We start from the raw sequence: 72,089 nt of genomic DNA on the forward strand, positions 1-72,089 counted from the left end.
TCTTGTATATTAGTTTCAGGTCGCTCAAGCTCATTACAGGCCTTTGCTGAATCTCCTTCTGTCAACATCAGTGTGCACTTAATGAGAGTTTCCATCTCCGGCCTCATAAGGATCCTCAAGCTTGGGAACCCCACGTAGGTACTCTCTCTTCGACCCATCAGTTTGCTTTAGGTCTTTGCTCTGCTTGAAATTTTCTGGTGAGAGGAGCGACTGGACAGTTACAGACGCTTCCACTGCATTATAGCAAGCATAAACAAAAGTCTCCTAAAAATCAATGGTCAATTTCGTTTAATTCACTAAAGAATGTCCAACCTTTTTGTAGGAACTTGTCAGATAATGCACACTTCAATCCGAAGCTGCTAGTGTCGAAGTTTCCTTGGTTTGAGAGACAAATGCAGGATTGTCATAAAACCCATAAATAAAATCCATGAATGACTAAAAGTTTTGGGCTTTGAAATTGGCATTCTCACATTTATCACAAGAGCGAAGGTAGGGTGACCGGACGTAACACTCACCTCCATGATGAACTTTCTGATGTATCCAATGCCTCTTATCACCAGCACTTTGCTCTTCTCGGCCATCTCGGAGGGTTCTTTTACGGCGGAGGCGCGATTCTTCCTGGCAAACTTTCTCGGTCTCGTGCTGCAACTGTTGTTGCCTGTTGTCACGCATTGAGATGAACCGTCCTTTTATTTTGGTTCCAAAAGAGCATAATTGTCTTTTCCGTGAATTGATTTTCCCACCCCGGTCACCCTTCGCCCGGAAAATGAGTACACACAAAAGTGGTCTACGAAAGAGAAGAAATTTACGGTGGAGAATGAGTACGTGACGTGAACTTTTTTGAAATAACAACTTGACTTACTAAAAGTTGTCTAAATTTGATCAAGAAAATTGATTATTGTGTCGACCAAACCTCCATTGAGATAGAAAAGAAATCAATTGTTCTGATTTATGATTGGCTGCGTGTTCTTTACAAAATTCAAAAATGATAACTCTCCTGTTAAAAACAGATGTTGTTGATTGTTATTTTGTGACAAAATAAGCTATTTAATCTTTTTTTCATTAGATATTCCTGACTTATGATGAGTTTAGGAAAACCGAACTAAACGCACGCTTAGTTAGACAATAATCCACAATATATCAAGTTTTGGAATAAGAATTTGGCTCGAGATTTATCCAGATTCATCGTGCATGCTTCTTTTTCTTCCCGTTTGTTCCCTCGCAGCCTCTAAGAATCCCCCAAAACATTAACGATAATTCAAAATTGCGACAAGTTTGACAGTCGGTTTACGCCTATTTTAACTTATTATTCTTTTAGACAAGAAAGATAACTTGACATACAAAAATAGAGAAACCCGTGTCTTTGTGTTAGCTTCGATTGGCCCATGAACCCATATCAAACTCCAAAACAGAAGCAACTTCTCCAAGCACCGCAGAGACGCGCCACATTGAACATTCATACTTTATAGTGTCCTCAGACTTGGGGGTTGTACATGCCATGTGATGATCAGCAGAAGCGACATTTCACACTAGGATCCTGAGAAGCAGCATCCTATATTATTTATTACCGCATGGTGATGTGAGAAATTTACAAGCATGTTCGGTTTCGATAATCAAATAAATTGATTGAGGTACTGATCCACAGTCATGTATTTGACATTGGGGTAGAGCTCCGAAGCTTCCACTCCGAATGATGGCTCAATCTCGAAGTTCGTTTGGTCTCCTTTCACGAAGACAGAATGGGATAATGCCAATATCATGTTGTGTGGAACCGCCGCCTCTGCAATATGATTGGACAAGCTTTAAATGTTAGAGAGAACAGAGAGGATTTCAGGCACTTAAATCCAATAGAAATGCATCCCTGACCTTGAATGTTCTTCAGAACTTGTTCCTCTGGAACATACACCCTCTCTAGGGTCTTGCCGATCTTTCTCTCCCACAAAGACACGAGCTCATTCATCGAGTAGGTGTTGGCAAGAGGTTTGACATACAAAATTTTGTCCAAGGTCCTTGGATCATCCACAGCTTTGATGGTATAGGTGCCGATGTCATCCTCCTTGTTAAACACCGCTGCATATTGACGGGGAGAGTTTTATAATTTGGCTAATAAATAAATCACAAAGCCATCAATCTTCCTAGGCCTACTTTCAGCTCACATTGAAGAAGAATTATCTTATCAAATAGATTCATTAGACAACATGCAGACAAATGCATTCATATGTTCTTTTCCCAAACAAATACGTAAAGAGAACCTTCGTGATCTGCCTGCTAGGTGGTATTATACCAAGATAAACCACAACACATTCATATCACATATTAGTCTCTGAAATTGAAGACTAATGGACGTAAGAGTCCCATTATCTCCAGACAAGGACGTTACCCTGAAATTATCAAGCTTCAAGAATTGCCTCTCACTTTGATCACAACTGTAATTAATTCGTTGTTAATGTACAAAAAAAAATCTTAACTAATTAAAATGCCCATTTCAATGAATTGCTTCTTACCTTTTGCATTTCCATCCCCTAAGATGACAACTTTCTCTCTAGGGGGAGTTGTAGCCCCGGGTTGTGACAATGTCGGAAGGTAGTAACTTCCAAAAGAGTTAGAAGCCACATATGTATAAGGGATTCCCTCAGCCTCAACAAGGCGGCGGATCTTGGCTTTGATAGCATATCCAGCTTTTGCTGGCTCCACAGCATGGACACGATCCACATCAGTTCCAAACTCTGAAGGCAAGAATCTCTAAATAGAAAATTAATTCATTCAGAAGAGGTATTTTTATTAGAAAGCAACAAAAAACTAGAGTGCATTCCCCTCATCCAACAAATTTACATGAGTTATGGCAAAAGAGAAACCAAATTTATAAGAGACTGAATTTCACTTTTTTCTTCAATATGTGACTAGAACATAGCGACAATAAAAACAAACTTATATGAGACTATATTTCATTTTTTTTTTTTCAATATGTGACTATAACAGAGTAAAAATTATTATAAATGAATCAAGACTAGCAATTAAGGTGTTGTTAGGTAATGCTCCGGAAAACTTTTATCTTTATTTTTATTTTTTTGCTCCTAGGCACGGAAATTAGAACATAAACGCATTTGGTAATTTTTTATTCCTAGGAACAGATTAAAAAAAGACAAAATAAATAATAAATTTTTTTTTTGTTTATGTCTTTTTTGTTTTTGGGAACAAGTTAAGAAACAAGCATTTTCTCTTTTCTTTTCTTCTTTTTCTCTTCCTCTCTTCTTCTCCTTAGCCGGTAGCTGGCCTTGGCAATGGCTGGCGACTGGCCCTACGAGGCCCGACGACCTTGCCAAACCCTCGCTAGCCCCCGGTGAGGTCACCCCAAGCTCATCGATTGCCAGCAAGGCCCCCTTTAACCTTGCCCGACCACCATGAGGTTGGCAATGCCGGGCCTTATGGTGGCCGGGCGAGGTTGAGCCTCGCAGGTCGCCTCGTCAATTGCCGACCAACCATGGCCAAGGCCGACGATCGACTAGAGGAAGGAAAATAAAAGGAAAAAAGGAAAATGTAATAAAATTATTAATAAATTAAAAGAAATTTCAAATCACAAAAATATTTGGGATCGTACCAATTGCATTTTTGTTCCAGGAATAAAAAATTGTGTAGTTATCAAACGCATTTAAATGCTCAAAAACATGTTCAAAATAGAAATAGGAAAAATTGTTCCCAAAAACAGAAATATTACCATATGTACCCTAAGTGCTATTAGAAAAGTAGAAGAAAAGAAAATTGAAGATTTAATTATTAGGGCAATAGCCAGATAACTCTGTCAAGTATAAAATATGCAAAGATGCTGCTTGCTTGGATACTTTTCACAAGTAGTAAAATATCAGGTAAGTTCTAACCATCAACCCCCTCAAAGCAACAAGTACTAAACTATCCACTAGCTGGGTTCTGAAAACTTATTTGCTACATTAATAATTCTACCGAAAAAGACCATTTGATGGATTAACTAGTTCATGTTTCTCATTATTGATCAAAGAGCGGGGTACATGACTGTAATCCATATTGAGTGCTTAAAACCTTTTGACTTTTTCGATGACCTAGAGGAAAAAACATAACCATGGTGAAGCCAGCATTGTCCGGTACTTGAATTTGAAATAGTTAGCCTCAAATTTCACCGACGACTTCTACACAACGTTATGACCATTTAAAAAGAAAAGAAGTGAAGTCTACAGATAAAAAGTGAAGCCATCCCATTTCATCAAAGCAGACCTCACAATAAGAACGTGATGCACTCATACTAGAAGAAAAGACTTAAGCTAACAACTAACACCAACCTATATCGTCAATCAAATGCTAAACAAACAATAATAACTCGAAATGAAATTACTAGACATGGCACAACCTTGATATTCCCGGCTGCTTTGATGGCTGCAACAATCCTGTCTTGGTCTTCTAGCTGTGCTCGCCCCACAGCAGAGATTACCACATCAACTTGCTTAATCGCACTCAACAGACTCTTTTGATCGTATATGTCTCCCTAAGAATCAAATAACCATGAGCATGGAAAAACAATCAATAAAGTGAGCAATCATCAACCGATCCAATTTTGGCCAGTAGGAAGACTACGAAAAAGGAGAAATACAAATGCTGATAAGACTTCAATACCTTCACCAGACAAGAAAAAGTGTTATGAGAAATTAAAAAAAAAAAAAAAAGCTGCTATCCACAGAATTCTTGTCCATGCATTACCTACCAATCTTTTGAAAGGTTACAACAAGGTATTTGCAATGGCATCTGAATTACAGATCAGCCACATGTACTTCTGTATAAAAATTCATCTACACAGTACGAAACATATGGAAAATTTCATAAGATTTGCCTAAAAATGGAAACTTTCACAAGATTTGTCTAAAAATGTACTCGTTCGTTTCAGCATGCGAAGCTAAGGGGATTCCTCAGTCAGTGTGAAAAATGAGAGGGAGATTGTTTCTGGTTTCGCCAACTTACGAGGCCGAAATATCAGAGAAGAGAAAAAGCAACGCCGAATTGTAACGTGACTCCATCAACTCGATCTTGTGAAAGATTGAGATGAAAATCGACTCCGATACTACTGGTTAAAGACATTTCTCAGAATTCCGAGCATGATCAAATGGCAAGGGACGCTTCGATTCCTCGAAGCAGCACCAAATGTGGGAAACGACCAAATCACACGGGAATAACTGCTCACATGGACTAGGTTCACGTTTAAGCTCTTGAAACCTTCGATGATTTCGGCCTTGGCGGGGTTGGAGAGAGTGGACTCCCTCACAAGAGCAAAGGTAGGGCGACCGGACTTAGCGCTCGCTTTCACGATGAACTTTTTCCAATTTCTCCGGTGCCTCCGATCACCAGGACTCTGCTCTTCTCTGCCATCTTGGAGGGTCTTTTCACAGCGGGCGTGGCGTTTTCCAGCAAACTTGATCGGGGAGAGAGAGAGAGAGAGAGAGAGAGCTAAAAGGCGGGGGTTCCTGTCTTCGTGATGGGACGGAGTGTCATTGGATGATTCTGGAAGGGCATAATCGTCTTTTCAATGAAATAATTTTTCTTATTGAGGTAATCCTTTACTAGAAAAAGGGTACATGGAAAGTGGGAATAGATAGAAGATAACCATTTCGTTTCATTTTAACTTAAAAAAAGAAAAGCAAGAAAATTTAATTTTGATGTTGCTATAAATTTAAGTAATCATAATTGATGAGGAAGTAGTTGAAACTACTTTCTTTACGTTGACTTTTATCATATGAAAAGAAAAGAAAAAGATTATAAAATGAGCAATGAGCTACTCTACATCCATATGGTAGCATGATATCATAGAGCTTCATAGCCGCTATGCTATTATTTTGAGGTTCAATGAATTCTTTTTCTTGGGAGGGTTGATCACAAGATTACCCTTCTTTAATTAATTGACCAACACAAGATTACTATATTTGTAATTCATAACCTCTATGTGAGAAAAAAGCAGCATTACGAGTGTCCATATATGTAGTGATTAGTAATAAGTTATTAAACCTTTGACATCAATACCAATTCAATTTTAAATATTTCGATTTGGTCAATTTAGTTCTAAACTTTTTAACAATTTACCTTGCGATACAATCTTACGTAGCATTGATACTGATACATGATATGATATGATACGCCAATACGTCATTTCCGACACATTGGGACATGTATATTAAATGTCAAATTAATTAATTTAATTCAAATTCACAAATAAATAAATAATAAAAGATATTAGAATGAATTTACACTAAAAATCGTGAGTTAAGGGAAGTGAAAGTTAAAAGAGAAGAGAAGAGAGACTAGATTTTTTTTTCTCATTTTTATTATTTTTATTACTACTCACCCGAAATATATCGATGCCTAAGCTCTTGAAACCTTCGACGATGCCAGCCTTGGCAAGGTCAGAGAGAGCGGACTCCCTCACGAGAGCAAAGGGAGGGCAACCGGACTTAGCAGTCGCTTCCACGATGAATTTTCCCAGGTATCCAATGTCTCCGATCACCAGGATTTTGCTCTTCTCGGCCACCTCGGAGGGTTCCTTTACAGCGAAGGCGCGGTTTTGCCCGGAGAACTTGCTCGGTCTCGTGCTGCGACTATTGCCTGTTGGCGCGCATCGAGATGAATCGTCATTTTATTTTGGTTCCAAAAGGGCATAATTCTCTTTTTCGGTGAATTGACTTTCCCACCCCCATCATACTTCGCTCGGAAAATGAGTAGAAGCAAAAGTGGGCCACGAAAGTTGGAAGAAATTTACGGTGGAAACTGAGCACGTGCAAAGTACGTATCTATCGATTTTGTGGAATTTGGACGATGACGAAATATTTTTTGAAACAACAACTCGACTTACTAAAAGTTGCCTGTATTTGATGAAGAAAATTGATTGTTGCGTCAACAAAACATCCATCGAGATAGAAAAGAAATTTTTTTTTTTTTTTTTTTTTGAGATAGAAAAGAAATTGACGGCCCTAACTTATGCTGGCTGCATGTTCTTCAAGGAATTCAAGAAGGATATCTTTTTACAGTAATTGATTGTTACTTTCTGACAATAAAGCTATTTTATGTTTCTTCATTAAATATTCTCGATTTACGGTGGGTTTGGAAAAAATTGAGCCAAACACACCCCTAATTAGACAACAATCCACAAAATGCTGGGCTTTTGGGATAAGAATTTGGCTCAAGAGTCATCCAGATTGATGGCGCATGCCTCTTTTTGTTCGTGTTTGTTCCCTGCAGTCTATAAAAGTCCCCGAAACATTAATGATAACTCGACATTGTGAGGAGTTTGTTAGTTGGTTTACGCCTGTTTTAACTTGTCATTCTTTAAGATTATCCATAATCAGGCCACCACAGAAATTTCATTCCTGCTGACACGTTAAGTATCTAACTTCAAAACAGTGATCGTCCACGAACTATTTAGACGTGAAAGACAATACAATATACAAAAATAGAGAAACCCGTGTCTTTGTGGTAGCTCAGCTTGGCCCATGAACCCAATATCAATCTCCAAAACATAAGTAATTTCTCCAAGCACTTCATAGGATGTCCTCAGCCTTTGGGGTTGTACATTGCATGTGATGATCAGCGAAAGCAACACTTCACACTAGGATCATGAGAAGCAGCATCTTATATTTTTTTATGATTCAAGCCGATGTGAGAAATTTATCAAGCACAATCGGGTTCGATAATCAGACAAACTGATCCAAATACTAATCCACAATTGTGGATTTGACATTAGTGTAGAGCTCTAAAGCTTCCACTCAAAATGATGGCTCAATCTCGAAGCTGATTTAATCTCCTTTCATGAAAACATAATGGAATACTACCAATATCACATTGAGCAGAACCACCACCTCTGCAATGACCGGACAAGTTTTAAATCTTAGAGAGAATAGAGACGATTCACGCGCTTAAATCCAATAGAAATGCATCCCTAACCTTGAATATTCTTCAGAACCTCCTCCTTCGAAACATACACCCTCTCTAGAGTCCTGCCGATCTTTCTCTCCCACAATGACACGAGCTCACTAAAAGAGTAGGTGTTGGCAAGAGGTTTGATGTACAGAATTTTGTTCAAGATCCTTGGATCATCCACAACTTTAATGGTGTAGGTGCCAATGTCATCCTCCTTGTTAAACACCACTGCATATTGGCGTGGAGAGTTTTAGAATTTGGCTAATAAATAAATCACAGAGCCATTGATCTTCCTAGGGTTACTTTCGGCTCGAATTGAAGAAGAATTCTCTCGGTAAATAGATTCATCAAACAACCGGCAGACAGATGCATCCATATGTTCTTTTCTCAACGAAATACATGAAGAGAACCTTCACGATCTGCCCACTAGGTGGTATTATGCCAAGATAAACCACAACACACTCATATCATCTACTAGGCTCTTAAGGTGAAGACTAATGGATGTAAGAATCCTAATATCTCCAGACAAGGACGTTGCCCTGGAATTCTCAAGCTTCAAGAACTGCCCCTCACACTAATCACTACTGTAATTAAATCGTGATTAATGTACAGAAAAATCTTAACTAGCGAGATTAACGGCAAGGGACACTTCAGTTGCTCAAAGGAGCATCAAATGCGGGAAACAAACAGGATTGCATAGGAAGAACTACTCACATGAACTAAATTGACGCCTAAGCTCCTGAATCCTTCAGTGATGTTGGCCTTGGCAAGGTCGAAGAGAGTGGACTTTCTCACGAGGGCGAAGGTAGGGTGACCAAACTTAGCACTCGCTTCCACGATAAAGTTTGCTTTAGGTCTTTGCTCTGCTTATAATTTTCTGGTGAGAGGAGCGACTGGACAGTTATAGACGCTTCCACTGCATTATAGCAACCATAAACAAAAGTCTCCTAAAAATCAATCGGTCAATTTCGTTAAAGTCACTAAAGAATGTCCAACCTTTTTGTAGGAACTTGTCAGATAATGCACACTTCAATCCGAAAGTCCTTGGTTGTCAATCTGATTGGTCACATACTTGACATGTGTCCCTCCCTTAATAGTAGCTATCCCATTCACCAAGCTGAACTGTTTTAGAATTCACAATGTTAAATTCGTTCAGTAGCTATCTAGCTCTATATTCGCCCGTTACAGAAGAAAGTATTCAAACTACCTATTGAAACTGTCCTTCGCTCAGGCTTAGACAGACTTCCACCACTCCTCACAGTCTCCTGAATACTGATCCAATCAAGTAAATTAAGTATTCAGAATACCATTCCGAACTACAAAATGACACTAATCAGACAAAAAGAAAGGAGAGAACCTTGGGAGGAAGGAACGTTCTGGTTTGTTTTCATAGGCATATTTGAGACAGACGCATGTTTTCACAGGAACCCTTTTCCCGTTCACCTCGATCTTCTCTGTCTTCCCGAGACACCCAGCCAAGTCAATCACACGCTTTTTCATCAAAGCAACCACATCATCTTCAAGGTGGGTCATGTTAAACTTTGCCAAGTCTGGCTTGAATGAGACCTTGGTCCAGTTTCCGCCTGCCTCGCATGCCTTAATATCAGGTGGGCCTTTCAATCTCATGTTTTGTTGAGAAAACCTTTAAATCAGTGGAACAGATCAGTATAGGAGTTCAACCAAAGCAATCCCGCTAACCCAATGAAAACCAAAATGCAGTCCTATTACTGCTAAACCCACTGCTGAGAACACTCGACAGTGATATTGCTAGTATAAACACCTAGAGGGGGGGTGAATAGGCGCACAAACAATTTGTCGATATACGGAAGCAATTCTTAACAAATTGAAATACGATCAAGGTAGGAAGAGAGAAATTGGAACACAGGATTTATAGTGGTTCAGCTTTTCCAAGCCTACGTCCACTCTTCCGCACTGACAGCCCACCGGCTGGATTTCACTATGATCAAAAGAGTAGTTACAGCACAGCTTTGCCTTGATTCCACAGTGTAGATGTACTGCCACACCTCCTCAAGGTCTCTCACAAATATAGACTCTCTTTTGTATACAAGTATTCGCTCAAAGGATTTATCTAAACAAATAGGAGCTTCAGACTTTGGAATTTTTCTATCGCGCACTCCTCGAACAACTAAGGACGTCTTCCTTATATACTCCTTTATGCCATCATACCCGTTGGCACTTACCAAAGGAATTCCTCCAATCTACCCATTGGACGGAATCAATTAGGAAGATCATTCGAGCTATTAAAGGAACGTGTTGATAGCCTATCAATCCTGTTCGCCCATACAATCAGGATCTCGGTTTCCATAAGTAGAACCTTCCAATAATATTTAGACAATCATCGAATCTTCAATCATTGAATCAAATTTGATCAATCAAAGGATTCTGATACGTCTTCTCCAGCCATGAGATCTTCTCCAGATGATAAGGTTAAATCCTGAGCAAAACATTCAGTTCGGGATAACCTTTCTTTAACGGATCAGTGACTACCAATGAGGATAGACTTTGAGTCTTGAGTCTGGCTGTCCGGAAGTCTTCAAACTTTAACCAACAGAGTCTGCTGACCTTCAGACTAGACTGATGGAAACGTTTTGTCAACTTCAAAACTCTTCACGAGGATTTCTCCAACAATCTCCCCCTTTTTGATGGTGACAAAACCTTCCTGCAGATTTGGATAACTTTGACCTGCAAAACATTTCTCAACCACATATGCATATCTTATAGAAATAAATGGCTAATAGAATAACACTAGAATCTGCAACCACAGAAAATAGGTTAGTCCAGTATATGATTAAGCCATTCATAAGATATCAATATTGATTAATAAAAGCAGTAAAGTCAAGTCCAAGTCTAGGCGCTTCTTATCCGACACAAAACAAAGTCAAAGTCTGTCAAAAACAAACGAGATAGTTAAACACAATCCAACAAACGAGTTAAAAACGATTGAAAGTTTTCAAATCATGCATCTCTCCCCCTTTTTGTCATCATTTAAAAAGGATGAGATGAAATCAAGATTGCTTGGGAACGCGGACAAGCTGGAAATCTTCCATAGACTCGAACAATGTCTTCCAGCCTTTTAAAGTCTTCCTTCACTGTACAACCTCCTCACTCTTGGCATTGGCCTGATTCTCGAATAGAGAGGGCTTGCATCTTTTCATTTAATGAACAGAAGAAGCTTGACCTTCATTCTTCAAGCTTTGAACTTCGCATCCCAAGGCATAAATCTGACCTTTCATCTCCAAGAGAATATACATGATTCTACGAAAATCTGCTCCATTATCAGTCTGAGTACTTGTTTCGGCTCGATCTGGAGTATAAGCAGACGATGGTGGATCAGCATAATCTCGCAAGTTTGGCGATGAAGCTTCATGACCTTCTTCTGGAAATTGAGATGCATAAACATCTTCGGGTGCGGGCGAGTGACCGACTCCTTCACTTGCATCCGGATGTGAAGACGTCACTCCTTTCTCCCGATCTCCCCGTTTCCATGCCTACGGGTGGAGAAGAGATTTCCTCGGGTTCTCCTTCTTCTCTTCTTTCTTCTTCATCTTTCTTTCTCTCGCTTCTTGCTCTGCTTCTCTTTCTCCTTCTTCCTTCTCCTCTGCTTCTTTCGTCTTTTGTTCCGATTCTTTCTGTGGAACAGGACGACCTAAATTCCTCAAAGCCATTGCAGAGATTGTGATGTCTTCGTCATCATCTTCATCCTCAACAAGGAGAGCTCTTCTTTTCTTTGATGAAGCAGCCATGGGCTCCTTCCCTTTTCTCTTAGCAGCGAAGAGAATTGATGAGATTTGGTAGGAGTCTTCTCCTTGAATTTCTCCAATTCCTTGCTCGGTTCCTTTCGACGCATTTTGGTTACCATTTTCAGTCCTACCACCATATGATCGCATGATCGAACACAAAAGATTTGCGGAGGCTGAATATTCAGATGTCTGAATAACTTCGTAACAAGGCTTGGGTAAGGGAGTTGACCTCTGTCCTTCATCACTGCTCTATACATATGAAACATAACAAGTATGAGGGAGAGAAAACTTCTTACCACGAGAGGATGGCATACATCAACTTTGCCTCGAGAACTTGACACATCGCTTTGGAAGTTGATTTCGGCCGAAGGCAATTGATCACAATTTTGTGAAGCAAGATGTTGAATGCATTCATCCGTGAGTAAGTGATCTTCTCATCTGTTCTCCTGTCCTTCACCAGTTCAAGTGTAGCCCCAGCAATGGAAACTTTGATTGGTTGATATCTGCCTCTCTCAACTTCTAGCACATCTGCCAGCATATTCATATCCACAACATAGTCTTGTTCTTTAACACTGAAGGAGAATCTATTCGCATCCAAAAAGCTAAGATTTGAATAGAAATATGCAGTCAATTCAAAAGATAAGCCTCGGTAGAGTCGAGCAAAACTTTTCAAGTTGAAGATAACTGAACTTTTCCCTCAAGTTCACTTTCACAAAGATCCAGAAAATCAAAGTCCACACTTCTAGGGTTTATTACCCCACGCTTCAGCAATTTCAAGTACGAGATCCTTTTGTTCCTTTGATCTGAACAAATCTCCCATTTTTCCTTGAATTTCAGCCGCAATACCCATTTTCGGTTGAAATAGACTGAACAGATTGTCATCATCATTCCCATCTACAGATTCGGCCCCATCACGAGGATCACTTGGGATATTCGCAAGGGTTTCCTCGACCACCCCTTTACGAGCGATTCCCAAACTTTCCATTTTTCGCGAGAAAGATATATTCGTTCCTATATCCTTTGTCTCTAAGAAACTCATCAACATAGTTCAAAGGAGTACGAATTCCTTTTAAGGCACGATATAGCTTGTAAATAAAAGCGGGCTTTTGAACTCTTACGGGTCCCCTCCTCGATGATTTCTTCCCGATGCTGATCAACAACGCCTTGAGGACTAGATGGTGGAGAATGACGCTGCTGAGAATGTTGTGGGCTCGGTTGCTGATCCGGAGTAACTTCATCTTCGCAAGATCGAAGTGCGTAGGCCCCTCACTCATTCTCTGTGGTCCCCCCGCTTGCGATTCTTGACGACTTTCGTGAAGAAGACATCTTTAACAAAGTGTTTGGAAGTTTCCTTGCTTGACTTTCCCGAGAAAAGATGACAACTTTTTGAAGATTTAGCGAAGAAGACAAACGGGAATGGAGGATCGATGCTTTCTAGGGTTTTTGAGAGAGAGTAGAAAAGTGAAGAGAAATCGACAGTGCTCGTTTGGTTAAAAAGAAGAGTAAACAAACCGTCACAAAGGAAATAAAAATATGCCTTTTCAAAATAACTGTCTTTATCCGCAAAAATAGTTATTTCAAAAATAACTTCCTTTTGAAAATGAATCGATGCAATATTTATGTTAATTAAATATAGCAACAATTTAAACACAACGATGATCGTACCTTTTCAAGATAAGATTGGAGAGAGAAAGACTTACAGTTTGAAGGTCGAGCCAAGACAGTAGATAAAGTCTTGTAAGCCTGAGTCTGAAAGTCTTTAGACTTTGATATCCTCATACCTCAAAATGTTGAGTTTGGACCGTATAGACTCAAATTGATTTTTCTCCAAAGGCTTTGTGAATATATCCGCCGCTTGATTCTTTGAGTCAACAAATTGAATTGAAACATCTCCATTTTGAACATGGTCTCTTATAAAGTGATGTCGAATCTCTATATGCTTTGCTCTTGAGTGGAGAATTGGATTTTTGGTGAGGTTGATAGCGCTGGTGTTGTCGCAATTAATCTCCGTGCATGAGTCTTCAATTTCAAAGTCTCTTAGCTGTTGTTTTATCCATAGAATTTGCGAACAGTAGCTTCCAAGAGCTACATACTGCTTCGTTGTTGAAAGAGACACGGTGCTTTGTTTCCTTGAAAACCAAGACACTTCCTACTTCCAAGCAACCGGCAAGTTCTGAAGTGCTCTTTCTATCAACTCTCGCAACCGGCCGATCTGCGTCCGAATATCCCGGAAGATTAAAGTCTCCCTTCTTAGGATACCAAAGACCGATGCTTGATGATGAAGCGACGTATTTAATGATGCGTTTCGCAGCACCGAGATGAGATTCTCTAGGATCGATTGAAACCTAGCACGAGATGCAAACACTCAACAAAATATCAGGTCTAGAGGCGGTAAGATAAAGAAGTGATCCAATAATGCTCTGTACAGCTTTTGATCAACTTTCTTCCCTTCTTCATCTTTGTCTATCTTTAAAGAACTTGACATTGGAATGTCGACCTTTTTGCAATTCTCCAGTCAAACCTTTTGACAAGATCATTCACATATTTTTCTTGATAAATAAAAGTTCCTTCCTTCAATTGTTTTATTTGAAGACCAAGAAAGAATGTTAATTCTCCCATCATACTCATTTCAAACTCATCCTGCATAGACTTAGAAAATTTCTTGCACAGATTCTCATTAGAGGATCCGAAAATAATGTCATCCACATATATTTGAACAAGTAAGAAACTTTTGTTTTCCTTCTTGATAAATAAGGTCGTATCTACTTTACCTTTGACAAAACCATTTTGAATTAAAAACTTACTCAATCTGTCGTACCAAGCCCGAGGTGCTTGCTTTAAACCATACAAAGCCTTTTCGATCAAGACTAAGTCCGGCTTCTTTGGGTCTTCAAACCCTGGTGGTTGTTCCACATATACTTCCTCATGGATAAATCCATTTAGGAAGGCGCTTTTTACGTCCATTTGGAATAACCTAAATTCTTATAACAAGCAAACGCAAGTAATAGTTGAATAGCTTCTAACCTTGCCACCGGAGCGTAAGTCTCATCATAGTCTATTCCTTCTTCTTGCGTATATCCCTTGGCCACGAGTCTTGCTTTATTTCGTACGACTTTTCCTTTCTCGTTCATCTTGTTTCGAAAACCCATTTAGCTCCAATAACAGTTTTACCTTTAGGTTTGGATGTCAATTTCCGACATCATTTATGCTGAACTCTCGAGCTCTTCTTGCATAGCTTCAATCCAGCTTTCATCGATAAAGCTTCTTCTATGCTCTTTGGTTCAATTTCATAAACGAGTGCCACAAAGACTAGACTCTTCTCGCCTTTTGGATCTGGTGCGAATTCCTTCATTAATTTCGCCGATTATAAGATCTTTGGGATGACTAGACTTATGCTTCCGCTTACTCGTTGATTTATCGGTTGATGATCTCTTTCTTTGTTTAGATCTTCACGAACATCTTGAAGCTGGTTTTCCGTAGTCCGAGATGCTTCTTGAGTTGTAGACTTTGGAGGGTTCAGAGCGGGTTCGACTCTTCTTGATGAGTCTCGACTTGATTTATCTTGCGTTGAGTCTTGAAATTTGACATTCATTGACTCCTCCACAGTCTGGCTCTTCTTGTTATAGACTCTGTAGGCTTTGCTTGAAGTAGAATATCCAAGGAAGATACCTTCATCTGATCTTTCTTCAAACTTACCAACTTGATCTTTTGCATTTTTCAATATGAAACATTTGCACCCAAATACATGAAAGTATGAAACAATAGGCTTCTTATCTTTGAATAACTCATAAGGGGTTTTCGAAGAATAGATCTTAAGAAGACTCTATTGATGATATAGCAAGTGTTGAAACAGCTTCAGCCCAAAATTGAGAAGAAATTTTACTCTCAATTAAAAGAGTTCTAGCCATTTCTTGAAGAGATCTGTTCTTTCTTTCCACAACTCCATTTTGCTTTGAGGAGTATATGGAGAGGAAAACACATGCTTACAGCAGATTCATCACGAATTTTGTAAAATCTTGATTTTCAAATTCACCTCCATGATCTGTTCTTATACTTGATATAACACATCCTTTTTCATTATGAATCATTTTAGCAAATTTTTTAAAATACGAAAAGGTTTCAGACTTACTTGCAAGGAAATATACCCGAGTAAAACGGGAGTAATCATCAACAATTACTAGGCAATACTTCTTACCCCCAATACTTTGAGTTCTGGTTGGTCCGAAGAGATCCATATGCAGCAACTGTAGTACATGATTAGTAGAGACATAATTAATTGGCTTAAAAGAATTTCTTACCTGCTTTCCCAGAATACATGGAGTGCATGAATCGGTCTTTTGGTATGGCAATCTGGGTAGTCCTCGAACAAGCTGTTTTGAAGAAATTTTGGCTAATTGCTTCATGTTGACATGACCAAGCTTTTTGTGCCATAAGCTTGCTTCGTCTTGAATTGAGATAAGGCATTGCGATTCATTTGGTTTCACATCCGGAAGATAGATATTTCCATGTCTTCGACCCATGAAAGATTGAGTAGAGTCTTTACCGATTCCGTAACATGTTCCTTCTTGAAAGAAGATCTTGAAACCAAAGTATCACACAATTGACTAATGCTGAGAAGATTGTAATTGAGTCCTTCCACTAGGGAGACATTACTTATTGTGAGAGTACCAATTTTCACGGTTCCAAAACCCACAATACTTCCTTTGCTATTTCCTCCAAATGAAACTTTTCCACCATTTACTTGAGCAAGCTTTATAAAACAATTTGAGTCTCCCGTCATGTGTCTTGAGCATCCGCCGTCAAGATACCACTTTACCTGTTTCTTGACAGAGACCTGCATTTAAAATAAAGTCTCAAGCTTTCTTTGGTACCCAAACTTTCTTGGGTCCTTTGGTGTTAGTAATATAAACAATATTAGCCCATACTTTCTTAACAGGTTTCCATACCATAGGACACTCTTTTTCAAAGTGATCCGGACTATTACACTTTGAACATTTGAGAGCATTTCTTCCTACGGGTTTAACAAAAACTCTTTTGAAGTGATTTTTGTAAACTTCACTCGAAAACCTTTTCTTGATTCTTTCTTTTACTTTAGGAAAATCAATCAAGGGAATTGTTTCTTCTGTCATACCTAGACTAGACTTATTGAAGTAAGGTCTTTGCGCCAAAGAATTTTCTCAAGTTTTTCAGACCCCATAGAAAATTTCTTTGATATATTAGATTAAGTCTGTTTTTAAACAAGCATTTTCTTTCAAAAGATTGGAAACAGACATGTCTAGACTTTTAACTCTTTCTTCTAAAACATTTTCTTTTAGTTTTAGAGCTGAGTTTTCTTTTTTCAGTTTGGAAATTCTTTTGAGAGAAATCTTAAGACTAAAGCATAGTTCATCAATATATTTAGAAACTTTGACAGGAATTTTAAAATTACTTGCCTCAAATTCACTTTGTCTGAGTCGATCCCGAGTCGATCCAGTCTCGAGTCCGATTGTGCCATCGACATAGATTGGCATATTCATTATCACTTTCTTCACACTCAGTATCACTCCAGGTTTCAGCTTTGAGAGCTTTTCGAAATTTTTCAGCTTTTCCTTTCTTCTTCTTCAAAAGAGGACAGTTGGGTTTGATGTGTCCCTTTTTCTTGCATTCAAAGCAAACTACATCTTTATTTGGTTCCTCATCATCAACAGACTTGGTCTGCTGTCTTTGAAAGCCTTGTTTCTTTGAGTTGAACCTTCTTCCTTTTCTGTTTAGTTTTCTGAATCTTCTTATCATGAGAGCAAGCTCCTCATCGTCCATATCATCTTCGAATCTGTATCATCGAATCATCATTTGATTTTAATGCAATGGATTTCTTACCTTTTGGATCTTCATCTTCATTGATCCTTTCCACTTCATAGGATGAAGAGTTCCAATCGGCTCATCGACGAGATAGTGGCATAATTCTCTGTCTCTCTTATCGAAGTCTTTATGTGATTCCAATCCCTTGAGAGTCCACGCAGTAGCTTGTTTACCTTCATGGGATCAGAAGTTGGTTGACCTTGATTTTCAAGACCATTCACAATATCTGTAAAACGACTAAACATGTCAGATATTGATTCTCCTGGTTTCATTCTGAAGGCTTCGTATTGACCAAGAAGAATGTTGATTCTTGTTTCCTTCACTCGATCTGTTCCTTCATAGGTGATATGCAATCTGTCCCAAACTTCTTTTGCTGTACCACAAGAAGATATTCTATTATATTCAGTTGGTGATAAAGCACAATATAAGGAGTAAATTGCTTTTGCATCGAGTGTCTGTCTCTTGGTTTTTCTTCCCGAGACATTCCGCTGATTCTTCAGTTTCTTTTCCTCTTTCGGGACGATGCAAAGTGGTAGGAGTAATTCCTTTTTCTACAACGTCCCATTCCGGAGGATCCTTTGATCGTAGGAAAGCTTTCATTTTGTTCTTCCGGATGTTGTAATCCTTTCCATCAAAGTAGGGTGGTCTCGGTATTGCTTTGCCCTTCCATCAGCCCCGGTGCTAACATACTAGCCATGGATCTTTTACTATGAAGTAAAACACTTCAAATAAAGTAAGTACACGAGCTCTGATACCAATTGATATTGCTAGTATAAACACCTAGAGGGGGGTGAATAGGCGCACAAACAATTTGTCGATATACGGAAGCAATTCTTAACAAATTGAAATACGATCAAGGTAGGAAGAGAGAAATTGGAACACCGGATTTATAGTGGTTCAGCTTTTCCAAGCCTACGTCCACTCTTCCGCACCGACAGCCCACCGGCTGGATTTCACTATGATCAAAAGAGTAGTTACAGCACAGCTTTGCCTTGATTCCACAAAGTGTAGATGTACTTGCCACACCTCCTCAAGGTCTCTCACAAATATAGACTCTCTTTTGTATACAAGTATTCGCTCAAAGGATTTATCTAAACAAATAGGAGCTTCGGACTTTGGAATTTTTCTATCGCGCACTCCTCGAACAACTAAGGACGTCTTCCTTATATACTCCTTTATGCCATCATACCCGTTGGCACTTACCAAAGGAATTCCTCCAATCTACCCGTTGGACGGAATCAATTAGGAAGATCATTCGAGCTATTAAAGGAACGTGTTGATAGCCCATCAATCCCGTTCGCCCATACAATCGGGATCTCGGTTTCCATAAGTAGAACCTTCCAATAATATTTAGACAATCATCGAATCTTCAGTCATTGAATCAAATTTGATCAATCAAAGGATTCGATACGTCTTCTCCAGCCATGAGATCTTCTCCGGATGATAAGGTTAAATCCCGAGCAAAACATTCAGTTCGGGATAACCTTTCTTCAACGGATCGATGACTCGCCAATGAGGATAGACTTTGAGTCTTGAGTCTCGGCTGTCCGGAAGTCTTCAGACTTTAACCAACGAGTCTGCCGACCTTCGGACTAGACGATGGAAACGTTTTGTCAACTTCAAAACTCTTCATGAGGATTTCTCCAACGACAGTCCCTGATCGCGAACCCACCTGTTCCAATCGAAATGTCCTTGCCCCCTGCCCCTCCCACTCTGCTTGAAGGGAATGTGCAGGCTGTAGACAGAACGTGAGACAACCCCCTTTTTATCAATAGGCCCGATGCTGGTTGTACTTCTCCAGGGGAGAATTTTTCAGAACTACAGAAGGATGCAGTTTCTGCTACTGTTATTGCACCGACCACTAAAGCTTCTGTTGCAATGGCCTCTGGTTGTGATGGTAGTCAGGAGGTGGCGTGCTCTGCTAGTATTCCTCCCGCACTCGCTGACCCGGGGTGGAAGCAAGTTACAAAAAAGAAAAAGGCTCAGGTGAGCAAAGAAGCTGCCTCTTTTAGCCTAGCCCCGCCTAGTGAAGGAGGCCAACTGAAAGGCTCTACTTCTGTTAAAGCTGGTACTGCTTCGTTGCCTCGTAAGATTGCTGGAGTCTCTAAGGCCGTTGTAGGCTCTTCTCTGGCAAAAGCGAAGGCTTCTCCTTCCATCCTGCCTGAATGCTCAGATGAGATAGCTAACTCCAGCATCCATGCTGGATCGGATGATGAGAACCTGCTTTCGGTTGGTTGTCCCTCGCCAAAAGGTCCACCTACAAGCGTCTCGGATGAGACGATACAAGATAAACTTCTGCTTTTATGCCTGGATCCTCCTCTTTCGGTGGCTCCTCCTCCGACAACTGCTCGGAAAAAGACCACTAAAAAGAGGTAATCTCTTCCTCTCTCCTTGTAAATATGTATATAGCTGCTTGGAACATTAGAGGCCTTTGTGATCCTCTCAGAAGGGCTGAAGTTAGGAGATTGGTCTCCACTCACAACCTTTGCTTTATTGGTCTCATTGAGACTAAAGTTCCCAAGAATGCTTTTGATTCTATATCTTCCTTCTTGTTGAATGGCTAGAAATGGGTTGTAAATTATGAATTCTCCCCTCGTGTTAGAATATGGGTTGGATGGAACCTAGGGTATGTTAGTTATGAAACCTTATCAATTAATGACTAGGCTATTCATGGCCATCTGAGGCTTACCTTAACTGGTAGAGTTTGCTGTGTGACTATAGTATATGAGGAACATTCTTTTATTCATCGATGGCCACTTTGGGAGGACCTTCTCCGTATGAACAATCTTATGTAGGAAATACCTTGGTTGGTTGCCGGTGATTTTAACACCATTAAGGATCCTTCAGACCGTTTCGGTGGTTCCAACAATTGGATCCCTTACTTTGATGAATTCAGCAATTGCTTAGCTCAATCTGATTTGGAGGATCTCAGGTATGTCGGTCTTCGATTTACTTGGTTGACCTCTACTGGAGCTACTAGAAAGATGAGAAAAATTGATCGTGTCTTGGTTAATACTAAATGGAATTCGGATTTCTCGTACTCGGAGGCCTCTTTCTTGAACCCGGGCATCTTTGATCACTCTCCCATGGTTGTCAGAGTACTCAACTTGATTCTTACGAGAAGACCTTTCAAGTATTTTGATTTTTGGTCAAAGCACTCCGACTTTTCCTCCATCATTCAGCAAATTTGGTATAGACCGGTCGATGGAGTTGCCATGTTTAGACTTGTGTCTAAGCTTAAAACGCTGGAAGGACGACTTAAACAATTGAATAGAGAAGCCTTCTCGAATATTTCAGTGAGGACAGCGGAAGTTAGAGAGGCTCTTTGTCTTACTCAACTTGATCTTCACCTCGACCCAAATTTTTCTGATCTTGCAAATCTTGAGAAGACGCGTCGCAAACTCTGTGGACTTATGCAGAGATGAAGAATCCTTCTACAGGCAAAAATCAAGAGTTCGATGTCTTAGGGAAGGCGATCGAAATACAAAGTTTTTTCATCACTCTGTTAAGAGAAGGCAACTCAGAAATAGGATCCTTTCGGTAAAGGATACTTCAGGTGCTTTAATCACTAACCCTACTATGGTTCCTCAAGTTTTTGTCTCGTTCTTCATTGATCTCCTTTCTCCTCAGAAGGAACTTTCCAGGCCTTCCTTGCAGGAATTAAAGGGGTTCATTCGAAGACCATTGTCGACTGATCAGATCAATACTCTTTCCAGCCCGATTCTTGACTCTGAAATTTGGGATACGCTTTTCTCTCTTGTGAAAGGCAAAGCTCCCAGCCCTGATAGCTTTATTGTCGAGTTCTTTAAGCATTGCTGGGGGATTGTTGGCCCGCTGGTGATAGAGGCAGCTAAAGATTTCTTCTCTTCAGGCCGATTCTTGAGAGAGGTAAACAATACTATACTTGATTTGGTACCTAAAGTGCCTAATGCTTGTGCTGTGACATATTTCCAACCTATTGCTTGCTGCAATATTATTTATAAGCTAATCACCAAAATTTTGGCTAATCGCCTAGCTGCAGATTTAAGTGATTTGTTGATCCTTTCCATAATGCCTTCATTAAGGGGAGAAGGATTAGGGATAATATACTGATGTCGCAGGAACTATTTGCCGGATTTCATCTTGAACCGTATCTTCCCAAATGTGCAATAAAAGTGGACTTCTAAAAAGCCTATGACACTGTTGATTGGGACTTCCTTCAACTTACTCTTACGGCGTTTGGTTTTCCTGATTCTCTTATTCAACTTATTATGGTGTGCATCCGGACCCTGAAATACTCTATTTCTATCAATGGAGAGCTTCACAGATTCTTCCCAGGTGGGAGAGGCCTTTGCCAGGGCGACCCAATGTCTCCCTACCTATTCACCCTTGTGATGGAGATGTTTTCTGGCATCTTGAATGCCCGCACTGCTCTAAAAGAGTTCAAGTATTTTTGGAGGTGCAAAGCAGTCCAGTCGTCTCACCTTTTTTTTGCCGATGATGTATTTCTTTTCAGTCAGGCTGATTGGAATTCCATCACTGTATTAAAAAATGCCTTGGATTTATTTTCTTCATGGAGCAGCTTAATCTCGAACAAGAACAAGAGCGAAATTTTTATCTCGGGTGGGGCCTCTTCTTTGCAGAACTATATCCTTTTGGCATTTGGCTTCCAAGAAGGGAAACTACCAGTGCGTTATTTAGGAGTGCCTATCATCTCCTCTAGGCTTCGGAAAGCATACTGTATTGCCTTGATTGATTGGATTACTGCTAGGGCTCAATCATGGACTCAACATTTCCTATCATTTGCAGGAAGATTGCAGCTTATTAGGTCAGTCCTACATTCTATCCAAGCATTCTGGTCTAGTGTTTTTACCTTGCCGGCTTCAATTCTTATTAGCATCGAGAGAATTTTCAGACAATTTTTATGGAAAGGCGCCACGCTTGGCAGAGGTGGAGCTAAGGTTGCTTGGGATGAAGTTTGCCTTCCCAAAAATGAAGGAGGATTGGGTATTCGCAAGTTGAAGGACTGTAACAAAGCAGCGATGCTTAAATATATATGGATTCTTTTCACATATAAAGAATCCTTATGGTGTCGTTGGATTCATTCCAACTTTTTAAAAAGGAAGATTTTTTTGATCTCCTCTTCTCCTACTGTGTGCTCTTGGGCTTGGAGGAAAATATTACATTTAAGAGTAGAATTTCGGCTTTCTTTCTCCTGGAAAATTGGGGATGGACTTTTGGTTTCCTTATGGTTTGATCATTGGCTCTCGAAAGGCCCTCTCGACCAGTTGATTCCAAATTCTTTCATTGAGTCTTCTGGTCTTCCCAAGCATGCTGTGGTTGCAGATCTCTTTCCCCCCTTAGGCTATTCACTCAGAAATCTTTTAGAAAGCTGGGGATTTTCCATTCTGTTGGTTACCTTTGGCCCGGATCAGTTCCTTTGGCGTCGGCACCCTTCCGGTTCCTTCTCGGTGGCTAGTGCTTGGGATTGTATTAGATCTAAAAAGAACCGGGTTCTCTGGGCTTCGCTTATCTAGAATAATGATATTGCTCCTAGATTCCAATTCATTCTTTGGTTGATTACCAAGAACCGGTTGCCTACCTAGGAGTTCCTCCTCGCTTATGGCAGAATTGATTCTAGAACATGTGCTTTCTATAATGAAGTCCCAGGCTCCATTGATCACCTATTTTTTGATTGTCATGCTTTGGCTTCTCTTGCCTTCTTTTGGGCTACAAGATGCAATTTACCTTGGCGTTTGAGGCCGTGGGTGGAGATCCTTCCTTGGGCCATTAAATTCCTATCCGATAATGATTTTTTCCACCGTATCGTTTGCTTCTCTTTTGGTGCCTTATGCTACTTGATCTGGAAGAAAAGAAATGATATCATCTTTTGAGGGGAAACGTTGGTTCTCTTTGCGTTGAAAAATCACCTTTTAAAGGTTGTCAAGGACAAGTCCATCACCTTCACCAATGTTCCGGATATTTCGAGGAACAGGCGTCTCCAGAGAAGCCGGAGTCTTGACCCCTCCATCTTCACCGATCATCTTTTGACTCTGCAGTTTGTTCGTGGTTTCTTTCGTAGGCCTGCTTACAAGCTGTCTTCAAGTCTCCGTTCTTTGTCTCTTACATTGGAGTTGGTTGAGGGTTGTGTGGGCTGTTGCGGGTTGTAGCTTTTGTGGCCATCTTTGTCTTTTTTTCTTTCGGTTGTTGTTGTTTCCTCCTTTGCTTTGTAGCTTCTTTGCTTCAGCTCGCTTCCACTCTTTTTGCTATTGCACTTAGAGTGTAAGCTTTGGCGCCATTTTGTACATTTGTCCTAAGCTTTATTTATTCATTACCTTTACCAAAAAAAAAAAAAAACACACACACACACACACACACATAGGTTTATACACAAATGTTTACAAAAGGGATCGGCTCCCAATAAAAGAGAATTGTCCTATGATTAGCTAGTCGGACAAGATCGCCAATTCTTTGAGCTTCACCTCTTAAACTTCGGGGCTTATGGTCCTTCACCAATATTATCTAAGGACCTGAAAATGGTTATACAATAACCAGTGAGACAATATTTCAGCGAGTTCTACCCCCTAAGACTCGATTAGGAAGCAAATACGCCATAAGGGTTGCCTAAGCACAATCACAAGTCGGATGACTTACCTTGATCTCAGTTCTTCCCTGCAATTCAACACAATTCATAATCTCATCGAGTCACATCAACATATCAAATCATTCACTCAGATCGACTTATCGATCAATCGACTTAACCGATTACATGTCCATTAGACTATTCCCCGATCATTCTAATCAATACTATACATTTTCCAAGATGATATATCTAGTCACCGAGCCCACGTGCATTCTCCAAGATGACATATCTAGTCACCAAGCCCATGTACATTCTCCAAGATGACATGCCTAGTCACTGAGCCCACGTACATTCTCTAAGATAACATGCCTAGTCACCGAGTCCACGTGCATTCTCCAAGATGACATATCTAGTTACTGAGCCAATATAATATAATGTTCTTTCTCCAAGATGACATACTGAGTCATCAAGTCAAACTAATATAATGTTTTTCTCCGAGATGACATACCAAGTCACCGAGCCAACATGATATACGTCTTTCTCCGAGATGACGTACCAAGTCATCAAGCCGACATTTGTTCTCCAACAATTTCTCACTTTCTATCATACTTGGTAAAATAGCCGTGTGTGGGTACATGGTTGGCCTTAGCCAAAATATAATAACTTCATTTCCATAAATCTCACCATTTTATATAGTCCACAAAATATTTTTGACGTTGTAAACTAACGTTCGGTTATTTTCCAATCAATTACTGAAATTAAATCAATTTAAGAATAAATTCCAGAAATGCAATTCATGCACAATCAGCACAATTTAAAGCTTAATTAAATAAACAAGTTGTTTCACTGCAATCAGCATAAAATTCTGGTCACCGGCTATTCCGATCTAATTTTCATAAAATAAATAAATAATTAAATAATTACGGAAATATATTAAATAAATGCCAATAAATCCAACTTAGGCCCGTAATGCCTAATTGGACGCCGAAACAGATCTGAAAAATTTCTAAGACTTGTTAAATAAATACTAGAGTCTATTTACTCGCTAATTGCACTAACTATCCACCTAACATGTATTGGTAATTAATTAAATTCACTAATGTAATCTAACTAATCACCTAATCATACTTAATATAATCAACCCTTAAGTGTGATTAACCTACTAAACAAAGATTAGTAAGTTAAATTCACTTGTTCGGCGATCCGGTTGGTGCAAATCAACGGGGACACAACGGGGCTCGATTCTCTCCAAAGTGGGCCAAACTTTCATGGTCCGGAACAACCTCAAAATGGGCCAAATCCTTGCTAGAAAACCCACTCCTTAAACTTCTATTCTTGGCTAGAAAAGAAGAAAATAGAGGTTGGTTTGGCGAGGTAAGGGTAGTGAAGGTAGTAGGGACACTCGGTGGCCACCGGCAGTGCTTCACGGCGGTTGAACGGGGCGAGATGGCTCTGATTGAGCCTGTTGGACGGTGACGCATGCCTGGATGACAAGCTGGGTGTGGCTAAGGCAAACGGCACACACGGGCGAAGGCGGAGCAACGATGGGCTAGCGTGGGGGCGTCGAATGGCTGCGGTGGCGTGCGGCAGTGACGGGCTGCTCAGCTGGTCTTCTCTGGCTTGCTGCTGGTGTCGATCAACACAAATGGAGGTGGAATGGAGGCTGCTGACCGGTAGGGATAAGGAGGGGGCAAGGGGGTCACTTAGTCTCATTTTCTCCTTATTTGTCCTCCAAGACCAAGTCCAACTTGTCCACCAAGCTTGGCCATCTTCCACCAGCATTTTCCAGACCCGTTTGCCCCCATCTAGAAGCTTGAGAGGGTCCAAAAGTCATGGTGGTGGGGGGCATACGAATTTGCTTGATTCTCTCATCAAATGGACACTTATTCTTGCTTAATTCATCACAAACCAGTCTCCATAAAATCAACCGATATCTCATTGATCCAATTAGTATTTTTCCTCACCAATTGATCCCACTTGCATCCCAATTTCGCGATAAAAAACGGTCCCTGACTTTTTTTTTGACAAAAACGGCCTTATGACGACTTTTTCCCAAAAAGTCTCGGTTTGCAAACAAATCTCCTAAGACTAAGTCGACGTTCCTAAGATGATTTCTAACATGACAGAACTTTCAATTTCTGAAATTGGATTCAAATTCGTTGTTAATTCACTCTGGCACATTTTTAGCGTGACCTAGGCTACAAGGTATCTTTTAGAAATTTTTAGTGCCAATGACCCGTGGTCGATTTTCTTTGAGCCACAATGAACTCACTCGACACATTGGTGACTCTCGGTTGTCGTGAAAATCTCGAGGATTCAAATACGAACATAGGGTACCAAAACGATAGACAAATTAGTTTAATGTCGGTCGACGAGAATTTTTCAATTTAGTGGAGTCACCCATGTTTAGTCACACATTTCAATTGAACCAATCTATCTCTAATTCCTAATTGGCTTATATATGTGCCATAATGACCTCTAAAAACAAGTACGGTCGAGTATTCGATTCCTGGTCGAATTCTCCAGTCTATTGCATTAAAATTCCTTAATGGCTTCCCTAGATAGTTTAGTTATCTCAAAGTGATTAGCTCTGAGAACAGCCCTATAGGCACGTTGATGAAATGTCTGATTAATTTAAATGAAAGCAAAAGTGAAAAATTCAAGATGTCACAACATGCTTAATTTTGAGTCGAGCACGAGTTCGAATCCCTCAAGTATCTTATCGAGTTGAGTTCGCGCTTTTTGATACTTAGCTCGATACCTTATCGAGCTTTCATTATTAAAAGCATTTGATAACTATAAAAATATATATGAAGATATAATATCCGAGCTTACAAAATCGAAGCTCGAGTTTTGATTGTAAGTTTGACTATAATCAAATTGAGCTAGGGTATTATGAAACCCTAAGTGCCTTCAATCATTAGGACCTTTGCTCTTATTAGCCATCAAAGAGTTTTCCCAACAGGAGGTGTGGTTTTTCTCAGCGAACTTGCTTGGTCTCTGAAGCGACTCTGCCGTACAGAGAGGGTGGGGGGTTCTTGTCTTCATAATGGATTGTCATTGGATTTTGATTCCGAAAGGGGCATAATCGTCTTTTTAGTGAAATAATCTTACTTGATGAGACAATCCTTCACTGGAGAAAGGGCACATGGAAAGTGGGAAAATAAAAGATAACAATTTTGTCCAATTTCGGTGATGAATAAATTAAGATAGATTTAACTTAACAAAAAACCAGAAAATTTAATTCTGATGGTGCTATAAATTGAAGTAATTGTAATTGTGAAGTGTTAGGGATTCTATTCAATTAAATGTCATGTTTTTACTATAAAAAAACCCCTAAATTCGGTATACATATTACAAATTTACCTTAAACTAATTTTTTGAATATCAAAAACCTTAAACTGGTACACTTGTAATAAATTCACCAAAAACTAATTTTTTATCACAAAAAACCCCAAATTGATAGATCCTAACAAATTTACTCAAAACTAATATTTTAACAACAAAAAGCTCCAAACTGATAAACTTGCGACAAATTTATCTTCTGTTAACTTCTGTCAAATTTTACTATTAAATTTGCTAACGTGGATAACACATGGTAATGTGTCATGTCCATAGGGTAAATATCATGAAAAACTCCAAACCGATATACTTATAACAAATTTAACGTTACTTTTGTGATAAATTTAATGATACGCCTATGATAAATTTGGGATTTTTTGTGACATTAATCCAATGAATTATTACATGGACTTGCTATGTCACCATAACATGTCACAATGTGTCATTTACCTTAACAAATTTAATGGTAAAATTTGATGGAGTTTAATAGAGGGTAAATTTATCACAGTCATACCAGTTGGGAAGTTTGGAGATTATCATGAGTCTACCAATTTAAGGTAAATTTATCACAAGTATATTAATTTGAGATTTTTAGTTGTCAAAAAATTTATTTAGGATAAACTTATTATGAATGTACCAATTTGAAATTTTTCTTAATATTAACCCTTTAATTTATTGGCCAAGGTTACTACATTCGTAATTTGCAACCTCCACGGATAAAAGCAACATTATGAGAGTTGAAATGTGAAATGATTTAACAACAATCCTAAACCTTTAATATATCAATTCAATTCTCAACTTTTAAATTTGATTAATTTAATTCTAAATCTTTTAAAGATTTATTTTGCGATACAATCAACACTAATTAAATAATGCAACACAATCAATGCTAACGTAAAAAAAAAAAAAAATCAATTTTAAAAAAAAATTTTTTTTTCCTTCCTTTTCTTTTCATTTCTTCGTACTTTGTTTTCCCTTCTTCTTCTTTTTTTTCTTTCCTTCTTCCCCTGCCAATTGCCTAGCCTGGGCAAAGGCCACAACATCCTTGCCAAGGGTTGACCTCATCGTCAAAGGCTCCAATTCATTACCACACCAAGGACGCACCACATAAAATATACAAAATTAGAGAACCCAATGCCTTTCCTTTTGCTTTCCCATAAATTAAAAACAATGTCAACTCCAAAATAGAAGAAACTTCTCCAAGCACTACATAGATGCAAACAAATCGAATGTTCATAGTATGTCCTCATATTTGAAGGTTGTACACGCCATAAGATGATCAGTGGGAGCGACATTTCACACAAGGATCCTAACAAGCAGAATCCTATATTATTCATGATTCAAACTACTATGAAATATCGACCAATCCCAAGCAGTTTCAGCCATTAGACAAATTAATCAAGGTACTGATCCACAGTCGTGTATTTGACGTCGGGATAGAGCTCTGAAGCTTCCACGCCGAACGATGGCTCAATCTCAAAGTTGTTTTGGTCTCCTTTCACGAAAATGGAATGAGATATTGCCAATATCACATTGAGCGGAACTGCTGCCTCTGCAATATCATCAGACAAGTAGATTGATCAATGTCAGAATACTAAAATCCCGGAGAGAAATTGACAATTTTACATGCTTAAATCTAATAGAAATGCATCCCTAACCTAGAATGTTCTTCAAAACTTGCTCCTCTGGAACGTAAACCCTCTCCAGGGTCTTGCCGATCTTTCTCTCCCACAAAGACACGAGATCATTAAATGAGTAGGCGTTGGCAGGAGGTCTGATGTACATAATTTTGTTCAGGGTCCTTGGATCATCCACAGCTTTAATGGTATAGGTGCCAATGTCATCCTCCTTGTTAAACATCGATGTATATTGACGGGGAGAATTTTAGAATTCAGTTAATAAATATAAGCCATCAATATTCCTAGAGTTACTTTCAGCTTGCATTCAAAGAAGAATTTTTTCGATAAACAAAATCACCGGACAACTCGCACACAACTGCATCCATACATTCTTTTTTCTATCAAATACATTAAGATAACCTTCATGATCTGCTGCCCAGGTAGTGTTGTGCCAAGATAAACCAAATAACTTCCATGTCATCCGTTAGTCTCTGAAAGTGAAGACTAATGGATGTAAAAGGCCAACATCTCCAGACACAGAAGATGCCTAGAATTCTCAAGCTTCGAGAACTACCCCACTCTGATCACTACTGTGATTAAGTTGTGAAAAATGTACAGAAAAAACTCAAAAATTAAAATGTGCATCTCAAGAAATTGCTTCTTACCTTTTACGTTTCCATCCCCTAAAATAACAACTTTATCTCTAGGGGGACTGTAGCCCCAGGCTGCGACAACGTTGGAAGGAAGTAACCTGCAAAAAAGTTAGAAGACACATAGGTATAAGGGATTCCCTCAGCCTCAACAAGGTGGTGAATCTTGGCCTTAATAGCAAATGCAGTTTTTGCTGGCTCCACAGCATGGACACGATCCACATCATTTCCAAATTCTGAAGGTAAGAATCTCTGTGAAGAAAATTAACTAAATTAGAAGAAACATTTTCACTAGAAAGCAACAAAAAACTAGAGTATATACCCCTTATCGAACAAACTTACATGAGTTCTGGAAAAACAAAGAAAACAAACTTACTTGAGATTGAATTTCACGTTTTAATACGTTACTATAACAGAGTAAAAATGATTACAAGTGAATCAATACGAGCAATGAAGCAAATTTAACCCCAAGTGCTATTAGAAAAATAGAAGAAAAGAAAACTGAAGATTTAATTGTCAAGGCATCAGCTAGATAAGTCTGTCACGTATAAAATATGCAAACATGCCGTTAGCTTGGACACTTTCACAAGTAATAAAATATTAGGTAAGCCCAATGCCTTTTGTGAGTATATGCTGAGCTCCACTCACTATGGACCGTCATCCCCCAAAGCAACAACTACTAAACTATCCACTAACTAGGTTTTGGTAACTTATTTACAACAATAATGAAACCACCAAAGAGAGACCACTTGAAGGATTAAGTAGTTCATGTTTTCATTCATGATCAAACAGCACGGTAGATGACCGCAATCCATATTGAGTGCTTGAAACCCTTTTGACTTTTCCAATGACCTAGAGTAAACCCAACCGCAGTGAAGCCCGCACTGTCCGGTACTCAAATTTGAAATAGTTGTACTGAAATTTCACTCACGACTTCTACACAAAGTCATGACTATATATTAGAAAGGAAAGAAATGAAGTCTACGGACTAAAAAGTCAAATCCATCCCATTTCGACACATTGCCCACCGATCTTTACAAGATCATAACAAGGAATCTTACGGTTCTTACCATGACATCTGAAGAACAAATCAGCCACATTTACTTCTATATAAAAGTTCATCTACGCAGTACAGAACATATGGAAAATTTCGTAAAATTTGTCTATAAATGTACTCGTTCGTATCAGCATGCGAAGCTGAGATGATTCGTCAGTAACAAAATAACAGAGGAGAGAAAGAGAAACACCAAGCCGTAACGTGACTCCGTCGTCAACTGCGATCTTGTGAAAGATCGAGATAAAAATCGTCTCCGATTCTATGGCTAAAGACATTTCTCCGAATGAAGAACAAGATGAACGGCAGGCGACGCTTCGATTCCTCGAAGCAGCACCACATGCGGGAAACGAACAGAGATTGCACGGGAATGACTACTCACGTGAACTAAATTGACGCCAAGCCTCTTGAAAAATACTACGATTCCGGCCTTGGCGGGGCTGGAGAGAGTGGGCTCCCTCACGAGAGCGAAGGTAGGGTGACGGGACTTGGCACTCGCTTCCACGATGAACTTTCCGGTGTGTCCGGTGCCTCCGATCACCAGGACCTTGCTCATCTTCTCAATACGTGCTTTTTTACGGGTACGTTGATCGAAGGTTTCCGGAACTGCTCTGTTGTTGCCAGAGAGAGGCATAGCGAGAGAGAGAGAGAGTGGGGGAGATAGAATATAGAGAGATGGGGGGAGAGAGGGAGAGATAAAAAGCAGGGATCCCGTCTTAACGATGAAGCGTCAAATTTAGTGCATCCTAGAAGGGTATAATCGTCTTTTCAGTGAAGTGATTTTTTCTCGTCCTTCACTGGAAAAAGGGTACGTGGAAAGTCGGAGACTTTGCAGAAGAAAATGAAAATGTGTGAAATAAGCCAAAATATGAAAATTTGAATTTTAAGTTTGAAAGGTGCTGGAAATACAGGTAATGGCATGATTTTGAAACGTGAGAGACTCGAATTAACTTCATATTATGATTTTATTTTATTAAGCCATCACAATTGACATTGATTTTTCATGTGACCGAAAAGGAAAGAGCTTTTCATATTATGATTTTATTTCTCTAATTACGTGTTAAGCCATTGCAATTAATAATAATTTTTCATGTGACCAGTGAGGAAAGAGTTGAAATCGCATATTAGGGTTATCGGATCATATTAAGAAAAGAAAGTGAAAATGGTATCAAAGGGCAACGAACTGCTCTCCATGCATGTTCTGTGTTGATCAAAAGATTGCTGTTTTTCATTTTCTTTTTTTTTTTAAAAAGAAAAAGAAAAAAGAGAACAACCTTGTTAGATTCGTTTGGGAATTCAAGAGAAAGCATGATGTAAGCAAATCATAAGCATGATGCGATAATCTCTTTATGATTAAAGTTAAAGGAATTTAAGTTTGGATGTCCATTCGAATTGAAAATGAAATTTTTATTTATTTTATAAAGTTAGTGAGATATTTCATAGTACTGTCGTTGAGAAAAGGCCCCAAAAATCTATGCCCACCGTCCATGGTATGGTGCGAAATAATTCATTAATTCAGTCCACTAATACACAAATGGCCGAGCTTGGAGATGGGAATTTGTTTTGTTGTTATACATGCACGTAGATGCAATCGCAAAACTCTTACCAACAATATAAATTGCCAAATTTTGAATGTGACTCTTGAAGTTTTGGCCCAGTCCAAATCGACCCCCTGCTGTTACTTTTCTGTGAATCAACTCTAGAAATCTGTCACAATTGAGTCCAAAGTGATCACTATTCCGGCAGGGAGATCAGATCGAATTGAGGCCAGGATGTCTTTACTTCCATATGAATTGTGAAGTTAAATGGCAAGGATAAAACCATTTTAAAATTGTTTACAACTTGCTTAGAACTTAAACACTTGAAAGGGAATTTTAAATTTTGAGACGAATAATCAACGATCAAATACTTATTACTAAACGTGTCCCATACCGTTATAACAACTCTCCGAACATATTGGCAAAAGTCTTTTGTCGGTCTCGACAGCAAAAAATCTTCCAATTTCAAGAGGCGCAATAAATCTATGAAAACTCCCGGTTGGAGTATATACTAAGATTTATTATGACGGTTCACTTTCTAAATTTAAATGGACCCAAATGATAGCAATTTAGCACGGTCTTGACCCCGTTCACAACTTCTATTCGGTCGTAATCCCAGACATACACTATTATTGGCATCGCAGACTATTTGATAAGATGGACAGCAGAAATTTCGTTTCATAAAGAAGGAGCGACATAGCATGACATGCCTCAGAAATGGAGAAACTCTTTCTTTTCGCTTGGCCGATAAACCCATGTCAACTCCAAACAGAATTAACTTCTCCAAGCACTGTGTAGATTCGCACATATTGATTGTTCATAGCATGTCCCTATAATTGGAGGTTGTACAAGCCATGAGATGATCAGCGGGAGCAACATTTCATACGAGGATCCTAAGAAGCAGCATCCTCTATTATCTATCATTCGAGCTGATGTGAGAAACTTACCAAGCACAGTAGGTTTTGATAATCAAACAAACTAATCAAGGTACTAATCCACAATCGTGTATTTGACACCGGGGTAGAGCTCTGAAGCTCCACTTTGAACGATGGTTCAATTTCGAAGTTGGTTTGGTCTCCTTTCATGTAGATAGAATGGAATATGGCCAACTAGGCATTGAGTGAAATTGCCGCCTCTACAATATGACCGGAAAAGTAGACCAATTGAAGCTTGAGAATACAGATAATTTCACATGCTTAAATCTAATGAAAAAGCATCCCTAACCTTGAATGTTCTTCAGAACATTCTCCTCTAGAACATACACTCTCTCCAGGTCCTTGCCAATCTTTCTCTCCCACAAAGACACGAAATCATCAAACGAGGAGGTGTTGGCAGGAGGTCTCATGTACAGAATTCTGTCCAGGGTCCTTGGATCATCCACAGCTTTGATGGTATAGATGCTTATGTCATCCTCCTGGTTAAACATGGCTATATATTAAAGAGGAGAGTTTTAGAATTTGGCTAACAAATAATTCACAGAGCCATTGATCGTCCTAGAGTTACTTTGGAGTTGTATTTAATAAAGAATTCTCTCGGTAAATAGATTCACTAGGCCCTTGGCATCGGTATGTTCTTCTTCATACCAAATATGATCAAGATAACCTTCTTTATATGCTGAAAAGGCGGTACTGTGCCAAGATAACCCACATGCAGATAACCCACATGACATTCGTATCATCTTTTAGTCCTTAAACTTGAAGACTAAGGTATGCAAAAGGCCCAATATCTCCAGACAAGGAAACTGCCTGGAATTCTCAAGCTTCAAGAACTGCCCCTTACTCTGATCACTACCATAATTAAATGGATGCACAGAAAAATCTCAGTGGCCTAAAATGCGCACTTCAATGAATTGCTTCTTACCATTTGCATTTCCATCCCCTAAGATGACAACTTTATCTCCAGGGGAAGCTGTAGCCCCAGGCAATGACTATGTTGGAAGGAAGTAACCTGCAAAGCAATTACGACATACATCAGTATAAGGGATTCCCTCAGCCTAAACAAGAAGGCAGATCTTAGACTTAGTTGCGAGTATAGCTTTCACTGGCTCCACGGCATGGACACAATCCACATCATCTCCAATGTCTGAAGGCAAGAATCTCTAAAAAGAAACATAATCAAATCAGAAGAAACATCTTTACTAGAAAGCAACAAAAACTTAGAGCATCTCCTTAACCAACAAACTTATATCTCTTGCAAAAGAAAAACTATATAAGACTTAATTTCATGTTGTTTACATATGTTACTATAAACAAAGTGAAAAGTGATTATCAGTGAATCAATTAATTCAGCAATTAAGCAAAAATAGAAAAATAGAGGAAACGGCAGCAGCCAGATAACTATCTCAAGTACAAAATAGGCAAATATGCTGCTTGCTTGGACACTTCCACAAGAAATAAGATTTCAGGTAAGTCCATTGCCTTTTGTGAGCATGCCGAGTTCCACTTATTATTGACCATCGACCACCCAAAGCAATGAGAACTACTAAGTTCTATCCCAGCAAGTGGGATTAACATATTTGCAACAATGATAATACTACTGAAAAGACCACATTGAGTGCTCGAAACTTTTACATTTTTGGTTGACCTAGAGGAAACCTGACATCACGCAGTTTCAGGATAGATAAACCCTCCTGGAGTATGTGGGCAGCCCAATATCCATACAAATATCGAGACAGAGGAGGGCGCGAGTTTGAGGTCAAAGAGCCTTTGTGTGCGTGAAGATATAAATCTATGAGTAAATTACATGTACATATTAATGAGTTCGTGTAGATGGTACATTTTGCATCCATGATGACAGAATTCCCTACCCAATTAAATTCGTCAAAGAGAAATTGCGTGGATTCAGAGCAGCCCACTTAGAAGACCAAACTGTCCTATACTTGGGTTTGAAATAGCTATCGTCGAATTTCACCGATCACTTCTACACAAAGAGATGACCATTGAAGAAAAAGAAGTGAAGTCTGCAGATAAATAAGTCAATCCACCTCATTTCATCGAAGCGGAGCTCAAAAGAGAAAGTAGTGCACCTACATCATCAGTCAAATGGTAAACGAACAATGGTAACAACAATGAAATAATTAGAAACAGCACCACCTCAACAGTCCTGGCTGCTTTAGTGGCAGCAAAAATCTTGTCTTGGTCCTCTAGTTGTTCGTTCCCAACAACAGAGATTACCACATCAACCTGCTTAATCACGTTCAGTAGAATCTTCTGGTCATATATGTCTCCTTGAGAATCAAATAACCAAGAGCATGGACAAACAATCAATGAATGAAGTCAGCAATCATCCTTAAGATTCATCTGCGCAGCAAAGTGCAGCTACGTAGCTACAGTTGTCTCATAAACCGCTAAAGCATACGGAAGTTTCCACAAAATTTGTTCGAAAATGTGCACAGTCGTATCATCATGCAACGCCGAGATTTCTTCAGGCATTCGAAAAACGAGAGCCACGTGATTTCTTTTCTAACATATACAAAGACAAAACATCAGAGAATAGAAAGAGCAACACCAACTCCATTAACTCCATGAACTGAAATATTTAGAAAGAAAGCAGCTCCGATTCTACTGCTAAAAACATTTCTCAGAAAGGCAAACGAGATTATCGGCACGCGACGCTTCGATTTTTCTAAGTAGCACCGAATGCGGAAAATGAACGCAATCGCACGGGAATAGCTACTCACGCGAACTAAATTGACGCCTAAGCTTTTGAAACCTTCGACGATTTTGGCCTTGGTGGGATTGGAAAGCGCGGACTCCCTCACAAGAGCGAAGGTAGGGTGACCGGACTTAGCACTCGCTTCCACGATGAACTTTCCGATGTATCCAGTGCCTCCGATCACTAGGACTTTGCTCTTCTCCGGCATCTCAGAGGGTTTTCTCACGGCGGAGGAGTGGCCTTTCTGGCAAGCGTGATTTGTCTCGTGCTGCAACTGTTGGCGCTCGTCGAGATGAGTGGTCCTTTTGTTTTGACTCCGGAAGGACATATTTAGTGAATTGAAATTTTTGCTAATATTCCTAAAAAATTCTCTCGCTAATGCGAGTTCCTCTCTACCTCCTTGGTAGCGCCCCCCTTTACAAACCCTAGATCCCCTTTGTTCTTCTGCAACCCCTTTTCCTTTCTCTCTTGCTTTACACTATGATACCAAAAATAGAAAAATCCAAAAAATGTTTCCTCCGATCTTGGTTATACAGGGCTTTGCGTTGTCTGCTTGCCTAATAGAACAGTAGCTTCACTGGTGAGTTAAGGCTGCTTCGACACTGGAGATCTCGCAAATGACGCCAGAGAAAGGTCGGATTTCGACTTCCTTTTCCAGAACGCTTGCTTGGGCTTATGGATGTTAGCAGATCTTGAGTGGAATCCAAGCGGTTTAGGTGTTTTGTCTTGTTTATTGGCTCCGCTTCTGGGTATCTGACTTGATGTCGCTGTGGATTGTGACTTTGGCTTTATGGGTATGGGAGAACTTTTAGTTGCACCTACCCGATCCTCCAAAAGGTTCCATGGGCGTCTCATTTTGTAGTGGAAATCTGCTATTATTAGAAATGGGGTTAAACAAACAGCAGTTGCAGAAAGAAGCGAACCACTGATATGTGTCTTGTAGTTCTTGTAAATGAGAAATCTGCTATTACCTCTATCTCTCTGAATATGTTCACTGAGTTGTCTTATATCGAGCTCCCTTCAAGCCCTCCCTCATCTTAGGCATGCATCTCTGAAGCTCTTTTTTGAAAACCTCCATACCTACAGAGAGAGTGCATGGATAGTAAGGAAGAAAATGAGCTGCGAGTGGCAGCATTATGTAAAAGTCTTGGACATCTATGGTCCGAGGATGATGTGGTTGAAGTAAGTTCTGAGGTACCTCCACAAAAAAGGGATGAATGCAAACGTACTCTTTTGGGTAAATTATACTCTAAGCCCAATGTGAATTATCCAGCATTTATCTCTACAATGAAGAAAGCATGGAAAACTGAAGCTGTCACGTGTGTACAAAAAGAACCAGGGCTTTTTTCTTTTGTCTTTCAATCGGAGGAGGAAAAAGAGAGAGTTATGAAGACTGCACCTTGGTCTTATGCCAGCAATTTGCTGGTCCTAAAACAGTGCGAGCCTGAAATTCCAGAACATTGCTATGATTTTTCCAGATCAGCATTTTGGGTACGAATAGGAGGTATTCCCCCTGGTTGGAGGGTAGATACAGTGTTCCAAGATCTGGGAAGAAAACTAGGTCAGGTTCTGGAAATCCAACTAGAATCAACAGGGAATTTTCAGCAAAAAGGAAGAAGAGTAAGAGTGGAAATCGATCTGAATAATCCACTGAAATCAGGGGCTATCTTGGATATCGGTAATAAATGGCTGTGGGTGGAATTCAGATATGAGCGCTTACCTCATTATTGCTACTCCTGTGGAAGAATTGGTCACTATGCCTCAGACTGTGCAGAAATTCCTTATGAGCAATCACCATGGGCAGTCAACAAAATAGGCGCATATGGACCCTGGTTGAAAGCAGAAGCAAGCGAGCACAGCCCTTATTGGGAAGCTTTTTATGGCAAAATAGAAGAAGAACTCATAGTGAAAGAGACTATACCTATCTCATCTTCCACAGCTAGTGGAAAGGAAATCATAGTTGGAGAGCAAGCCCCTGATATGCGAACTGCAGGCTGCAGCAAAAAGAGACCAGAAAGTTTTAATGAAAGAGAGCCAATGGAAGAAATTGCAGCAAGTAAGAAGGAAAACAAAGATCATGGCAAACAGATAATATGCCCTGAATCTCCCAAACAGACTTCCCTGAAAGTTGGAAAAAGCAGTAAAAAGAATATGAAGGTGCAGAAAGCAAAGAAGCAGAAGTGCATCCTTGAGCCAATTCCTCTTCTCATAGATGATACGGACCTTCTAAAGACTCCTGTTAAGGTGATTAAAGATGGAACAGAATGGGCTTTGGTGGCTAGCCCTAATAAGCCACCAACAACAACATGAAAATTATTAGTTGGAATTGTCGGGGCCGGGCAACCCCGACAATCCAGAACTACTGAGCTTTAATCGCTCTTGAAAGGCCCAGTTTAGTTTTTCTTATGGAAACAAAAAACAAAGCAACGATGGTGGAAAGTGTGTGCAAAAAACTACAATTCCAGCATTTATTCCTAGAGAATCCGACAGGCATAGCAGGGGGATTAGCTTTAATGTGGAATGAGGGAGTAAAATTGCAGGTGAAAGACAGTTCCAAGCAGTTTATCAATGTGGAATGCACTGATCCAGAAAGCAGATCTATCATGCAGATAACATTTGTTCATGCCTCTACAAACTTTGAAGAGAGGCTGACATTATGGCAAAAATTGAAGACTCTTAAACCTTGCAGTTCTGTTCCTTGGATATGCATGGGAGATTTTAATGAGATATTATATGTATGGGAGAAGGTGGGGAAGAGAGAAGCTGATAATAATAGAATAGCAGCCTTCAGAAATATGCTCAATGAGTTATCTTTAATGGAAATTGATAGTCATGGGTGTGCTTATACATGGGCAAATAACAGGGAAGGGGAGAATCTGGTTAAAAAACGACTAGACAGGGCTTTATGTTCTTTGGAATGGAGAATCACCTTTCATGAAGCAGAAATCCAAGCTCTTCCAGCCATCGGCTCGGATCACAGCCCCCTTGTCCTTCGGCTATACCCTAGAAAAAAGAAAAGGAAAAGAGATTTCAGGATGGAGGCTTTCTGGACAGAACACGTAGAGTATCATGAATTTATTCATCAAACCTGGAGCCAAACAGCTACTCAACAGGCCAATTTCTCAGAGAAACTAAAGGCGACTTCAACAGGATTGATAAAGTGGAGCAAAGAGAAGTTTGCCAATGCACATGGGAGGATAAAAGAGCTCACTCAGACTTTAACAGAGCTAACCAATCAATTAGACCAGTCTACAAGCAGGAAGGAGATTCAAAGCATTATACACCAGATAGACACACTGAGGAAACAGGAAGAGCAATTTTGGGGTATGAGGTCACGTATAAAATGGCTGCAATGGGGTGATAAAAATACCCGCTTCTTTCATGCAACAACTATACAGAGGAGGCAAAGAAACAACATAACAATGCTGCAAATGGAAGACAACAGTTGGTGTCGGGATTACATTGCACTCGAAATCATATTCAATCATTTTACAAAAATTTATATAAAACGAAGGGCGAGAGAAACTACCAGCCTGTCCTTAACCAATGCCTATCCCCGTCGATGAGAACATCAATGCAGATCTGGTGGCTAATCCACGTTGGAGGAAGTACATGCAGCAGTCTTTCAATTAGGAGCTTTAAAAGCTCCTGGCCCCGACGGTTTCAACGGGCTTTTCTATCAAAAATCATGGGAAATGCTAAAGCCTGACTGTTCAGTTAGTGCAAAACTTTTTCAACACGGTACTCTGGATCCTCTCATTAATCAAACGCATATTTCCTTGATTCCCAAAGTAAAAAATCCTGAGACAATTGGACAATTCAGACCCATCAGTTTATGCAATTTCAGTTATAAAATTATCTCAAAGATATTAGCAAACCGATTAAAGAAGTGGCTGCCAAATATTATAGAACCGAAGCAAAGTGCATTTGTTCAAGGCGACAGTACTGGGACAACATCTTTATAGTGCAGGAAGTGTTGCATCAGCTACGCATTACAAAGAGAAAGAAAAAATGTCAGGCAATATTAAAACTCGACATGCAGAAAGCATTTGACAGAATTGAATGGGATTTTGTACGGGATTGTATGCTGAAAATGGGTTTCTGTGCCAAGTGGGTGTCCCTTATCATGCAATGCATATCAACAGTGACATTCAGTGTGAAGATTAACGGAGAACCCACCCCTTTTTTCAACCCCTCGAGAGGACTCAGGCAAGGCGACCCCCTTTCACCATATTTATTCATCTTAATCTCAAATGTATTAACATGGCTGATGAAAAAAGCAATTGCAGAAGGCAGCATCAAAGGCATACAGCTGAACAGGTTTTGTCCTAAGCTATCTCACTTACTTTTTGCCGACGATGTTATCTTTTTTCTGGATGGAACTTTAGTGGAATGTCAGAATTTGTCACTTACACTTAACCGATCTTGCTATGCATCCGGACAAGCTGTCAATTTAAACAAGTCGGGGGTATATTTTAGCAACAATTGTCCCTTACCATTAAGAAGAAACATGGCCCAAGCCCTGAGAGTTCCTGTTTTTGAAAAGACGGGCAAATATTTAGGAATACCTACGGAATGGGGACAATCAAAGAAAGAACTGTTCGCATGGATATTAGCCAGAGTAAATTCAAAGCTGGAGGGCTGGAAAGAAAAACTACTTACCAAAGCGGGGAAGGAGGTTTTGATCAAAAGTGTGGTGCAGGCCATACCAACTTATGCAATGTCCATATTCAAGTTACCCGTGTCCATCTGTCGTGCAATAGAAAGACGCATAGCATCATTTTGGTGGCAAAAAGGAGATGCTCAGCGAGGGACGCATTGGAAAAACTGGGAAGTTTTGAAAACCCGAAAGGATGAAGGAGGGATGGGGTTTAAAGATTTGCTTATCTTTAATCGTGCAATGCTTGGTAAACAAGCTTGGAGATTATCCAATTCTCCAACTGCGCCCGTGGAGCAAAGTACTTGAAAGGCGTCTATTTCCCACATGGCGATCTCTGGACAGCACGTAAGGGCCAACGATCATCATGGGGCTGGCAAAGTTTGCTGCTTGGACGAGACACAATAGAAGCAAATATAAAATGGTCAGTGGGGGATGGAAAATCTATTAAAATAAGGGAAGACAAATGGTTAGCACAGGGAGTTATCGGGGGACAAGCAAATCACCAAGAACCTACTATGGTCTCAGGGTTGATTACAGCAAACCCTCAAGTTTGGGATCAGCAAAAAATTCAACAGCTCTTTGATGCAAACATCGCTAATGAGATCTTAGCAATCCCTTTGAGTCAAGACCCTAAACCAGACACATTAGTCTGGACAGGAAACAGAGCAGGGAAGTATTCAGTAAAGAGTGGATACAACAGCACTTACCCATCAACTATAAGCGCTAACCAAAACAGGGCATCATGTTCTTTCAAGCCACCAAGATCCCTATGGACTCAGATTTGGAGTCTCTCAGCACCCCCAAAAATTAGAACCTTTCTCTGGAGTCTCTGTCAGAATGCTCTACCCACCGAGAAAATCTCTACAAAAGAACAATCACAACCGACCCGTTATGCCCACTTGTGTTCCTCGAAAACCGAAACCACGAGCATCTGTTTCTATTATGCAAATGGACTAAAAAAATATGGGAGGACCACCGATTACGGGCGCAAATATCACACGACAAATAAAGCGCTTTGATCGGTGGTTGATGGAGGTATTTGACTCACGAAGGACGTACCTGCACGGGAGTTCATCGGCTTGGTTCTATGGCGAGATCCGGAAGGCCCGGAACGATTGGATTTTCAGAGCACAGCCCCCAAAACCAGCGGATCTCTCGGAGCTAGCACAAAACCAAAGCATCACTTTCAGCAGATGGACGATGAAACCGAAAGCAGAAACCCTAAATCGAAACTTACCGGTTATTTGGAAGCCACCGAACAGATGGGAGATCAAGATGAACGTTGATGCGTCATGGGTTCCAGTGCGTTTACTTGTTCTATCGCCGGAATTGTACGCGTGCAGCAGGGGCAAGTCGTTGAGGGCTTCGCCGCCGAATCTAGGGCTTCTTCGGCACCACAAGCGGAGGCCGAGTCCTGTCTTGCACGGGATTTTTACTTAAAAGAGATGCAGATGCGGCACGTGGAGAGAACTGAAAGTAAAGTAGTTCAATGGAAGTGCGAAAGTGACAGCTCCGATCGTGGACAGTGTGATGGGCCGGGCTGAGCCCCATGGAACTTAAAAGAAATAGTCAAACGGTGCAGAGAAGAACTATCCATATGCAAAAACATTACGGTGGAATATTGTCCTTGCGACGCAAATAGAGTAGCCGATTGGTTGGCACGGAATCACAGAGTCAAGAAGCTTCCTCTAAATTGGTTGGAGAACCCCCCTTTACCTCTACGGGAAATCTTATGTTCCGAATATTATCCATCGTTGTCTTGTAAGACTCCTTAATCGAATGCATATTATATTTTCGATCAAAAAAAAAAAAAATTTTTGCTAGCATACAATCTCTTTGAGGAAATAGATTTCATAATAAATTATAATTATTTACAATTTAATTTTTTATGATTCAGAATAGATTATTATTCTCATAATATATTAAAAATTATCATGTAATCATTTTTAAATTTAATTTTTAATTAGATACAAATTACTTACCTATCGATTTTGACTACGATAATGTGAATTTTTTTTGAAAATAGGAATAAGTTAACTTACCGAAAATAAGAAATTATGAATTTAAGTTTTTTAGAGATATAAAATTGATTGCTGTGTTGACAAATCTCATAAAAAGAAAAAGAAATCAATGGGCCTAATTTATGGTGGGCTATAATCACGGAATTAAAAAATGAAACCTTCCCTGTCGAGGACAAAAGTTGGTTGTTACCTCCTGACAAGAAAAAAGTTATTTTATCTTTTCTTCAGTAGATATTGTTGACATTTAAGCCTCGTTCGTGTACTTTGGACTTTTATAAAACGGTGTGAGACTGGGAGTTGGAGGCAGCCATAGAAACAGCATTCTCAATAAGAAGGTTCTCCAATTTTTGGTGCTCTTTTTCCAAATTTTTAAAGTTCATAATATTATTATTCTTTTGAATCCAACATTTGGTATAATGTTATCCATCAAATTCATCCAATGACAACTTTCAAAGTTAAACAAAAGGAATTTCAATAATTAGCCTGGCTAGATGAAAGTTCTTTTTAAATCACAAAATTTGCAAAAGCTAGTTGACAATGACTAAATCAAACTAGCTGATGCTGAGTAGTATATGCGACCTTTCAAGCCGGGGATGAAAGGATATTTGAAAAAATACCAAGCACAAACACTACAAAAGCGGTATGTGATATTTTGCAAAAATCCTACAAAGGCTATTGTCATGTAAGACAGATGCGGCTTCAGAAATAAGGTAATTTTGAGTCTCTATACATGAATAATTATAAATCAATCTCAACATATTTTGATTTTGTACAAACTATCATTAACCAATTAAGGATTAATGGTGAAAAACTTCAAGAAGTACAAGTGGTTGAAAAAATCTTGGAGTATTAATTGAAATATTTGACTAGTTGTCGTAACAGTCAAATAAGGGTGGGATGTGACAATCTTTGGAGTGATTGATGGGTTCATTGTACTTGTGTGAGCAAAGAATGAATTAAAAGTCCATTGATTTAAATCCCGAGCAAGCTTTGTGTAGTCAAGTTAGTCAATTAAGCTGAGGAGGGAAGAGGTTGTCGGAGGTTCTCGAGATAGAGGTGAAAATTCAAATTCCAGCGAAAAATATATAAAACATGACAAATCAAAACTCAAGTGTTCTAAGTGCAACAAATTCGAATATTAAAAATCTGAGTTTCAGGCAAAGATGTGGTACAAGCATGCAAAACAAGCGCACGCAATTGATGCTGACGAAAACATAGTGCTAGCATGCAAAAAAGATGACTAGAGCACCGTGTACAGCAACATCTATTATTGACATTTGTGCTTAGTATGTACTCGGACTTGGAGGTTTGTCCATGCCATGAGATGAACAGCGGGAGCCGCATTTCACACTAGGATCCTTAGAAGCAGCATCCCATATTATTTACTATTCAAGCTGATGTGAGAAATTTACCGAGCACAATTGATTTTGACAATCAAACAAACTGGTCAAGGTACTAATCCACGGTTGCACATTTGACATCGGGGTAGAGTTCCAAAGCTTCCACACCAAACGACGGCTCAATCTCAAAGCTGGTTTGATCTCCTTTCACAAAAATTGAATGGTATATGGCCAACATGTGATTGAGTGGGAACGCTGACCAGTCGAAGCTTGAGATAGAGATAATTTCACATGCTTAAATCTAATAGAAAATGCATCCCTAACCTTGAATGTTCTTTAGAACTTGCTCCTCTGGAACGTAAACCTGCTCTCGGGTCTTGCCGATCTTTCTCTCCCACAAAGACACGAGATCATTCATCGAGTAGGCGTTGGCAGGAGGTCTGATGTACAGAGTTGTGTTCAAAGTCCTTGGATCATCCACGGCTTTGATGTTATAGGTGCCAATGTCATCCTCCTCATTATTCACCACTATATATCGACGGGAGAAAGTTTTAGAAATCGGCTAATAAATAAATCACAGAGCAATCGATCTGCCTACAGTTACTTCCCGCTCGTACTTAATAAAGAATTCTCTCGATAAACAGATTCATCAAACAACTGGCATCCATATGTTCTTTTCTCAACCACATACATCAAGATAACCTTCTTTATATGCTGAACAGGTGGTATTGCGCCAAGGTAACCCACATGACATTCATATCATCTATTATTCCCTAAATTGAAGACCTAATGGATGCAAAAGGCCCAACATCTCCAGCCAAGGAAGTTGCCTGGAACTCTCAAGCTCCAAGAGCTGCGCCTCACTTTGATTGCTATCGTAATTGAATCGTGAAAGATGTAAAAAAAATCTCAACGGCTTAATATGCGAAGCATTTCGACAGATTGCTTTTTACCTTTCACATTTCCATCTCCTAAGATGACAACTTTATCTCTAGGGGGAACTGTAGCCTTGAGCTGTGCCAATGTCGGAAGGACATAACCTGCAAAACATTTACAAACATACATAGGTATAAGGGATTCCCTCGGCCTCAACAAGGCAGCGGATCTTAGCCTTGATGGCAAGAAGAGCTTTCGCTGACTCCAGAGCATGGACACAATCTACGTCATTTCCAATCTCTGAAGGAAAGAATCTCTAAAAAGAAACATAATGAAATCAGAGGATACATCTTTATTAGAATGCAGCAAAAATTTAGAGCATATTCCCCTAAACCAAAAAACTTATATGAGTTTTGGCAAAAACAAAGGATGAGGAACTTACATGAGACTGAATTTCTAGTTGTTTCATTATGTTACTATAACAGAGTAAAATGTGATTATAAGTGAATCAATTTATTCAGCAATTCAGTAAATTCGACCTCAAGTGCTATTAGAAAAATTAGAAGAAACGGGGCAGCAGCCAGATAACTCTGTCAAGTCTTAAATAGGCAGACATTCTGCTTGCTTGGACACTTTCACAAGATATCCAGTAAGTCCAATGCCTTTTGTGAGCATGCTTTGTTCCATTTACTATCGACCGTCAACCACCCAAAGCAACGACAACTACTAAATACTATCCCATCAAGTGGGATTGGGTAACATATTCACAACAATGATGATACTACTGAAAAAGACCATTTAAAGGACTAACTAGTTTGTGTTTCCCACGAATTCATGATCAAAGAGCTGGGCAAATTGTCCAAAATCGAAATTGAGCACTCAAAACTTTTTACCAAAGTCATGACCATTTCAAAAAGAAAGAAGTGAAGTCTACAGATAGATAAGTCCATCCATCTCATTTCTTCAAAGCGGTGCTCACAAGGAGATCGCGATGCACCTAAATCAGTGAGACAAGAATCAAGCTAACACCAACCTATATCATCAGTCAAATGCTGAACGAACAATAGTACTTGAAATTGAAATTTCTAGGCACAGCACGACCTTGATATTCCCAGCTGCTTTAATGGCGGCAACAATCCTATCTTGGTCCTTTACTTGCGCTCGCCCCACAGCAGAGATTATCATAACGACCTGCTTAATCGCAAAATAAAATGACGATTCATCTTGATGTGCACCAATAGGCAACAACAGTTGCAGCACGACATCGAGCAAGTTCGCCGGGAAAAACCATGCCTCCACCATGAAAGAACCCTTCGAGATGGCCGAAAAGAGCATAGTGCTGGTGATTGGAGGCACTGGATACTTCGGAAAGTTCATTGTGGAAGCGAGTGCTAAGTCCGCTCACCCTACCTTCACTCTCGTGAGAGAGTCCGCTCTCTCCAACCCTGCCAAGGCCGGCATCGTGGAAGGTTTCAAGAGCTTAGGTGTCAATATATTCCAGGTGAGTAGTTATTCCCGTGCGGTTGTGTTCGTTCGCCATTCTGAGAAATGTTTTTATCAGTAGGATCGGAGTTGATTTTTATATTTATTTCTCTCTTGATCGAGTTGATGGAGTCACGTTACGATATGGCGTTGCTCTTTCTCTTCTCCAATAGTTTGTCTTTGTGCATGGATGAGATCAGAAATCACGTCCCTCTCCTTTTTCAAATGCCTGACGAGATCTCAGCTTCGCATGATGATAGAAACATGCACATTTTCAGACAAAATCTTATGGGAAACTTTGATATGCTTTAGCTGTTTCTGAGACTGCTATAGCTAAGTAGCTGCGCTTTGCTGTGTAGACAAATCTTGCCAGTAATTGCCGACTTCATTGATCATTCGTGCATACTCTTGGTTATTTGATTCTCAGGGAGACATATACGATCAAAGGCAGGAGGTCTGATGTACAGAATTTTGTTCAAGGTCCTTGGATCATCCACAGCTTTAATGGTATAGGTGCCAATGTCATCCTCCTTGTTAAACACTGCTGTATATTGAGGTGGAGAGTTTTAGAATTTGGCTAATAAATAAATCACAGAACCATTGATCTTCGTAGTTACTAATGTTAAACGAGCAATGGTAACTCGGATGAAATTATTATAAACAGCACGACCTTGATATTCCCGGCTGCTTTGATGGCTGCAACAATCCTATCTTGGATCTCTACCTGTGTTTGCCCCACGGCAGAGATTACCACATCAACCTGCTTAATCGCAGTTAACAAACTCTCTTGATCATATATGTCTCCCTGAGAATCAAATAACCAAGAGCATGGACAAACAATCAATAAAGTCGCCAATCATCAATCAATCCTATCTTGGCCAGTAGGAAGACTATGAAAAAGGATAGATATGAAGTCCGATGCAGAAAGACTTCAAAGACTTCAAAACCTTCACTAGACGAGAAAAAGTATTTTAAGAAATAAAGCATCCACAGAATTATCGTCCATACATTGCCTACCGATCTTTTGAAAGGTTATAGCAAGGGATTTGCGGTGACATCTGAATAAAAGGTCAGTCACATTCACTTTTATATACAAGTTCATTTAGGCAGTACGTAAAATATGGAAGTTTTGTAAGATTTGTTTAAAAATGTAATCTATTCGTACTTCGTATCAGAATGCGAAGCTGAGGTGATTCTTCAGTCAATGTGAAAAATGACCAATAATTCAGGGACAAATTACTGGAGGAGGGAAAGAGAAACACCAAATATCGACTCAATCTTGTGAAAGATTGAGATAAATGGCGACTTTGATTCTACGGTTAAAGACATTTCTCAAAACGACGGATGAGATTAATGGTAGGGGATGCTTCTATTTCCACAGGAGCACCAAATGCGAGAAACGAACAGGATTGCATCGGAAGAACTACTCACGTAAACTAAATTGACGCCTAAGCTCTTGAAACCTTCGGCGATGTTGGCCTTGGCTGGGTCGGAGAGAATGGACTCCCTCACGAGAGCGAAGGTAGGGTGACCGAACTTAGCACTTGCTTCCACGATGAACTTTCCGATGCATCCGGTGCCGCCGATCACCAGAACTCTGCTCTTCTCGGCCATCTTGGAGGGTGCTTTCACAGCGGAGGCGTCGTTCTTCCTGGCGATCTTGATCGGTCTGTGAAGTGACTCTGTTATAACTGTATGTGTGTGTGTCTATATATATATATAGAGAGAGAGAGCTAAAAGGCGGCGGGCTAAAAGGTGGCGGTTCTTGTCTTCGTGACAGGATAGAGACTCGAGAGTCATTGGAGGATTCCGGAAGGGCGTAACCGTCTTTTCATCGAAATGATTTTTCTTGTTGAGATAAATCCTTCATTGGAAAAATGGTACATAGAAAGTGGGAAAATAGACAGAAGATAAGATTTTGTTTAATTTCAGTGATGAACTAAATTATTGTGAAGAAAGATAGATTTTCTATTTCTTTTTTGGTAAATAATCAATATATTGAGCGTAAACCAAAACTATACAACACAGTCTGGCACCAGAGACTTACTATCATAAGGACAAATTAGTCCGAATGAGTAGAGGGATGCCGACAAAACAACAACAGCCACCAAACAAGTTAGGCACAAAGCCAACAAAGCTGAGGCAAATGTAAGATAGATTTTAACTTAGCAAAAAACAAGAAAATTTAATTTTGATATTGCTATAAATTTACGTAATCATAATTGATGAGGAAATAGTTGACACTACCTTTTTTACGTTGCCGCCGCCACCCCGGGTAGCCGCTCACGGTGGGGGGCTACCCGGGCCTCTTCATTTCCCTGAACCCAGCCTAGTATGCTAGGAGAATGGCTTCACGGGGATCCGAGGTGGGCTCCCCTTCCTTTTGGAGGGGTTGGCGGGGAAGCCATGGGGACATTATCCCGTAATCCCAGTTAAATCCCCTGTAAATGGGGGCTAACTGGGCATCCTGGGATGCCCGATTCAGGGTGGAGCAGTTTAAGGACCTGCTTAGGTCCTAACCGTCTTTTCATTGAAATGATTTTTTTTGTTGAGATAAATCCTTCATTGGAAAAATGGTACATAGAAAGTGGGAAAATAGACAGAAGATAAGATTTTGTTTAATTTCAGTGATGAACTAAATTATTGTGAAGTAAGATAGATTTTTTTTTTTTTTGATAAATAATCAATATATTGAGCGTAAACCAAAACTATACAACACAGTCTGGCACCAAAGACTTACTATCATAAGGACAAATTAGTCCGAATGAGTAGAGGGATGCCGACAAAACAACAACAGCCACCAAACAAGTTAGGCACAAAGCCAACAAAGCTGAGGCAAACGTAAGATAGATTTTAACTTAGCAAAAAACAAGAAATTTAATTTTGATATTGCTATAAATTTACGTAATCATAATTGATGAGGAAATAGTTGAAACTACCTTTTTTACGTTGACTTTTATCATATGAAAAAGATAAGAAAATGGTATGAAATGGGCAATGAGCTACTCTACATTTATATGGTAGCATGATATTATACAGCTACATAGCTGTTGTGGTATTGTTTCAAGGTTCAATAAATTCTTTTTCCTAGGTGGGTTGACACAAGATTACCATTCTTTAATTGGCCAACATAAGATTACTATATTTGTAATTCATAACCTCTATGGGAGAAAAAAGCAACAATGCGAGTGTCGAAATATGGAATGATTAGTAAAAAGTTGTTAAACCTTTGACATGTATACCAATTCAATTTTAAATATTTTGATTTGATTAATTTAAATCTAAATTTTTTAACGATTGACCTTGCGATACAATCCCAAGTAGTACCAACACCGATACGCAATACACAAAATGACATGACATGATATGCCAACACGTCTATCTAAGAAAAGAAAAGAAATCGAACACATTAGGACACATCGTATATTAAATATATATTTTATATATACATGATAAATTATCATTTCTATGATTATTTTAATCAAATTAATTTAATTCAAATTCACAAATAAATAAATAATAATAAAAAAGACTAGAATGAATTTACACTAAAAATTGTGAATTATAGGAAGTGAAAGTCAAAAGAGAAGAGGAGATTAGGTTTTCTCTTTTCTCCCTTTTATTATTTTTATTACTATTTATCTTTGTACATATTTCATTTTGACTCGTCATCTATTGAAAATTTTTAAAATTGACTTGTGTGTATCGAAATCATGTGTCGGAATTCTGGACTCGCATGTCAAACCGTGTTAGAAGAGTTAATCACGTGTCAGATTTTTTGATATCTGTTGACCGCGTATCGAAAGGTGTCAAAGTGTAACACCGAACTCGCGTATTGGGAGAGTTGATCACGAGTCGGATTTTTCAACACATGTTAATCACGTGTCGAAACATGTCAAAGCATATTGAACACGTGTTGGTATGACATCCTGAAAATTCAGTTTTGTTTTTAATTGAATGAATCGAGTCTTTCATCGATGCGCTTATAGTGTTATTCTCTGAGCTGATTACTCATAAGATAACTAAACTATCTAGAGAAGTCATTAAGGGATTTTAACGCGATAGACTTAAGAATTCGACTAGGAATCGATTGTTCGACTATGCTAATTTGCAAGGGTCATTATGGCACAATTTAAAAATCGATTAGAGACCGAGATAGGTCGATTTGACAGAGTGTGTGATTAAGTGTGGGTGATTCCACCTGATTACAAAATTCTTGTCGATCGGCATTAGACCGATTTTTGATCGTTTTGGGTACCCTGTGTTTGTATTTGAGACCTCGAGATTTTCATGACAATCGAGAGTCGCCAATGAGTCGAAGATGCACAATGTGACTCAAGAATAATCGACCATGGGTCAGTTGCACTAAAAATTCCTAAAAGCTACCCGGTAGGTTAGGTCACGTTTAGATCGTGCTAGATTAAAATTAACAGCGAAATTGAACCCTATTTCATAAATTGAAAGTTTTGAAATATCACGATTTATTTTAGGAACGTCGACTCATCCTCCCAAGAATTTTCGGAGAGTTCGGGATTTTTATGAAAAATCAATTTGAACGTTTCGGAAAAGAACGGAAATTTGGAATGGCCAAATTGAATGGATTTTTGACTTCCAAACTGAGCTACTCGGCGAAAGGAAATTGTAGAAATTGTGTGGGCTTCTTCTTCATCAAAATTAGACATCAAATTAGAGAATTTGTGGAAGAAATTGAAATCCAAAAATGAGAAAATTCTAAGCTTGGCATGGGGGCTGCAACTTTGGCAATCAAAGTGGATTATTTGTGGGAAATTATAAGTAAGAAAGTAATTATGGACAAGAGGGATAAGATTGAAGACTTTTTGGTCCAAGGAATGATGAATATAGATTTTTTTCATTGACTTTTGGCCCCCCTCACCAATCTTCTCTCGTACGCTACCTTCCCCCTTCTTCGTGCGCCCGCTTCCTCCCGATCCCCCTTTGTTCTGTCTCTTCTTCTTTTCATTTTGTTTCTTCGAAGACCCGCATGCTTCTCCATCATCGAATTCCCCTCCATCCTCTGCCATCTCCACCGAGCTCTTCCCTTCAAGCTGCCACACGTCCACGTATCTTCTCCCCCCGGTCAACCCCTCGCCAGCAGAAGCCCCGAAGTTGTGACTGCCCACCCTTATCAACACTGCCAGCCCTCCACCACCGCTTGTCCCCTTTGACTGAAGCTGCTGCTCCTCTTTCACGTTGCCACGAAGACGCCAGTAGCGCCCCCTCTCCTTTGGCTTCTCTCCCGCACGTCCATCTGTCCACCGAGTCAACATTCAGCACTAGCCCTCCCCAGTGAAGACCACCGAATTTCCTTCCAGCGCCACACGTCCTCCACTCCATCACCCGTGCACGAAGCCGTCCCACCAATTCCCTTCAGCGGTCAATTGACCAGAAGTTTTCAACGCCAGCAGCTTCATTGACGTGAGCCCATCTCCACGTAGGAGCTCCTTTCAGCCGCATGATCAGCCCCAACGACTAGCCCACTCGAAGTCGCAAGTCTAACCGCAAGTTCAGCCAAGTCCAGCAGTAAACGTGGGCTTTGCGGGGCCGTTTTTGGCCCGGTCCAAGCCTCCGTTGGCGTCGCCGCTTCGGAGTTTGTCGCTTGTCTCTGCGTCGCCGTCACTGTAGACTCACCGGCTCGCAAATTCAATGAGTTTACTCACTAAACATTGCTTAGGAGGTTAATTATGCTTAGGAGATGATTAGTTTAAGTTAATTAAGGATTATGTGGTTAGTTAGATTAGATTAGTCATTTAATTATCCAATTCTGTATGTTAGGTTGTTAGATTAGATTAATTAGAGACTAGACAGGTTGTATTAATTATCTAGATTGGTTCGGAAATTTCCGGACCCGTCTCGGTATTTAATTAGGCTTTTCCGGTCTAAGTTCCTATTTATAGCATTTAATTGTATTATTTAATGAATTTTAGTAATTATTTAATTATTTATTATTTTTCGAAAATTAGACTGGGATAGCCGGTGATCGGAATTTCATGCTGATTGCAATGGTGTGTTTAGTTTATGCAATTGGATGTTAGTTTGTGCAAATCGAGTGCTGATTGGATTTTTGGTCATTTATTCCAAAATTTAGAAAAATTCATTATTTATTTAGAATATTCCGAGTGTCGGATTTTGACACCAAAAATAGTTTTATATACTATATAAAACAGTGGGATTTTAAATTGGAGGATATCAATTTTCAAGGATTGATCTAACCGTGTACTCACACACGACTATTTTCACCGGGTGTTTTAATATGAAGAAAATAGGCTAGGATCACTATTTTAATGGAGGCTTTTGAGTGCAATGCATAGTGTCTTGGGCCGAAATTGATTGATCATGCGTTGGTTAAGAGAACCCGTCTCGAGCTTTTAAGCCGAATGTTACCTTATATGGGATACCCACTCAGTGGGACTCAAGTTGCAGTAGATTCTAGACCTTCGCTCCTTCGCAAAAGCCGTCTTTGAGAGACGTCGCCGTGTTCAATGGTGGTGAGACGATGCCTAGCTATGCTAGTAGACTGCCAAATAGAGAGTATGACATGCTATAAGCCGAGATCAAAACTAGGAACGCATGTTTAATTGAGTTAAATGTGTCGGATTATGAGACAAAATTGTGTGACATAATATGGGACGTGTTATAACGATTTGGTTATATAATTAAGACCTCTATGCTTGTTTGAAATTTGAGTGTGGCGTTCCAGTTAATTGAGCTTGGTTGTTGCTCATGCTTTTGTGCTGTCTATGGTATGAACTGTGCTGACCTGTAGGAAGGATTTGAGATGAGGTAAGTCTCTGTGGTTGTATGATTGTGTGGTTATGACACTTTTAGGCGTATTACCCTCCTAATCAGGGTTTAGAGCATGAACTCACTGAGATTTATATCTCATCCTATAGTGGGCTCAATTCTTTTCGGGCCGTAGAGTGAAGGATTTGGAGTCGAGCTAAGGTGATCTGAAGTGTAGGTCAGATAGAATAGTTTCTTTTAAGAGTTGGTCTTTTGAAGTCTTTTGGTTATAGACTTTTGTATATGACTCAGTTGGTTTATAAAAGCACATTTTGTTTGTGAATCTATTGTCCTGCTTTTCTATCTCGAGATGGTTTTTGTCAGGGGATTCGTTATTCGCTTCTGCATGTGCAATAAAAAAAAATGGTTGGTAACTTGTTCTAGGAAGTCGCATTTTTATTATAGACCACCGAGGGATGGGCACGCACTCGAGGATTGGGGTGTGATAGTTGGAGTGTCGGATACGTCCCAAAGAGTGTCAATGCTTTCTAGATACAATCAGCGTCGTCGGCCTTCTAATGTAACACAACCAATGCTCACATGAAAACAATTTGAAATTTAAAAAAAAAAAAAAAAAAAAGTATTCTTTTCGGTCTCTTTTTTACCCTTATTTTTCTTTTCGGTTTTTTCATTTCTTATGTAGTTGTTTCCTCTTCTTCTTCCATCAATCACCAGGCCTTGGTGAAGGCCTCGATGCCCTCACCAAGGGTCGACCTCACATGCTTGGGGCAAGGCTCGACCTCATGGCTCCACTTCATTACCCACACCGAGGATGGACCATATATAACATACAAAATTAGAGAAACCCGCATCTAACTTTTAGCTTACCATAGCTTGGACATAAAACCATATCAAACTCCAAAATAGGAGTAACTTCTCTAAGCACTGCATAGATGCACACACATCGAATGTTCATAGTATGTCCTCATATTTGGAGGTTGTACACGCCATAAGATGATCGGCGGGAGCGACATTTCACACAAGGATCCTAACTAGCAAAATCCTATATTATTCATGATTCAAACTGATGTGAGAAACCTACCAAATACAATCAGTTTCGGTTATCAAACAAATTGATTAAGGTACTGATTCTCGGTCATGTATTTGATGTTGGGATAGAGCTCTGAAGCTTTCACTCCGAAAGACGGCTCAATCTCAAAGTTGGTGTGGTCTCCTTTCAAGAAAACAGAATGAGATATGGCCAATATCACATTGAGCAGAACTGCCGCCTCTGCAAGATGACAATACAAGTTGATCGATTGACTTTAGAATACTCAAGTCTCGGAGAGAAATAGACAATACACGTGCTTAAATCTAATCCCTGACCTTGAATGTTCTTTAGAACTTGCTCCTCTGGAACATAAACCCTCTCCAGGGTCTTGCTGATCTTTCTCTCCCACAAAGACACGAGATCACTAAACAAGTAGGTGTTGGCAGGAGGTTTGATGTACTGAAATTTGTTTAAGGTCCTCGGATCATCCACGTCTTTGATGGTATAGGTGCTGATGTCATCCTCCTTATTAATCACTGCTGTATATCAACGGGAGAGAGTTTTAGAATTCAGCTAATAAATAAATCACAGAGCAATCAATCTACCTAGAGTTACTTTCAGCTCGCATCTTGTAAAGAATTATCTCGATGAGCGGATTCATCAAACAACTAGCATCATATGTTCTTTTCTCAACCCCATACATCAAGATAACCTTCTTTACATGTTGAACAGGTGGTATTGTGCCAAGGTAACCCACATGACATTCATATCATCTATTAGTCCCTAAATTGAAGACTAATGGATGCAAAAGGCCCAAAATCTCCAGACAAGGAAGTTGCCTGGAATTCTCAAGCTCCAAGAACTGCTCCTCACTCTAATTGCTATCATAATTGAATCGTGAAAGATGTACAGAGATCTCAACGGCTTAAAATGCGAAACATTTCGACAGATTGCTTCTTACCTTTTACATTTCCATCTTCTGAGATGACTACTTTATCTCTAGGGGGAACTATAGCCTCAAGCTGTGCCAATGTCGGAAGGATGTAACCTGCAAAACTGTTACAACATACATAGATATCAGGGATTCCCTCGGCCTCAACAATGCCGCCGATCTTACCTTTGATGGCAAGAGTAGCTTTTGCTGGCTCCACAGCATGGACGCAATCCACGTCATTTCCAAACTCTGAAGGCAAGAATCTCCAAAAATAAAATTTAGAAGAGACATCTTTGTTAGAAAGCAGAAAAAATTTAGAGCATATTCCCCTTAACCAAAAAACATGTATGAGTTCCAACAAAAAAAGGAAGACAAACTTATATGAGAAGGAATTTCGAGTTGTTTCAATATGTTACTATAACATAGTAGAAAGTGATCATAAGTGAATCAATAAATTCAGCAATTCAGCAAAGTCGACTCCAAGTGCTATAAGAAAAATAGAATAAACAGAGCAGCAGCCAGATAACCCTGTCAAATATCGAATAGGCAGACATTCTACCCTGTCAAATATAGAAGAGGCAGACATTCTGCTTGCGTGGACACCTTCACAAGTAACAAGATATCAGGTAAGACCAATGCCTTTTGTGAGCATGCCGAGTTCCACTCACTATTGACTGTCAATCTATGTAGCACCGACACGGACACGCGACACGCGACACGACACGACACGACACGCCGACATGTCATTTCTTAAAAATAGAGAATTTTGACACATTCCGACACGTTATATATTAAATATATTTTTATATATAAATACATAAAAATAGCATAGAATTAATTTACACGAAAAATATTAAATAATATTATTAATTATTTTAATTTGTTACAATAATACATAAAACTTAGAGGAAAAAACATTGTTTAAAGAAAAATGCTGAAATGATATTTTTAAATTTATTTATTTATCATATATAGCATTTTTTATTACTTCTTTTATAGTAAAAGACTTTTGAAAAAACTAAAACAATTCTAAAAAGCCAAAACTGAAAAAAAAAAAAAAATGGACCCCGTGCGTGTATATTTATAGCAATTTTATTACTTCTTTTATTACTTCTTTTGTGTATATTTATATTTTGACCCCTCAAGTATTAGAAATTTTTAAAATTGACCCCATGCGTGTTGGAATCGCGTGTCGGAATTCTAGACTCACATGTTGGAGCATGTCGGAGAGAGTTGACTACATGTCGGATTTTTCGACACTCGTTGACCGCGTGTCGGAGTGTTGGACACAACACGAAAGCTTCCAAAGAGTGTCCGTGCTACATAGCTGTCAACCACTCAAAGCAGCGACAAGTACTAAGTACCACTTCAAGGATTAACTAGTTCATGTTTCCCACACTGTCCTATAGTTGAATTAAAATAGTTACTGTTGAATTTCACTGATGCATTCTACACAAGGTTATGACCATTTAAAAAAGAAAGATGTTGAAGTCTACAGATAGATAAATCCATCCATCCCATTTCATCAAAGCAAAGCTCGCAAGGACATCGCAATGCACTTAAACTAGTAAGACAAGAATCAAGCTAACACCCATTAGTCAAATGCTAAACCAACAATAGGAACTTGAAATGAAATTACTAGGCACATCACCACCTTGATATTCCCAGCTGCTTTAATGGCAGCAACAATTCTGTCTTGGTCCTTTACTTGTGCTCACCCCACAGCAGAGATTACCACATCTACTTATGTAATCACAATAGACTCTCTTGATCGTATATGTCTCCCTGAGAATCAAATAACCAAGAGCATGGACAAATGATCAATGAAGTCGGCAATCATCTGCAAGATTTGTCTACACAGCAAAGCGCAGCTACGTAGCTATAGCTGTCTCAGAAACAGCTAAAGCATATCGAAGTTTCCACAAGATTTTGTTTGAAAATGTGCACGTTCACATCCTCATGCAAAAGCTGAAATTTCGTCAGGCATTTGAAAAAGGAGAGGGATGTGATTTCTGATTTCAACCACGCACAAAGACAAAATATCAGAGAAGAGAAAGAGCAACGCCAAATCGTAACGTGACTCCATCAACTCCATAAAGTGAGAGATAAAAATCAACTCCGATCCTACTGATAAAAACATTTCTCAAAACGGCGAACGAACGCAACCGCACAAGAATAACTACTCACTTGGAATATATTGATGCTTGAGCTCTTGAAACCTTCGGCGATGCCAGCCTTGGTGGGGTTAGAGAGAGCGGACTTGTCATGCCTCGGAGCTCCGAGCACGCGCACATCCCTCGATGGTCAATGAAATTGCAAAGTCCTAGGATGCGTCGCCGACCCATTCATTTTATTGCACATGTGGAAGCGAATAAAATAAAACCCTAATAGCAAATAGCATGGGATAGAAAAACAGGATAACAAATTCACAACCAAAACACGCTTTTATACACAAACTAAGTTTATATACAAGACTAGCCTTGTTTACCAAAAGATTAGCCCTCAAAAAGGAAAATGTCCTATGGTCCACTAGTCGGACGCGTTCACCAATCATTCGGACTCCACAGGCTCCGGGGGCACTGGGTCCACCACAGCCCCATCAAGAGGGTCAGCTGTATCCTCGCCAAAAGCGGCGTCGACTACCACAATGGGGATCTCAAAACCCTGGAGGGGACCAACTCTGTATCTATTGAGCCCGTGGCGAAACCACACCCTAAATTGATGAGGTACTCTCTAAGGTTGGCCCTCACCGACCCAGATGGTGGTCACTACGAGCTCATAAACCCGGACCCCGTGGCCTCCGGGAATAGGGTAGTCAGTAACCAACTCGGTAACCCTTTGAGGCTAACCATAACGTATCGGTGGAGCTGCCATCTAAGGACCTGAAAAAAAAAAAAAAAAATTGAGCCCATGACGGGGTGAGACAATGTTTCAACAAGTTCACCCTCTAAACTCCGACTAGGAAAGAAATACGTCTAGCCACACAATCACACAACCACAGAGACTCACCTTGTCTCAGATCCTCCCTGCAGATCAGCACAATTCAAAAACACAACCATATGCAGTAATCAAACTCAATCAATTGGAACGCCACCACTTTCATCTCAATAAACACAAGGGTCCCGATTATAAGGCCAAATCGTTATGACATGTTCTATACTATGCCACACAATTTTGTCCCATAATAAGGCGCGTCAAGTAAATCAATCATGCATTCCAATTGATTACAACCCAACGGTTACGACCGACTCAATAGTCACCGGTCTTCTGGGGTAGTCGGGTGTCGTCTCGCACCATCGAGCATGGCAACGTCTACATCTAGACGACATTCCACATAAGAGCATTGGTCCAGCCTCCACTGCGATTGGCATCCGTTGACTTGGGGCATTCTCGAAGGAGCATCGCCCGGCCCCAAAAGCTCGTGATAGGTTCTCATATCATTCATGCACCCATTCAATCCCGGCCAAGACATCGTGCTTCATACTCAAATGCTATAATTAAAATAATGTACTTGGCCTATTTTATTCCGTATTAAAAACACACAGTAAAATAATCGTGTGTGGGTACACGGTCAATTTGGACCAGAAAAACTGATACACTTCTTTTTAAAATCTCACTATTTGATATAGTATGTAAAACTATTTTCGATGTCAAAATTCGACACTCGGGGTTTTCTTAGTAAATATCGAAATTTCACAATTTTGGAATTAATAACCAAATTTCCAATCACTACTTAATTTGCACAAATTAACACTCAATTGCATTAACTAAGCACACAATTACAATCAACACGAAATTCCGGTCACCGACTATCCTGGTATAATTTCTAGAAAATATTAAATAATAAAAATAATTAAATAAAGCAATTTAAATACCATAAATACCAACTTAGGCCGGAAATATTAATCTAACCACCTAAACGGGCCTAGACTATTTCCGAACCTAACTAGATAAATAGTACAATCTATCTAGTCTCTAATTAGTATATTCTAACCACCTAACATGCACAATTGAACAATTAAATAATTAATCTAAACTAACTAACCACCTAATCCTAATTAGCCTAAACTAATTATCCACTAAGCGTCATTAACTCCATAAGTAGAGTTTAGCAAGTAAACTCACCGGTTTAGCGGGCTGGTGAGTCCACGACGTCAGCGACGTAGAGATGAGCGACACTCGAGCTTGCGACGACACCAACGAAGGTTTAGACGGGCCTGAAAACAGGCACAAGCTCTCAGCTAGGAGCTAAGCTTTGGCCATTACTCAAGGCTGCTGGGCTGGATCAAAGGGGCTGAAACGGCACAGGATGGGACGCGGTGGCTGTAGCGACTCCAAGCGGTGGTTTCGGCTAGCTAGATGGTGGCAAACGGTGACTGGACATCGACCAGGAGGTCTCGATGGTGGCCAGGACATGCGGGGGATGGCGAACAAGCGGGACGCAAGCAAGGTAGGTGGACGGCTCACGAGTAGTGTGCGGGCTCGCGACGAGTAGACAAGTGGTGAGGGGGCTTTGGCGGCGGTCGACGGGCTAAGGGGAGGGCTTGCCGGTTTCTCTAGTTTTTCTCAAGCTCTAAAACTCTCAACAATGGATAAAGTGGGCTCAAGGAGGGAGAAAGACAACTACAGCAAGAGGGGGAACCAATGGCCTCAAATATCCACCAAAATGCTCATTGCTTGGCCCCCACTTGATCAGCCATATCCTTAGCCATTTGTCCTCACTCAAACTTTCCCTAGAAGCTTCCCCAAATGGTCCAAATGTTGCTGCACCCCATTGGCTACGAATTTGGACAATTCCCTCCAAATTTTATTCAATTCCTCTCCAATTGAGCTCAAATTAGAGTCCAAAAATTCAGCCAAGGTGTCATCATCCATTTCATGATTTTTCCTCATCAATTGAACCAACTTGACAGCAAAAAATCTGACAAAAAACGGCCCTCTAATTTTCCTGGTCCAAAATAGCCTTATTTTGATTTTTCGCCGAAATCTCGACTTTGCAGAAAAATCTTCTAAAATGAATCGTGACATGACAAAACTTTCAATTTTTGAAATCGGGTTTAAATTCGCAATTAATTTCAACTAGGTGCGATTTTAGCGTGACCTAACCTACTGGGTAGCTCTTAGAAATTTTTAGTGCAATTGACCCATGGTCGATTATTTTCGAGCCACATTGTGCATCTTCGACACATTGACGACTCTCGGTTGTCGTAAAAATCTCGAGATTTCGAATATGGGCACAGGGTACAAAAATGACAGAAAAATCAGTCTAGTGCCGTTCGACAGAAATTTTGCAATCCGGTGGAATCGCCCACACACTAATCACATACCTTTGTCGAATCGACCCATCTCCAATCTCTTATCGATTTCGACAGTGTCGTATTGACCATTGCAGATTAGCACAATCGAGTATTCGATTTCTAGTCGAATTCTCAAGTCTATTGCGTCAAAATCCCTTAACTGCTCCACCAGATAGACTAGTTATCTCGTGAGTGATCAGCTTAGAGAATAGAACTATAGGCGCATCGATGAAAAGCCCAACTTATTCAATTGAAAACATAATTGGAAATTCGGGATGTCACAACTCTTCCCGTCTTATAAAAATTTTGTCCTCGAAATTTAAACCATTACAAATATTTAAACAAAAAGGTGGAGGTACAGTCATCTCATTGGATATTCACTTTCCCAGGTTGCTCCTTCTGTGCCGTGGTGTTACCAGACCACTTTGACTAACAAGATTGTCTTAGTGCGCAGAACATGTTCCTTGCGGTCTACAATCTGAACCGGTCTCTCTACGTATGACACCCTATTGTCCACATCTAACTCTTCAAAGTTCAGCACATAGGTCGGATTAAGCTCATACTTCCTCAACATCAACACGTGAAAGACGTTATGCACTTGCGCCAACCTTGGTGGCAATGCAAGACGATGCACTTGAGTCCCTATCCTTTCTAGAATCTCAAAAGAATCTACGTATTTCGGACTCAACTTTCCCTTTTTGCTAAAGCGCGAATTACCCCTCATCGGTGACATCTTCAAAAAGACGTGCTCACCAATTTGGAATTCCAAAGGTCTTTGACGCTGATCTGTGTAGCTCTTCTGACGGCTTTGAGTAGTCTTTAATCTGTCCTTGATAACTGTGACTGCATTCACTGACTGTTGAACCAACTCTGGGCTTGTGATTTTCCGTTCTCCAACCTCATCCCAACAAACTGGCGTTTTGCACGCTCTACCATACAACGCCTCGAAAGGTACCACCTGAATACTCGGCTGGTAGCTGTTGTTGTAGGCGAACTCAACAATATGAAGCTGTTCCTCCCAACTTCCTTTGAAATCCAACACACAAGCTCTCAACATGTCCTCAAGAGTCTGAATCGTCTTTTCAAACTGGCATTTGTCTACGAATGATAAGCCGTACTGAATTGCAGCTTTGTCCCAAAGGTGATCTGTAAACTTTTCCAAAAGGCAGTTGTAAATCTCAGGTCTCTATTAGATGTGATTGTCACCAGCACTTTATGCAAACGAATAATTTGACGCACGTATAATTCTGTGTATCTGTCCAATGCAAGGTCCTTTTGTACGGCGATAAAGTGAGCCAACTTCGTCAGTCTGTTGACCATAATCCAAATGAAATCATTACCCCTCTGACTCCTCGATAAGCCCATCACAAAGTCCATTGTGATGTATTCCTATTTTCACTCAGGAATCTCGAGAGGTTGCAGAAGTCCTCTCGGCTTACAGTGATGTGTCTTCACTTGCCGACACGTTAGACATTTGGCAACATGTTTAGAAATATCCTCCTTCATACCGGTTCACCAATAGTGTTGACGCAGATTCTGATATATCTTCGTACTGCTTGGATGAATGCTGTAACTACTACGATGAGCTTCTGACAAGATCTATTCTTTAAGCTCTTCCTCGTTAGGTACACACAATTGTCCTCGGAACCTTAGTGTTCCGTCTTTAGAAATTTGAAAATTAGCCTTTCTCTTTTCGGTATCCTTTTGCAGGATTTTCTAAATATCTGGGTCTGTCAACTGAAGCGTCTTGATTCTGATTCTCACTTCCGGCTCAATTCTGATGGTGGCCATAAGATTTGAAATGTGACCTACCTCAAATTTGAAAACCGAATCTCGAGCTCTTTCGAGTAAAATCCATTCCTTAACTATCATTTGTGCAACTGAAGACTTCCTACTCAAAGCGTCTGCGACCTTGTTAGCCTTTCCAGGGTGATACAAGATGTTGCAATCATAGTCATTCAGAAGTTCCATCCAACGACACTGTCTCATATTTAACTCCTTTTGAGAGAATATATACTTGAGACTTTGATGGTCTATAAAGATTTGGAATCTTTCTCCACATAAATAATGTCTCAAAATCTTCAGAGTAAATATGATTGCTACGAGTTCCAAGTCATGCGTCGGATAATTCAGCTCATGAGGTCTCAACTAATGGGACACGTATGCAACAACCCTACTATGTTTCATTAACGCGCAACCCAGTCCTCTAAACGACGTCATCCTTTGTAGATCTCATACCCTCCAGGACCATATGAAATTGTCAACACTGGTGCGATAGTTAGTTTCTACTTAAGCTCTTGGAAACTACGCTCACACTTATCTGTCGACACAAACTTCTCTTCCTTCTTCAGCAGTCAAGTCAACGATGAGGCCAAAACTGAAAATTCTTCCACAAACCTTTTGTAGTAACTTGCCAAACCCAAAAAGCTTTTGATCTCTGTTGCTGTTGTCGTTCTTGGCTAGTTGATAACTGCTTCGATCTTGGTCCTTCGCCTGAAATCACGTGACCTAGGAATGCAACATGAGTCAACCAAAACTCGCACTTGCTAAACTTAGCTTACAACTCATGGTTCCGTAGTGTCTGAAGCACCATCCTTAAATGCCTTTCGTGCTCCTCAGGACTTCTCGAGTACACCGGGATATCGTCGATAAAAACAATCACAAATTGATCCAGATATTCTTTGAAAACTCAGTTCATCAAATCTATGAAAGCAGCTGGGGCGTTCGTCAAACCAAACAACATTAAAGTGAACTCATTGATATAGCTAGTATAAGTACCTAGAGGGGGTGAATAGGTATATAAATAATTTTTCGAGATATGAAAGCAATACTAGGCAGACAATAAAAAGAAGACTCCTCTTTTGTTAATAGAACGAACTGTTGACAAAGTAAAAGGAGTAGGGACTGCCAGACTCAAGACTTAAAGTATATTCTCGTGTGATTTTAATCCGTTGAAGTAAGGCTATCCGGATCGTGTGATTCTTTGTGGACTCGGCCTTATCGGCGGAGAAGATCTCTTGGCTGGATGTGACATAACTGATTCCTTTTAAGATTGATTAAGGATCCGATGATTGGCGAAGTATTCTCGGAAGGTTCTACTTATGGAAACCAAGATCCTGATTGTATGGGCGAGCATGATTGATGGGCTATCGACATGTTCCTTTAATAGCTCGAATGATCTTCCAAATTGATTCTGTCCAACGGGAAGATTGGAAGAATTCATTTGGTAAGTGCCAACGGGGTATGATGGCATAAAGGAGTATAAAAGGAAGACGTTCCAGTTGTTCGAAGTGTGTGCACGATATAAGAATTCCAAAGTCTAAAGCTCCTTGATTCGTAGTCAATTCATTAGTTGAACGAAAATCTTGTATACAAGAGAGAGTTCATTTTGTGAGATACCTTGAGGAAGTGTGGTAGAATATCCATACTGTGGAATCAAGGAAGAGCATTGCTGTAACATCTCTTTTGTTCATAGTGAAATCCAGCCAGTGGGCTGTCAGTGAAGAAGAGTGGATGTAGGTTTGGAACAAGCCGAACCACTATAAACCTCGTGTTGAATTTTCTCTTTCCTACTCCTTTTACTTTGTCAACAGTTCGTTCTATTAACAAAAGAGGAGTCTTCTTTTTATTGTCTGCCTAGTATTACTTTCATATCTCGGAAAATTATTTATATACCTATTCACCCCCCTCTTGGTACTTATACTAGCTATATCAATTGGTATCAGAGCCCGTGTACTCATTTTTTTTTGAAGTGTTTTACTTCAGAGTTAAAGATCCATGGCTAGTATGCTAGCTCCAGGGCTGGTGGAAGGGCAAAGCAATATCAGACCACCCTACTTTGATGGAAAGGATTACAACATCTGGAAAAACAAGATGAAAGCATTCCTACGATCAAAGGATCCTCTGGAATGGGACGTTGTAGAAAAAAGGAATTACTCCTAAAGCTGCATCTGTCTCAGACAGAGGAAAAGAAACTGTTGAGTCAAGAGAAATGACTCAAGAAGAGATCATCAAGAGACAAGCACTCGATGCAAAAGCAATTTATTCTTTATATTGTGCTTTGTCACCAACTGAATATAACATAATATCTTCTTGTGTTACAGCAAAAGAAGTCTGGGATAGATTACATATCACCTATGAAGGAACGGTCAGTGAAGGAGACCGGAATCAACATTCTCCTCGGTCAATATGAAGCCTTCAAAATGAAATCAGGAGAATCTATAATTGACATGTTTAGCCGTTTTACAGATATCGTCAATGGTCTTGAAAATCAAGGTCAACCAATTTCTAATCCCATGAAGGTAAACAAGTTACTGCGAGGACTCTCCAAGGATTGGAATCATATAAAGACTTCAATAAGAGAGACACAAAGAATCATGCCACTATCTGTCAATGAGTTGGTTGGAACTCTTCAGTCTTATGAAGTGGAGCGAATCAATGAAGATGAAGATCCTAAAGGTAAGAAATCCATTGCATTAAAATCCAATGATGATTCTGATGTTACAGATTTTGAAGACGATATGGATGATGAGGAACTTGCTCTTATGATAAGAAGATTTAGAAAGCTGAACAGAAAAGGAAGAAGATTCAATCCAAGGAAACAAAGCTTTCAAAAGCAACAGACCAAGTCTGTTGATGATGATGAATCAAACAAAGATGTAGTCTGCTTTGAATGTAAGAAAAAGGGACACATTAGACCCAACTCTCCCCTTTTGAGAAAGAAGAAAGGAAAAGCTGAAAAATATCGAAAGGCTCTTAAAGCAGAAACTTGGAGTGACACAAAGTGTGAAGAAAGCGATGATGATTATGCCAACATATGTCTGATGGCACAATTAGACTCGGATTCAAACTCTGAAACAAACTCAGACTTAGACAGTGAAATAGGAGAAGAGAGTGTTTCATGCTCTTCTGCCTCTTGATCTGCTCTCTCTTCTTCTTCTTCGAACCTCTCCTCCTCTGTTCTTTCTTCAGCTCTTCTCTCTTCTTCTTCTTTTTCCTCTACTTCTTGCTCCTCTGCTTCTCTTTCTCCTTCTTCTCTTCTCTTTCTTCTTCTTCTTTCTCTTCTTCTTCTCTTGCTTCTTCTCTCTCTCCTTCTCTTTCTTTCGCCAGTTCTTCTCTTTCCTCTGCTTCCTTCTCTCGTCGTTCCATTGATTCTGGAACAGAACAACTTAGCTTTTTCAAGGCTATAGCAAAATGGTGAGATCATCCTCATCATCCTCATCCTCAATGAAGAGAGCCCTTCTCATTTTGGATGAAGCAACCATTGGCTCCTTCCCTTTTCTTTTCGAGCCAGAAGGACCATGATGAGTTTTGACAGGGGTTTTCTCCTTGAACTTCTCCAATGCCTTGTTAAGTTCTTTCAGACGCATTTTCTGCACCATTTTCAGTCCTACCACCATTTGGTCACACGGTCAAACACAGAGAAATTGTGGAGGCTGAATATTCAAGTGTCTGAATATTTTTGTCACAAGACCTTGATAAGGAAGTTGTCCCTTGTCCTTCACCATTGCTCTATACATGTGGAATAGAATGGTGTGAGGAAGAGAAAACTTTTTCCCAGCATTGATTGCGTACATCAACTTTGCCTCTGAGTTGGAAACATCAGTCTTGGAAGTTGATTTCGGTCCGAGGTAATGATCACAATCTTGTGAAGAATGATGTTGTTCGCACGCATCCTTGAGTAGGTAATCCTTCCCTCGTCATTACTGTCTTTGACAAGTTCCAATGTTGTGCGAGCAATAGAGGCATTGATTGGTTGATACCTTCCTCTTTCAACCCCAATCACATCCGCCAGCATATTCACATCAACAACAAAGTCTTGATCTCGGACACTAAAAGATATTCTATTCGCATCCAAGAAACTAAGATTTGAATAGAAATATGCAGTCAATTGTGCATAACCCTCTGTGGTGTTAGTACAGAACTGTTCCAATTGAAGAGAATTGAACTTTTCTCTTAAGTTCACATTCACAGCATCTAGGAAGTCAAAATCTACACTCCTAGGGTTTATCACCCCACGCTTCAACAATCTTGAGTATAGATCCTTCTGTTCCTTCGATGTAAACAAATCCGTCCTTTTCCCTCGAATATTCGCTGCAACACCCATTCTCGATTGAAATTGGTTGTACAGTTTATCATCATCATTTCCATATGTTGGATTAAAACCACCGACACGCGGATCACTTGGAATGTTCGCAAGGGCTTGTTCTGCCATCCCTCTTGGAGCAATTCCCAAGTTTTCCATTTTTCGCAAGAATATGTACTCATTTCCATGTCCCTTATCCTTAAGGAACTCATCGATGTATTTCAATGGAGTACCAGTACTCTTTAAAGCACGATAAAGCTTATAAATAAAGCCGGGCTTTTGAATTCTTACAGGTTCGACGTCTTTAATGATTTCTTCTTTCTGTTGATGACCCACACCCTGTGGACTAGATGGTGGAGAATGACGCGGTTGAGAATGTTGCGGACTTGGTGAATCTTCTTCCCCAGTAAGATCAAAATGAGTAGGCCCCTCACTCGATCGCTGTGGTTCCCTGCTTGCTATCCTCGAAGACTTTCTTGAAGACGACATCTTTCTTTGTCTTTGAAAGATTCTTTGCTTGACTTTCCCAAGAAAAATGACAACTTTTTCGAAGATTAAACAATGGAGGAAGGCAGGAATGGAAGATCGAGACTTTTTAGGGTTTTGGAGTTTTGCAGAGAGAAATCGATTGTAAATAACCAAGCCGAGAAACCAAACGTCATAAAGGAAAGTGAAAAAGTGCCTTTTTTAAACTTAACTGCCTTAAAAAAAAAAAAAAAACTTCCATAGAAATTGAATTTTGAAAAGGCAAATTTGCACTTTTCACGGAAATTTAAAATCAATTACCAATGATCGTACCTTTTCGAGATATAATAAATAAGAGAGAATAACTTACAAGACCCACGATTTATTGAGTCGAGAGTCTAAGAGTCTGAGAGTCTGAGAGTCTCTAGACTTTAACTTCTTCAAGCTTAAAGATGTTGAGACTGGAAAAGATGAATTCAAATTGATTTTTCTCCAGAGGCTTTGTGAATATATCCGCCAGTTGGTTCTTTGAGTCAACAAACTGAATCGAAATTTCTCCATTTTGAACATGATCTCTAATGAAGTGATGTCAAATCTCTATATGTTTTGCTCTTGAATGAAGAATAGGATTTTTGGTAAGATTGATTGCGCTGGTGTTGTCACAGTTAATTTCGGTGCATGAATCTTCAATTCCAAAGTCTCTTAGTTGTTGTTTTATCCACAAAATTTGTGAACAACAACTTCCGAGAGCTACATACTCTGCTTCTGCTGTAGAAAGAGCTACTGTACTTTGCTTTCTTGAAAACCAAGATACTGTTCTGTTTCCAAGTAACTGACAGGTACCCGAGGTGCTCCTTCTATCAACTCTACAACAGGCTAGATCTGTGTTTGAGTATCCAAGAAGAGTGAAGTCTCCCTTTTTGGGATACCACAGATCGATACTTGAGGTTGAAGCAATGTATTTGATAATACGCTTCGCAGCACTTAGATGAGATTCTTTAGGGTCTGCTTGAAATCTAGCACAAATGCAAACAATAAACAAAATGTCAAGTCTAGAAGCAGTAAGATAAAGAAGTGAACCGATGATACTTCTATATAGCTTCTGGTCAACTTTCTTTCCTCCTTCATCTTTGTCTATCTTCAAGGAACTTGACATTGGTATATCAATCTTTTTGCAATTTTCCAGTCAAACTTCTTGACAAGATCATTAGCATATTTTTCTTGATAAATAAAAGTTCATTCCTTCAATCGTTTCACTTGAAGTCCAAGAAAGAAGGTTAATTCTCCCATCATACTCATTTCAAATTCATCCAGCATAGACTTAGAGAATTTCTTGCACAGACTTTCATTAGAGGATCCAAAAATAATATCATCAACATATATTTGAACAAGCAAGAAACTTTTGCTTTCTCTTTTGATAAATAGAGTAGTATCTACTTTACCTTTGACAAAGCCGGTTTGAATCAAAAACTTACTTAGCCTGTCATACCAAGCTCGAGGTGCTTGCTTTAATCCATACAAGGCCTTTTTCAGTCTGAATACTGAGTCTGGCTTCTTTGGATCTTCAAACCCAGGTGGCTGTTCCACATAGACTTCCTCATGGATAAATCCATTTAGGAAAGCACTTTTGACGTCCATTTGGAATAACTTGAATTTTATAACAAGCAAAAGCAAGTAGTAATCGAATTGCTTCTAACCTTGCTACCGGTGCGTAAGTCTCATCGTAGTCTATCCCTTCCTCTTGAGTATATCCCTTGGCCACGAGTCTTGTTTTGTTTCTTACAACTTTGCCATTCTCGTTCATCTTGTTCCTGAAAACCCATTTAGCTCCAATAATAGATTTACCTTTTGGTTTAGGAGTCAATTCCCAGACATCATTAATGCTGAATTGTCTGAGTTCTTCTTGCATAGCTTCAATCCAGCTTTCATCAGACAAAGCTTCTTCTATGCTTTTGGGTTCTACTTCAGAAATAAGAGCCACATCATTAGACTTGTTGCGCCTTTTGGATCTTGTGCGAATTCCTTCATTAATGTCACCAATAATAAGATCTTTGGGATGACTGGACTTATGCTTCCAGTTACTGGTTGGTTCGTCAGGTTGATGAGCACTTCCTTCAATTGAATCTTCAATAACCGTTTGTTGCTAGTCTTTCAGAGTCTGGTCTGCTTCTTGAGATTTAGACTTTGTAGAGTCTGGAGCAGGTTCAAATTCTTCAAGATGAGTCTGAATAGATTCATTTTGCATAGAATCCTAGAACTTGATATTCATTGATTCTTCCACAGATTGACTTTTCTTGTTATAGACTCTGTAGGCTTTGCTTGAGGTAGAATATCTAAGGAAGATGCCTTCGTCTGATTTTTCTTCAAACTTACCAACTCGATCATTTGCATTTTCAATATAAAGCATTTGCATCCAAATATATGAAAATATGAAACAATAGACTTTTTTCCTTTGAATAATTCATAGGGGGTTTTATTTAGAATCGGCCTTAGAAAAACTCTATTGATAATATAACATGCTGTTGAAACAGCTTCAGCCCAAAATCGTGAAGAGATGTTACTTTCAATTAGGAGAGTTCTAGCCATTTCTTGAAGAGATCTATTCTTTCTTTCCACAACTCCATTTTGCTCTAGAGTATATGGAGAGGAAAACACATGCTGAAAACCCGATTCATCACAAAATTTTGTAAATTCTTGATTTTCAAATTCGCCTCCATGGTCTTGTTCTTATACTAGAGATAGCATATCCTTTTTCATTTTGAACTCTTTTAGCAAACTTTTCAAAATAAGAAAAGGTTTCAGACTTACTTGCCAGGAAGTATACCCAAGTAAATCGAGAGTAGTCATCCACAATTACAAGGCAATACTTCTTACCTCCAATGCTTTGAGTTCTGGTTGGTCCAAAGAGATCCATATGCAACAATTACAGTACACGATTAGTGGAAACTTTATTTATTGGTTTAAAGGAATTTCTTACCTGCTTTCCCAATACGCATGTTGTGCATAGATCAGACTTTTGGTAAGATAAATTGGGTAAACCACGAACAAGCTTCTTTGCTGATATTTTGGCTATCTGCTTCGTATTGATGTGCCCAAGCTTCCTGTGCCATAAGCTTGCTTCGTCTTGGATTGAGATTAAACATTGTGATTCATCTGGTTTCACATCCAAGAGGTAGATATTTCCATGTCTTCGACCCATAAACGATTGAGTAGAGTCTTTACTGGTTCCTGAACATATTCCCTCTTGAAAATTGATTTTGAAACCAATATCACAGAGCTGGCTGATACTAAGCAGATTGTAGTTAAGTCCTTTCACTAGGGAAACATTGCTTATCGTGAGGTTCCCAATCTTTGAGTTCAAATCCCACAATCCTTCCTTTGATGTTTCCTCCAAAAGAGACTTTTCCACCATTTACTTGAACGAGCTTTATGAAGCAATTTGAATCTCTTGTCATGTGTCTTGAGCATCCACTATCCAGATACCATTTTACATTTTTCTTGATAGTGACCTGCATTTAAAAAGGAGACTCAAGCTTTCTTTGGTACCCATATTTTCTTGGGTCCACCGGTGTTAGTATTAAATGCAGTATTTGCCCATACTTTCTTAACAGGTTTCCAGACCATAGGACACTCTTTTTCAAAATGATCTGCACTATTGCACTTTGAACATCTGAGAGCATTTCGACCTACAGGTTTTACAAACACCTTTTTGAAATGTTTTCTATAAGTATCTCTTGAAGGTCTTTGCTTAATTCTTTCATTTACTTTAGGAAAATCAATTAAAGGAATTGTTTCTTCTGTCATTCCTAAACCAGATTTATTGAAATAGGGTCTTTGTGCGAAAGAATTTTTCAAGTTTCTCGATCCTAATGAAAATCTTTTGAAACATTTGATAAGTCATTTTTCAGGAATGCATTTTCTTTTAAAAGATTGACTTCACTTTCTTTAAGAGAAGAAACATTCATGTCTAAACATTCCAGCTTTTCTTTCAAAGCATTCTCCTGTTGTTTTATAATAGAGTTTTCCTTTTTAAGTTCGGAAATCCTCTTGAGAGATGTTTTAAGACTAGAACACAGCTCATCAATGTATTTAGAAACTTTAACAGGGATTTTAAAGTTACTTACTTCTATTTCACTATCTGAGTCTGAGTCTGTTTCAGAGTTTGAATCTGAGTCTGATTATGCCATCAGACATATGTTGGCATAATCATCATCGCTTTCTTCACACTCTGTGTCACTCCAAGTTTCTGCTTTAAGAGTCTTTCGATATTTTTTAGCTTTTCCTTTCTTCTTTCTCAAAAGGGGACAGTTGGGTCTGATGTGTCCATTTTTCTTACATTCAAAGCATACTATATCTTTGTTTGATTCATCATCATCAACAGACTTGGTTTGTTGCTTTTGAAAGCTTTGTTTCCTTGGATTGAATCTTCTTCCTTTTCTGTTCAGCTTTCTGAATCTTCTTATCATAAGAGCAAGTTCCTCATCGTCCATATCGTCTTCAGAATCTGTAACATCAGAATCATCATTGGATTTTAATGCAATGGATTTCTTACCTTTAGGATCTTCATCTTCATTGATTCGCTCCACTTCATAAGACTGAAGAGTTCCAACCAACTCATCGACAGATAGTGGCATGATTGTTTGTGTCTCTCTTATTGAAGTCTTTATATGATTCCAATCCTTGGAGAGTCCTCGCAGTAACTTGTTTACCTTCATGAGATTAGAAATTGGTTGACCTTGATTTTCAAGACCATTGACGATATCTGTAAAACGGCTAAACATGTCAGTTATAGATTCTCCTAATTTCATTTTGAAGGCTTCATATTGACCGAGGAGAATGTTGATTCTGGTCTCCTTCACTCGATCTGTTCCTTCATAGGTGATATGTAATCTATGCCAGACTTCTTTTGCTGTAACACAAGAAGATATTATGTTATATTCAGTTGGTGACAAAGCACAATATAAAAAATAAATTGCTTTTGCATCGAGTGCTTATCTCTTGATTATCTCTTCCCGAGTCATTTCTCTTGACTCAACAGTTTCTTTTCCTCTCTCTGAGACAGATGCAGCTTTAGGAGTAATTCATTTTTCTACAATGTCCCATTCTAGAGGATCCTTTGATTGTAGGAATGCGTTTATCTTGTTTTTCCAGATGTTGTAATCATTTCCATCAAAGTAGGGTGGTGCTGTATTG

General features: G+C 39.5%; 3 protein-coding genes, 2 long non-coding RNA genes and 2 pseudogenes across 8 annotated transcripts; all 7 read right to left on the reverse strand.

Moving 5' to 3' along the window:
* Positions 1–1,411: 1,411 nt before the first annotated feature.
* Positions 1,412–5,487, reverse strand: LOC108957833 (annotated as a pseudogene).
* Positions 5,488–28,823: 23,336 nt separating this feature from the next.
* On the reverse strand, positions 28,824–29,289 carry LOC104434720 (phenylcoumaran benzylic ether reductase Pyrc5-like). The gene is made up of 2 exons (XM_010047595.3): positions 29,088–29,289; positions 28,824–28,981 (listed from the first exon to the last, which is right to left on the reverse strand). The coding sequence occupies exons 1-2, from the start codon at positions 29,287–29,289 to the stop codon at positions 28,824–28,826; spliced, it is 360 nt and encodes a 119-aa protein (XP_010045897.2).
* Positions 29,290–33,268: 3,979 nt separating this feature from the next.
* On the reverse strand, positions 33,269–36,152 carry LOC120290905 (annotated as a pseudogene).
* Positions 36,153–36,311: 159 nt separating this feature from the next.
* LOC120290906 lies at positions 36,312–39,509 on the reverse strand. Of its 4 annotated transcripts, none has more exons than XR_005548688.1 (8): positions 39,474–39,509; positions 39,033–39,193; positions 38,874–38,947; positions 37,866–37,938; positions 37,665–37,773; positions 37,344–37,489; positions 36,916–37,024; positions 36,312–36,813 (listed from the first exon to the last, which is right to left on the reverse strand). It is a non-coding gene; the product is annotated as an uncharacterized LOC120290906 (long non-coding RNA). The 4 variants fall into 4 exon arrangements; XR_005548689.1 differs by lacking the exon at positions 39,474–39,509 and adding an exon at positions 37,174–37,226 and having other exon boundaries at positions 39,033–39,396; XR_005548690.1 differs by lacking the exon at positions 39,033–39,193 and having other exon boundaries at positions 39,474–39,502.
* Positions 39,510–39,664: 155 nt separating this feature from the next.
* On the reverse strand, positions 39,665–40,882 carry LOC120290907. Its single transcript, XR_005548691.1, has 3 exons — positions 40,607–40,882; positions 40,441–40,476; positions 39,665–39,745 (listed from the first exon to the last, which is right to left on the reverse strand). It is a non-coding gene; the product is annotated as an uncharacterized LOC120290907 (long non-coding RNA).
* A 3,177-nt stretch (positions 40,883–44,059) lies between these two features.
* Positions 44,060–47,990, reverse strand: LOC104425523 (phenylcoumaran benzylic ether reductase TP7). Its single transcript, XM_039307746.1, is given in 6 exon segments — positions 44,060–44,220; positions 44,290–44,493; positions 44,919–45,024; positions 45,026–45,157; positions 46,994–47,128; positions 47,755–47,990. Coding segments are annotated over 6 exon segments (921 nt in total). The 5' UTR covers positions 47,938–47,990.
* A 6,198-nt stretch (positions 47,991–54,188) lies between these two features.
* LOC120290559 (phenylcoumaran benzylic ether reductase Pyrc5-like) lies at positions 54,189–60,395 on the reverse strand. Its single transcript, XM_039306856.1, has 6 exons — positions 60,377–60,395; positions 59,175–59,266; positions 58,059–58,075; positions 55,077–55,312; positions 54,451–54,654; positions 54,189–54,355 (listed from the first exon to the last, which is right to left on the reverse strand). The coding sequence occupies exons 1-6, from the start codon at positions 60,393–60,395 to the stop codon at positions 54,189–54,191; spliced, it is 735 nt and encodes a 244-aa protein (XP_039162790.1).
* Positions 60,396–72,089: the final 11,694 nt, after the last annotated feature.

The sequence above is a fragment of the Eucalyptus grandis genome, chromosome 2 (assembly GCF_016545825.1).
Source record: "Eucalyptus grandis isolate ANBG69807.140 chromosome 2, ASM1654582v1, whole genome shotgun sequence".
Classification (NCBI taxonomy): Eukaryota; Viridiplantae; Streptophyta; class Magnoliopsida; order Myrtales; family Myrtaceae; genus Eucalyptus; species Eucalyptus grandis.

Bases quoted from the DNA above. Each gene is read 5' to 3' on its own strand.
- LOC104434720 (XM_010047595.3), bottom strand. From the start codon at position 29,289: ATGTTTAACAAGGAGGATGACATTGGCACCTATACCATTAAAGCTGTG. The intron at 28,982-29,087 runs GTTAGGGATGCA...ATGATATTGCAG, and splicing joins AGTTTTGAAGAACATTCTAG to AGGCAGCAGTTCCGCTCAAT.
- LOC120290559 (XM_039306856.1), bottom strand. The intron at 54,655-55,076 runs GTAAGAAGCAAT...GTTGATATACAG, and splicing joins AGAAGATGGAAATGTAAAAG to CAGTGATTAATAAGGAGGAT. The intron at 54,356-54,450 runs GTCAGGGATTAG...GTCATCTTGCAG, and splicing joins AGTTCTAAAGAACATTCAAG to AGGCGGCAGTTCTGCTCAAT.